Consider the following 60,948-nt stretch of genomic DNA (forward strand, 5'->3'; position numbering starts at 1 on the left):
CAACTCTGAATTTTGAATTCGTCTCTGAACTAAAAATGTACTTACAAGTAGGCTGAAACCGGTGACGTTAGTAAGGGAAGTTGCAATGGCTACACTAGACAGGGCTAACTGTCCAAGATGTCCAACCATTATGATCGATACAACTTGTAAGAGGTACTGAAACACTGTGACTGCTACCATCGGAGCAACGATTCGATTCGTTTTCTTTAGTTCTTGAGATAAAGCATCCCAACTTATCTGCCATTTCTTTTCTAATTTTAAGCTTTGTGGCAACTCCTCTTCCATTATAGTTCTACTTGTTTTCACTTCAATAGACGAAGACTCTTATAATAAATATATATGCACAATAAGAAAAATATGCTTGTTTGGTTTGTCAGATACATGTATAAATAGCCATTTTTTAAAATGATTTTATCGAGATATTTATCGACTATTTCCATGTCATCAGTTAGTTAAAATTAGTTATACACTCAATTAGCTCTATCTTAACTATATAAAATTATAGTCGGCTACTGTTAGTTGTGTTAATTAGCTGAATTAATGAGTAGTTAACACAATGTAATACTATAGAATTTTCTTTATGCGCTCTTGTGTAACACCTTCAAATGAGAAGTCTCAAAAATAAATATTGAGTAATATAAGCGAGCAGATCTTACAACACCAGTGATAATGAGTTATAATTATTACGTATGATTTACAGAAATTGCTCTACTAAAGTCTCCTTTTTCAACTTTTTTTATGTCCTTGTTGTACCTGTTTTTGCGTTCAAACGCAGACCCAAAAGTTGGACTATTTATTTTTATGGAACATAAAATACTTCTTAATGTCTTAATGAGAAGATGATATAATCCAAATTGCATGTAAAATAAAAAAGTAGAGAAAACTTTGTTTACTGCCAGTGGGTTAGTTATTATTTTGTAATTCAACTCCTTGAAAAGTGGAATTGTGGTCCACTCCTTGACAATGAACCTTTAATTGTGGAGCTTATATATACTATTATTTTTCAAAAAATGGAATTAACAGAATAAGTGCAGGACTAAAAATCAGAATTTCAAATGTTACCTATGGATACAATTAAGTAAAAACAAGGGATAAATAAATTAATCAATGTGTATCAAACTCTATATGTCTATTAGACAGCCTAAGGGTCATACCATCCTCATCACCCATACCATTATGAACAATAATAATTTTAATTGAAATTGAAATTTCAAACAATTAAAAAAAGAAGAAGAAGAAATTTCAAACAACTAAGTCTATTTTTAGTAGAAATTATAAATGGAGTATTTAGCTAATTAATCTAGTAGACAAACGCTATTCAATTGTGACACTATTTTAAGTATTAGCTATTTAATAAATAGAGTACTTGGTATTTTATTTTTGTTAATAAAAAACTTTATTTATGTCGTTATCAAATCATTAAAGTCATTTTAGTTGGAGCCGAACATATTGATGTTCACCGATCACGTTTCTTTAGCCAAAGTTTTGGATTTATCGGTCAAACATGTTGATTTTTTGCTTTCATCTATCAAAATTGGATTTGTCTACCGCAAGTTTTCTCATATCAACTTTTTTTTTATTATCTATCGCGAGTCTATTATATTTATCTAATATATTTTTATTTACATCGTCAAAGTTACCTTATATTGAAGTTGTTCACGGACTACACTAAGCACCATTTGTTTAAACTTAGCACAACTTTGAATCTGAATTATAAATTTCTACCTTATTATATAATGTGTTTAGAAATCTGATTGTCTTTTTATTTAAACTATGCAGACTCAAAATTGGCTTAGGAAAAACATTTTTAATGTGGGAGATCAGCCCATTCATACGTTACTCATAAAAAAAAAAACATGCATTATAGCTATTTTTGTGATATGATTATAGCAATACGCCTTTTAATTTATCATATAAGAATTTGGAAATGAAAAATGAAATTTAATGTGTAACGAATAATGAACTTATTATATATTTTACAAAATACATGCTTCGTTGTGTCATAAACTCTATCCATACTTATCGATTACTTAGTGGGACACATTGTATTTACTGATAAAATAAATAAATAAATTCTTCCCATACGAACTAGTAGTCAACCTATAAAGTAGATCCAAACACTCTAATTATATATATATACTAGATACAGCTTCATACATTAATTATCTTCTGAATTGAAGATAATATAAACTATGGGGAAAAAAAAAGGTTCTAGCCAATAGCAATAAATAGAAGCTAAACTTATTGTCAGCTGCAATGGAAGATAAACTAATCCACTGAGAGGACAGTCTGATAATTAAATCTAGTGTATTTTAGTGTAATTATATTATTTGTCATGTTTGATTAGATATATAATTACTTGGTCAATAGGTAATTGGTATAATTAACATGGTGATTATCCTCTACAATTCACATGCAGAAGTTGTAATTGCTGGTAATCACATGGTGTAATTACCATGTAATTATCAGTCGATTACTTTTTATTTTATTTTTATTTTTTTTAACGTGTAAGTTTATTTTTATTTTTATTATTCTAAAATTTTGTAAAATTTTATTTTTATTTTTATTTTTTATTATTATATTTCATTTTCTTCTAGTTCTCAATCTTACTTTACATGATTCTATGCAATTTTTATGTATTATCTATTTCTTTATGTCATGCTAATTTTCTCATTAATATAATTTTATTAAGTATTCATTGTTAAGTAAGTATAGATTACGTTTTTTTAGAAAAAAAATTGAAATAAACCATATTTATGCATGCTATGTTGAAATTTGTTATAAGAGTATTATGTTAAACTTTTTGTTTTGAATTTATAACTTATGTTATATTTTCCAGTTTCATTTGTTTTAGTAATAGTAACTTCACATTGCACATCATTTTTTAATAAGACTTGATAAACTATCTTTTTATCAAACATTTAATAATTTATGACATTTTATTTATATATTTAACTTTTTATCAAACATGCATTTCACGATGTTTGTAGAAATTTCATACTTTTAGTTATTACGATCAATTTAATTAAAATATTAATTTGAAAAAATATAAATCAATTATTTTTTCATAATATTAATTAAAGAATATATGTTTATTTATTAATATATTCTCAAAATAGAATACATATCCTATATATTTAATTTAATGTCATTTATAAAATGCCTTATGTGTAGTACAGATTTTAAAAATTAATATTTATTTTTAAAATTTAATATTATTTTATGATTACAATTGTGCATCCGAACTGAACATGTGTAATTACACTGTGACAACCAAACTGATCAGTATAATTACTAGACATGTAATTACTACCCTAGTAAATTACATTGATTCCAATTATAAGGTGACTTTCCGAATATGCCCTAAAGAAAAATGTTAACAACAATCAAGCTATTGTCTTTAATTAATAGCCGCTAAAGATCATATTTTTTTGGGTAATGTCTGATTATCTCCTTTCTGATATCCTCTTCTTAGCATTTATTGCCTGCAAAAGTTCCATCACAATGTGTGAAAACAATACTACAAAAAATGAATACCGAGACAAACAAATAAAAGTGGACCTGTTTTTGCCAATCTGTGAAAACTAGTATGAGTGAAAGACTAGTTGCTTGTATTGTAGAACCAGCCAATAGTCCAATCCACAGGCCCTTTGATTTCAGATTTACAAGAAAACACATTACAGCAGCAACTGGGATTCCAACTAAGTAGAATGCTCCTAGATTCACATATGCACCAATAATCTGCCATCCACTTCCCCTAGCTACTCCTGTTTATTTCCAACATACACTTTTTTTCAAATTTCAACTAAATATTGTTTAAACGCCTACTTAACGATCATCGAAAGATATATATAGCTAGTTAGGAGACTTGCCACAAATGACTGCTTGGAAGCTATCTGTGATGATTGTTAGACACAGAAAAGGGGTAATTCTAGCAACATAATCCACCACTTGTTCATCATTGCTGTAGGCTTTACCCAAAACTCCGCGGCATAAGAATATTACTATGCTTGCCAGTACTGTTTCTGAAACTGCAACAAACATTGCAACTCTAACTGCCACTAGAGCCTTCTGAGGATTACCAGATCCCAGTTCATTAGATACTCTCGTGCTGTAATTAAGCCAGAATTTTTTAGTCATGAAGACAAAGAAAGTACGCATATTTTAGTCATACTGAACTAACCTCACACCAGTTCCCAATCCATAAGGAAGAGCAAAATGCAAAGCAGAAATCGTTAAGCTGATCAGCAAAAATATGAGGATCGGTACTACACACATCGGATGAATTGAGCATAAAATAGGTTATCGTGAATTGGTGCATACATACCATATTGATAGTACTGATGTTTCAAGTTTTGGATTTGGTAGAAGTCCAGATAGCAAGGTAAGCACCTCAAGTGACCACCATTTAAGGCTGTGATGATTTCCATTGCACAAAAACAGATGAAGATAAATTAATCAAAATTGTGATAAAGACTACTTAAGATTCTTTAATCACCAAAACAGGACTTCTTACCAAACCATTAAAGCGGATGGTGTTGCATAACGAAAGAATTGTCCGATAGCAAGGAAGGCATCTCTGTTCAGAGGAGTTCTAGTCCTCTCACAAGAACTCGATCGACTGATGTAAACCACAAGTGATGCCACAAAAGTCCAGATTGAAAAACTAAAGGCTATAGCTGCACCTGATTTTCCTAGTCCTAAATGAAATATGAAAAGCCAGGATAGAGATATGTGGAGACATAGAGCCAGAAAGGCGCTTACGACCATTGGAAAAATCAAACTTTGAATCAGCAAATATCTAAGTAGGGGCCTAAGAATTGCACTTCCAAATAATGCAGGGATAAGCCACAAAGAAAACTTATAAGCTTCAACTGAAATTACAGGGTCTTGTCCCATTAAAATGAGCAGCTTGTCCATGAAGAGCCACACGACACTGATTGGGATGCACACAATAAGTAGAGATATCACTGCACTGTGAGTATAAGTACCGACTTTTTGCCATTGATTTGCACCATACGCTTGCCCAGACAGTGTTTCCAAACCACCAACCAGCCCTGACTGTTTCACATTTGCATATAGAATTTACTAGAAATATTCATTGTCCTACGAACAATCATGATACTTTTATTAATTCAACCCAATTTGAACTATAGGAACAGATAGCCTTATAGCACCGGGCTCATCTGAACCTAGTACTTTCAATACATAGTACAGATTATGTGTACAAGTTGAACCCACATAGAGTTCAAATCCTGAATCTTTTTGGTTTTGAACCTCCAAAGGACTCAACTCGCCTATTTACCACCTCTAATTAGATTTAACAATCACAATGAATAAAGAGGACTTACAAGAAGAGAGAAGCCGGTAACGTTGGTTATAGAAGTAGCAACAGAAACACTTGACAGTGATATCTGGTCTAGATGTCCAACCATCATCATTGATACAACTTGCAATAGATACTGCAATACGGAAACTGCCACCATTGGTGCTGCTATATAACTCAACTTCTTCAGCTCTTGACAATACGTTTCCCATTCCGTTGTTATTATCCATTTTCTATTCTCTTCACTTTCCAGCAACTGCTCTTCCATGGATTCAGCTCTACAACTATATGCAGCAGAAGTTGTGATTTCAATCGAACTGTAGATACCAACTAATAGTTTCTTCGTATCAGGTGTCACATCTATAGTCCCTTTCATTTGTTTAAAATTGTGTTATACAATTAATAATATAATGTTATTTGTTAGACCACCAGTCAATGCTCCACATAGATAAGGTTTATTTAATCCAGATGATCCAATCGCGCTTAAACAAATCTTTGAAGATGGTCCCCAAATCACGATGTTTAGTGTCGTATCTGTGTAGCGGGCCGGCAACATAGGAAAGAAATTATAATTTATTTCAACAGACATAACAAGGAACTCAATAAAACACATGAGAAACTAAGATAATAAATTTGAAGCAATTCACCCATAACAATGCAAAATAGTTGTTGCAAATGTATTATATTCATCTGTTATGTAATACCAAAATTCATTCATCATGGTCGGGTTGATATCTCAAAAGGTCACCACTCAACTTGAAAAATTCATCTATTAAAGTCATTCAACTTTGTTATGAATCAGTAAAATCGCTCTTAAGCCTTTGTATCGATAAAATCAGTCAACTAAATATGTCATGCAGAAAAACCATAGTCATTATTAAATAACATTCATTGGCGAATACTTGAATGCATATCCATTATATTAATGAAGTCAGTCTACTGCTCCTTGGAAAGAGTTTTCCGTGCCTTACACCATAAGAATATAAAAATTCTGCCAATGCGTGTACTCAAAACCAAGTTAAAATTATATATAAGCAAATGTGGCTCTCGATTTTATCTTATTTTATTGAATTTGTCTCCTTTAATTATTCTCTTCTGGTGATCTCTTTTCTGATACCCTCTTCTTAGCCTTTATTGCCTGCAACAATGAGTGAAACGATACATAAGTAGAGGAGTTAAAGGATCAAAATATGAATAGTAGGAGAAACAAATAGAAGTAGACCTGTTTTTGCTAATCAGTGAAACCTAGTATGAGGGAAAAACTAGTTCCTTGTATTGCAGAACCAACTAATAGTCCAATCCAAAGGCCCGTTGCTTTCAGATTTACAACGAAACACAGTATAGAAGCAACTGGGATACTGTGTTAAAACTAGTTGCTTGTATACTGTGTTTCACATTTGTAGTCTTAAAAGACATAGCAAGGAAGCATAAATTATGTGATGTTTCTAAAGTTTTTAAGAAAAAGCATGAATATTGAACTAACCTCGCAACAACTACCAATCCAAATGGAATAAAAAAGTACAATGAAGAAATCATTAAGCTGATAAACAAAATATGAGGATCAGTACTATACACAAACGACGAATTGAGCATAAAATACGTAATCATGAAGTGTTGCATACATACATACCATGTTGATAGTACTGATGTTTCAAGTTTTGGATTTGGTAAAAGTCCAGATAGTAAAATGAGCACCTCAAATGACCACCATTTAAGGCTCTGATGATTTCCGTTGCACAAAAACATATCAAGATAAATCAATCAAAATTGTGATAAGACTACTTAAACAACAAAAAAAGGTTCTTGTTACCATACCATTAAAGCGGACGGAGTTGCATAACGGAAGAATTGTCCGACAGCAAGGAAGGCATCTTTATTCAGAGTAGTTCTGAGTCCTCTCACAAGAACTTGATCGACCTATGTAAAACACAAGTAATGCTACAAAAATCCAGATTGAAAAACTAAAGGCTAAAGCTGCACCTGATTTTCCTAGTCCTAAGTGAAATATGAAAAGCCAGGATAGAGATATGTGGAGACATGACCTTACAAGCATTGAAAGAATCAAACTTTAGATCTGTAAATATCTGAATAGGGGCTTAAAAATTGCCAACTACAGCTTTCATCTTAGTTTTTATGACATTCAATCTATAATAATCACATGTGCAATTCTACATTCAAAGCCGTGTGTTGTTACCTATTGTTCTTCACATAACTGAAAGAGCTGTAGCTGTGACAAACTGCATATATTGCAAAAAAAGGAAGCAACACAACTTTCAACAATGTTAAAAGGGCATTTCATTTATTCAGGAAAAGATCCCCATCAATATTTTTTACAGTAAAGCATCAAATGCATAAATTTACCGATTATAACTTCTATTCAATACTCCAGAATAGATAGGAGCTAATTACAGTCTACAAAAACTCGGAAGGTGAAGGAGCATCTGGCTTCCCACTATCACTCAAGCCCCCTGGGTGCTGCAAGTTCTGCAAAACTTGTGCTGACAACGGCCCCAAACCACCCCCTAATCCATCATTTGCCGAGCCAAAAAATTGACAGACCAGCCGAGCCATGATACCAAGCAAATTTGTTTGGTTCTGGCAAGCATCAGCATGCATTTGCATCATCTGCTTTTCATGGTCAATCTGCATATTCACCAAACGCTGCCTCCACTCCAGTTCTTCCTCTTCCCATTTCTCCTCCAACTTCATTCTTTGTCTCTTCTCCTCATCAAATTCCCTCTCTAACCTCAACCTTTTCTCACACTCCCTCTTAGCCCACCTCATTTGTCTTTCTTCCAACATCAATCCTTTCATCTCTATATCCTCATTCCTTTCATCGTCTCTTCTTTCCCTGCAAAGTTCCATTTTTTTCCTTCTTTCTTCTCTCTCCAACATACCCTTCTCCCTACTCCACTCCCTCTCCCTCCTCTTCTCTTCCCTCCTCATCAAGACATCCCTCAACTCTAATACTTGCCCACCCACCATCCTAATCCTTCTACCACAAAACCCTTTTCTTATTTTCCTTCCACGCATCCAAACAATATCCTCAATTTCCTCTCCCTCCCCACTTCCATCCACATCATGACCCAACTCACCATCTTCATCATCATCCTCCAATTCCTCGCTATCGATCCCAAATCCCAAACCCAATACACCATCATCACCATAAAGCTCAATCATGTCATTATTGGGGACATTTTCTTTGATATCCAATTCAACATCCCCAAACACTTCCTTGTACTTCAAGAAATTTTCCCAGTGATTCTCTCCATCTTTCCAGCTGAACTCGTTGCTTGATGTTCTGATTTTCTGCTTGACACCCAGATACTGATGTCGCATGTTTTGAACTTTGATGGATACGTCACGCCATGACCATTTGAAAGGGAAGTGAAGTGGGTCTTGCAGGTGATGTACGGTGTTGACATGGTCAGCAATGGGTTTGAATTTTTTCTCTCTGGTTTTGAGCTTCGCTAAGATGCCGGAGTTAAGGAGGTCTGAGTACTTAGTGAGCAGAGTTTGTTCTTCCACTTCAGACCATTTCTTGCGCTTCATCTTCTTCTTGATCCTCACTTTTCGGGTTCAGAGTTAGGGTTACGCTTACATTCGGGTCATTTTGTTGGACAATCCCTAGATTTGAGCAAGGTGAACTCTACACTTTTGGGTCGTCCTACACACTTGCTATATTGTCTAAATTTATATGATATATTATTTTTATTTGGGAAAAAGGTCAAATATGCCCCTAAGCTATTTGAAAAGGTTTAGATATACCTTTCGTTTAAAGTTTGGTCCATTTATACCCTCGCGCGTTCAATTTTTGGTCTACATATGCCCTTTTGGGTATTAGTTGGCCAACTCGGAATATTTAACTCATTTTACTTTTATTTAAATGCCAAATGGATTTTCCACGTCATTTTTATGTATTATCACTTTACATTTATATTCAAGGGAAAAGGGTCAAATATGCCCCCTAAACTATTCGAAAGGTATAGATATAACCCTTTTAAAGTTTGGTCCATTTATACCCTCGCGTCTAAACTTTTGGTCTACATATGCCTTTATGGGTGTTAGTTGGTCAATTCGAAATATCCAACTCATTTTACTTTTCTTTAAATGCCAAATGGATTTTTCACATCATTTTTATATATTATTATTTGACATTTATATTAAAAGAGAAATGGGTCTTTTATGCCTCTAACTATCCGACCTAATTTTAATACACATATACGACCCGTCTTTTAAATAATCTATACAACCCGACCTTTTTTTTTAAATACCCTATATGGGCCGGATTAGAGCATAATTGAACCATTTAAATGGCGAACACTATCGTGCTCTGATTGAAACTGCTGAGGAATCAATGGCACGACAACTAAAGGAAAAGGAAGTCGAGGTTTGAAAAGTGTTTTGGTGCAACGCAGAGCTGGAGGCGCAAACTTAGCAGGCAAGGGCTAGAGCAGAGGAATTCACCTGAGCAACGTTACAGACACAACTGCAAGCTGCAGCAGGCGATGATGATGTAAATAACAAAATAATTTATACATATATGAGTCGGATTAGGGACATAATTGAACCATTTAAAAGACGGTCATATATGTGTTTTAACATTGGGTCGGATAGTTAGGGCATAAGTGACCCGTTTCTCTTTTAATATAAATGTCAAGTGATAATATATATAAATGATGTGAAATCCCATTTGGCATTTAAAGAAAAGTAAAATGAGTTGGATATTTCGAATTGACCAACTAACACCATAAGGGCATATGTAGACCAAAAGTTTGACGCGATGTATAAATGGACCAAACTTTAAACGGGGTATATATAGACCTTTCGAATAGTTTAGGGACATATTTGACCCTTTTTCCTTGAATATAAATGTCAAGTGATAATACATAAAAATGACGTGAAAAATCCATTTGGCATTTAAATAAAAGTAAAATGAGTTGGATATTCCGAGTTGGCCAACTAACACCCAAAAGTTGGCCGGCGAGGGTATAAATGGACCAAACTTTAAACGAAGGGTATATCTAAACCTTTTCAAATAGTTTAGGGGCATATTTGACCTTTTTCCCTATAATATTGTCACGACCGGAATCTAGACCCCAGACGAGACCGGCGTCGTTGACCTCTCAGAGGTCGCAGACAAGCCTACTTACGTCATTCTTACTTTACATAGATTAATTTTAGCGGAAAATTTGGAATTTTTGATTCTTTAATCATACTTGCTGAACATTCTTAACATTTCGTAATCGTTCATCATCAACCATCTAACCTTTAAGAGATAAGCAACTGAAAGAAATAATTCATTAAATATTAATTGTATATCGGCCAAAATAGCACCAATACAAAGTCTGAACCAAAACAGGAAAGAAACGCTAGTGGAACATGCCCCACTAGCTCAACTCTAAAACTACGCTAGAATGTAAAACAGTAGCATCCTCGAAGGCATAAGGACCTACCAAACTCCGGATGAATGCTGACGTCCAGATAGCTGCAACAAAGAACTTGTAGCTCTACCGTACACCTGTGCCTGCACCTAAAAGTAGATGTTTGTATGGAATTAGTACACACTTGTACTAAGTATGGGTATATGCAAGCACACACCAGGGACATGCATGAGAAAGAATAGCTCTTTCCTAACAACATGATTTTTGGAAGTCAAGTCGGTGGACTTGCTAAAATGAGATTAGGAAGGTTATGCCACGAGAGTGACATGCATCATTATAGTTATTGTATGGCACACAACACATAATATCTTCATATAACACATAACATATAGCACATAGTTTCTTTCATATTGTTCATTCATATACCATGAGACCTTACTATCATAGACTTAACCTTAAGACTTCCCAAAATGAGGGCTCAACATATGGGACCTCAACTAGGGAGCCTTCTTCAGCAAACACAGAGCCTGCTTCATTCATTCGTTCGTATTTCATTTCAATTCATTCATAGGCCAGTGCGAACACCAGCTATACCTAGGATGTAGTTTAAGACTTCCATTGGGTTTGCTGTGCAATGATCAGGAATGACCTAATGTCATTACCTAAATCTAGCTCACCTCTTGATTATCCTATCCTAACACCTTCGGTATCATTCATTTCTTTATATGATTCATTTGAGGCTGGCCTCATTCATTCATTGGGAACTTTAACTTTAACCGACATAGATCATGTGAGCATCATGAAATCCAGTGTCTTCCCCACACCGAAAAGAGGTGGAATCACCGGCCAAAGCGATTCAATAACATGCTAGCGTATATGGGAATTTAACCCCGCCAGATCCCTATAGTGGCAATATAGGTTCAAAGACTAGGAGATGTATGGAGACCCATACCCGGCAAGCCGGACAGTCTCATCTCATGAGAGTTACGTGAACCTACGCCCTTCCCGAAAGAAGGCATCACCGCTCATAGCTAGCCTATCGGTGCTCAGTATAAAGTTCCATTACATCCAACTCATACATCATGGAAGTTGTCTTCTAGTATGAGGGCATCATAGCTCAATAGATGATTTCTCATCTCATTATTAGTATTAAGTGTTTTAAACTCAATATTTTTCATTAAAGTATTTATAGAGACTGGTCTCTTCATTATCTTACACCCTCATTGATGAATACGTATTGGTAACATTTACTTAGGCTTGTTTGAGATTGCTCTCTCCATATACATTAGCCTCACATCATGATTGTCACCACATTCTTCATTTCATTACGTACATCTTAGGTTCACTTATTTTTTTGAACGTATGTTAAACTTATGTGTCTATACATACAAGCCATGGGGCTTCGTTTATAGTTCGTTAAGTGATTCTTATTTTCCTAAGATTATGTATTACAAGACTTATGTATCTTGTATATATACCAAGATCTTGATTTTTGATCAAAGTAGATTACATTATTCTTGAATATTTTACTCACGTATGACTTATGTATCAATACGGAGGTTTGGGCACGAGAACCCAAATTTTGAATTATTTGGATATCATTTATATTTTTCATTGATTTTTGTTCTAATATTCATAAATTTAGAACTCTAAGTTAAGTCTCAACATTCTCGTGAAATAATAAATTGTTTTATTTTAATTAGAATTCTAAATTAAATTTCAATCATTTAGATGAAAGAATAATTTTCTAATTTAATTAGAATTCCAATTTAAATCTCAATATTTACATAAAAGAATTAATATTCTATTTTTAATTAAAATTCTAAATTAAATCTCAATGTTTACATAAGAGAATTAATTTTTTTAACTTTAATTAGAATTTTAATTTATTATTATTATTATTTTTAATTACATTCGCTTGAATAGGGAGGTTGTGGGTTCGAACCCCCACAGCCCCCTTTATTTTTCTCTTATTTTCGCTGGAAATGGAGGCTGTGAGGTGGTGGGTTCGAACCCCCACAGCCTCACCTTTATTTCCTTAATATTTGTACCCCTCCCTTCAACTCTGAGGTCGTGGGTTCGATCCCCACGCCTCACATCCCTTTTTATTCCTTTTTTTTTTTTCGCGAACTGGGGGTCGTGGGTTCGATCCCCGCCCCCAGCATTCCCTTTTAAATCTTTTTTTTTTTTTTTGCGCGTGGCTGGGGTCGCGAGTTCGATCCCTGCCAGCCCCATTTTTTTTTTTTAATTAAGGCATGCTGCAGGGAGGTCCTGGGTTCGATCCCTGCAGGCCTCAAAACTTTTTTTTTTAATTCTTTTGATGTTCAAAAAATTTCCAGATTCTTTTAAAGTCTGTTTTCAAGTTCTGGAAATTTATTCTACGATTTTTCTTCACTTTTTCATCAAGTTTAACATTAATTCTTAGGGAAATTTCATGGTTCATTCATAATGTTTTAATTACACATTATATTTTTTTTTTTATAGATTCGTCTAACCAAGAATTACTCCCTCAATCAAGCCACCTAACATTTCATATGAACTTCACGTCTTACCCCATTTTATTCACGAAAAATATACAATCATATTACATTAAACTTTTGGAGCATTACATAAAGAACCTCATTCACTGTAACATACTTACACATAATTTCAAGAAAAACATGGTTGCCTTTCATACGATTCCAAGTACACAAACATAATCATATTCATCGCGAAAACATAATATACACCTAAATCTACCAGCAATCATACCCAACCTAAAATTCATTGGGAGCTAGTGACAGGGGCATGCAACGGGAAACAGCCTTAGTTTCGAGATGAATAACTTGAATCGTAAGGGGCCTCTTGGGAAAGGAGCCAAGAGAGAAGAAACTCATACCTTAATCGATGTTCAAACTTTAATGTTGCTGCCCGGAAAACTCCTCCAAACCACTCCCAATTCACTTCAACGCACACCTCTCTCGACGAACCTCTCTTAGCCTTGACGTTTTGATTACTTATTTTCTTTTACTTGAAAATTTTTTGTGAGTTTTTCAAGCATGAAAACTGTTGATATTTTTGGCAGAAATAATGTGATGAAGATGGAGAACGTGAGAAAGAGAGTTAAGGAGCGTGAGAGAGAGAGGACTATTTGGATTAGGAGACTAATTCAAAAATCAGTCAAATAATAAATAAATACAAATCTGTTTTTGATTTATTTATTTATTTATTCATTTAAAACGTGAAAGGACAATTACGCCCTTTAAATACTTATTTATTCTTATTTATATAAAAAAAAAATTTTGAATCGTTACATTATCCCCCCCTTAGGAACATTCGTCCCCGAATGACACTACCATTACACCTCATAATGCCAATCAGATCATAACTTAATTGCTATGTACAATCAGCCAATAGCAACAAATACGAAGAGATAAGGAACTATAGTCTTATGAGTAGGAAGCCTAACCTCAAGAGTTGAAAAGATGTGGATATCGGGATCTCATGTCGGCCTCGGCCTCCCACGTAGCACCCTCAACAAGATGGTTTCTCCATAATACCTTCACTGTGGCAATCTCCTTGTTCCTTAGCCGCTTGACCTGTCTGTCTAAGATTTCAACAGGTATTTCCTCATAGGACAAGTCTTCACCAACCCCCAAACCTTCTACAGGTAGGATTGATGCTGGATCACCTAGGCACTTCTTCAACATAGAGACATGAAAGACTGGATGAACAGAAGCTAGCTCCGCAGGCAATGCTAACTCATAGGCCACCTCACCCACGCGTTGTAGGATCTCATATGGCCCCACATATCTCGGACTAAGCTTCCCTTTTCTACCAAATCTCATCACCCCTTTCATAGGAGATATCTTCAAGTAGACCTGGTCACCAACGTTAAATTCTAAGGGTCGTTTTCTGTTGTCTGCATATGATTTTTGTCGGCTGTAAGCAGTAGACAACCTGTCCCTAATCAGTCTAACTTTCTCCAAGGCCTCATGAATGATCTCTGGACCCAAAATAGATGACTCTCCAACCTCGAACCACCCAACTGGAGATCTACACCTCCTACCATACAATGCCTCAAACGGTGCCATCCCAATGCTGGAGTGATAGCTATTATTATACGAGAACTCTATCAAAGGTAGATGGTCATCCCAATTACCTCTAAAGTCGATCACACACGCCCTTAACATGTCCTCCAATGTCTGAATAGTGCGCTCTGCCTGCCCATCTGTCTGAGGATGAAAGGCAGTGCTAAGTTTCACCTGCGTGCCTAAGCTTTTCTGGAAAGATCTCCAAAAATGTGAAGTAAACTGAGCTCCTCTATCTGAAATAATAGACAAAGGGATCCCATGCCATCTCACAATCTCATCAATGTAAAGTCTCGCGTAATCCTCGGCCCTGTAAGTAGACTTCACTGGGATAAAGTGGGCAGACTTAGTCAATCTGTCCACAACAACCCATATAGAGTCATGCTGCCTCCTAGTCCTCGGAAGACCAACTACGAAGTCCATATTAATGGCCTCCCATTTCCAAGTCGGAACCTCAATGATCTGAGTCAGACCACCAGGCTTAAGATGCTCTGCCTTAACCTGCTGACAATTAGGACACTTAGCCACACAGTCTGCAATATCCCTCTTCATGCCATCCCACCAATAAATCTGCTTAAGATCATGATACATTTTTGTGGAACCTGGATGTATGGAATATCTGGACCCATGGGCCTCTGTAACAATCTTGGTCCGTAAATCATCTACATCTGGTACGCACAACCGGTTCTGGTATCTAAGTATGCCATCATCTCCCAAAGCAAAAGACTCATTCATTTTTAACAACACTGAGTCCTTCATCTCCATCAACACCGGATCAAGATGCTGACCCTTCTTGACTTCCACTATCAGGGATGATTCAGAACTAGGGTGAACTGAAACACCTCCACTAGTAGAGTCAACCAACCGCACACCCAGTCTGGCCAGTCTGTGTACCTCTTTCACTAGCTCCTTCTTCTCATCCTCAACGTGGGCTGTACTCCCCATGCTCATCCTGCTCAAAGCATCAGCCACAACATTAGCCTTACCTGGATGATAGTGCACATTCATGTCATAATCCTTCAGCAGTTCCAACCATCTGCGTTGTCGTAGATTCAGCTCCCTCTGCGTGAACACGTACTGGAGACTCTTATGATCTGTGAACACATCCACATGTACTCCATAAAGATAATGCCTCCACAGCTTCAATGCAAACACCACAGCTGCCAACTCCAAGTCATGAGTGGGATAATTCTTTTCATGAACCTTGAGCTGTCTGGAAGCATAGGCTATCACCTTACCAGCCTGCATAAGAACACATCCCAAACCAACCCTAGATGCATCACAATAGACAGTGTAATTCTCGCCACTCTTAGGCAGAGTAAGCACTGGGGCTGAAGTGAGTCTGTCCTTGAGCTCCTGGAAACTCTTCTCACAAGTCTCCGTCCATTCATACTTGGATTTCTTCTTTGTCAAGGCTGTAAGTGGGGCAGCAATGGAAGAAAATCCCTCCACGAACCTGCGGTAGTAACCAGCCAATCCCAGAAAGCTACGGATATCGGTGGGTGTAAGAGGCTTTGGCCACTTCTTAACGGCTTCAGTCTCTCTGGGGTCCACTTCTACACCTTGATCGGACACAACATGGCCCAGGAAGGTCACTGACCTCAGCCAGAATTCACACTTGCTGAATTTGGCATACAACTGATGATGTCTAAGTACCTGCAAGGTTAGTCTCAAATGCTGTGCATGCTCTTCCTTGGTCTTAGAGTAGATGAGAATGTCATCAATGAATACTATGACGAAAGAGTCAAGGTATTCACGGAAGACTCTGTTCATGAGGTCCATAAATGCAGCAGGTGCATTCGTGAGACCGAATGACATAACCAAGAATTCATAATGACCATATCGGGTACGAAAAGCTGTCTTTGGGACATCCCCATCCCTAACCCTAAGCTGGTGATACCCTGAACGAAGATCAATTTTAGAGAAGAAACTAGACCCTTGGAGCTGATCGAACAAATCATCAATTCTGGGGAGTGGATACTTATTCTTTATAGTGACTTTGTTGAGCTGCCGATAATCGATACACATTCTAAGGGTCCCATCCTTCTTCTTTACAAACAACACTGGAGCGCCCCAAGGGGATATGCTCGGTTGAATGAAACCCTTATCAGTGAGATCTTTTAACTGCAGCTTCAACTCCTTGAGTTCTGCTGGAGCCATTCTATAAGGAGGAATCGAGATTGGTTTAGTATCGGGTTCTAAATCGATACCAAAGTCAATCTCTCGAAGGGGAGGGACTCCAGGCAAATCTTCAGGAAACACATCTAGGAATTCATTTACCACAGGCACTGAGTCTATGGAAGGAACGTCATGATCTAAGTCATTAACACTCACAAGATGACATAGTAACCCTTTGGCCATCATTTTATTGGCCTTAAGATTTGAAATCAAGGGGTTAGGGCGAGTCGGATTGTACCCCTCCCAGACTAACTCTTCTTCATTAGGGAAACGAAACCTCACCACTCTACTACGACAGTCCAAGCAAGCATAATGGCTGTGAAGCCAATCCATGCCAAGAATAATATCAAAATCATGCATGGGTAACTCAATCAAGTTTGCACACATAACCCTGCCACTCACAACTATTGGGCAATTCTGGTATACCCTATCAGCTTTCACATTTTCTCCTAAAGGCGTACTAACCACTATAGGATCATGCAGGACTTCAGGTAGTACTTTAAAAGTAAGGGCAAGTAGAGGAGTCACAAAGGAAAGCGTAGACCCTGGATCAAGTAAGGCATAAACAGAAGTTGAGAATATTTGCAGCATACCTGTGACCACATCAGCGGACTTCTCCTGCTCCTCCCTACCTTTCAAGGCATAAAATCTGTTCCTCTTGGGAGGCTCGGCTGCTGCTGCACCCTGTGGGGTAGGCCTAGGCTGAGCATTACCCCCAGCCTGACCTCTGTTCTGGGGACAATCTCTGACCATGTGTCCACTCTTACCACAACCAAAGCAGGCATTAGTGCCCTGCCTGCATTCCCCAAGGTGAGTTCGGCCGCACTTAGTACAAGCCTTCCTTGGGCGCTGCATCTCACCTCCATTGCCCCTCTTGGGTTCGGGTCTGCCTCCTCTAGGTGTTGTATTTCTCTGAGGGTCAGAATTACCAGCACTCTGTTGCCCCTTCTTAAATTTGGGCTGCTCGCGGACGCCAAAATTATTTCTATGGCCTCCATGGCTGGGACCTGCCTGATCTTGAGGCCTAGGCCTCCTAACATCACGTACACCTCTCCTCTTTCGGCTGTCCTCTACCTGCTGGACATGCATCATTAATCTAGAAAGGTCCATATTATCATGGAGCATCGCAGCCCGACAATCCTCCTCCAGGTCTCCATTGATTCCTGTGAGGAATCTGCTCATCTCCTCCCTGCTGGTAGAAACCAAGGGAGTAGCATACCTGGATAATTTCAACAAAGTTAAGTACTCTCATCATTCTTGTTATCAAATACTAAGGGAAGTACATACCTTGATAACTTCACAAACTTCAGGGAATACTCCCTGACAGTCATGGATCCTTGCTTGAGGTTGATGAACTCCTCAACCTTGGCCTCTTTCATCTCTCTAGGGAAGAACCTTTCCAAAAATGCTGTCTTGAACAGCTCCCAGGTGACTGGCACCTCTCCTAGGACACGGTTATCTCGCCACATTTTGCACCAAGTCTGTGCAACATCTTTGAGCTGGTAGGAAGCCAACTCAGCCTTCTCAATATCAGTGGCCCCCATGGCCACCAGTATCTTATGCAACTCGTCTATAAATTCCTGAGGATCTTCTGAAGTCTTAGCCCCTGTGAAAATTGGAGGATTCATCCTCGTGAAGTCTCGCAGTCTGTCAGCTATGCTGCGAACCGGTGGGTTTTCCCTTAGAACATCCTGCCGGTTGACTTGGGCAGTCATAGCTTGGGCTTGCATTGTGATGGCCTGTGCCATCTGGGCTAGAGATGCCCTCACCTCCGCATCAGTCAACCCAGCTGGGTTAACAGGCATAGCCACTCCTTCAGCTGGAGCCTGGGGTGGATTCTGATTACCCCTAGCTGCAGCTGCTCCCGTCCTCCGACCCTTAGTCCTCCAAGTATTCATTCTCTGAAAAACAACAAGATTGATGTTAGACACGTTCATAACACCAAGAATTCAAACATTAGGATAAGCACGATAAGATCAGAAAAAGGGAAGTTTTTCCTACGCATCATGCAGTCTCTAATCCAGGATAGTGGTGCACTTCACTACCATGACTTAGAAACTACTCAATGTGGTTGATGTGAACTCATTATTCTAGGAATTTAACCTAGCGCTCTGATACCAACTTTGTCACGACCGGAATCTAGACCCCAGACGAGACCGGCGTCGTTGACCTCTCAGAGGTCGCAGACAAGCCTACTTACGTCATTCTTACTTTACATAGATTAATTTTAGCGGAAAATTTGGAATTTTTGATTCTTTAATCATACTTGCTGAACATTCTTAACATTTCGTAATCGTTCATCATCAACCATCTAACCTTTAAGAGATAAGCAACTGAAAGAAATAATTCATTAAATATTAATTGTATATCGGCCAAAATAGCACCAATACAAAGTCTGAACCAAAACAGGAAAGAAACGCTAGTGGAACATGCCCCACTAGCTCAACTCTAAAACTACGCTAGAATGTAAAACAGTAGCATCCTCGAAGGCATAAGGACCTACCAAACTCCGGATGAATGCTGACGTCCAGATAGCTGCAACAAAGAACTTGTAGCTCTACCGTACACCTGTGCCTGCACCTAAAAGTAGATGTTTGTATGGAATTAGTACACACTTGTACTAAGTATGGGTATATGCAAGCACACACCAGGGACATGCATGAGAAAGAATAGCTCTTTCCTAACAACATGATTTTTGGAAGTCAAGTCGGTGGACTTGCTAAAATGAGATTAGGAAGGTTATGCCACGAGAGTGACATGCATCATTATAGTTATTGTATGGCACACAACACATAATATCTTCATATAACACATAACATATAGCACATAGTTTCTTTCATATTGTTCATTCATATACCATGAGACCTTACTATCATAGACTTAACCTTAAGACTTCCCAAAATGAGGGCTCAACATATGGGACCTCAACTAGGGAGCCTTCTTCAGCAAACACAGAGCCTGCTTCATTCATTCGTTCGTATTTCATTTCAATTCATTCATAGGCCAGTGCGAACACCAGCTATACCTAGGATGTAGTTTAAGACTTCCATTGGGTTTGCTGTGCAATGATCAGGAATGACCTAATGTCATTACCTAAATCTAGCTCACCTCTTGATTATCCTATCCTAACACCTTCGGTATCATTCATTTCTTTATATGATTCATTTGAGGCTGGCCTCATTCATTCATTGGGAACTTTAACTTTAACCGACATAGATCATGTGAGCATCATGAAATCCAGTGTCTTCCCCACACCGAAAAGAGGTGGAATCACCGGCCAAAGCGATTCAATAACATGCTAGCGTATATGGGAATTTAACCCCGCCAGATCCCTATAGTGGCAATATAGGTTCAAAGACTAGGAGATGTATGGAGACCCATACCCGGCAAGCCGGACAGTCTCATCTCATGAGAGTTACGTGAACCTACGCCCTTCCCGAAAGAAGGCATCACCGCTCATAGCTAGCCTATCGGTGCTCAGTATAAAGTTCCATTACATCCAACTCATACATCATGGAAGTTGTCTTCTAGTATGAGGGCATCATAGCTCAATAGATGATTTCTCATCTCATTATTAGTATTAAGTGTTTTAAACTCAATATTTTTCATTAAAGTATTTATAGAGACTGGTCTCTTCATTATCTTACACCCTCATTGATGAATACGTATTGGTAACATTTACTTAGGCTTGTTTGAGATTGCTCTCTCCATATACATTAGCCTCACATCATGATTGTCACCACATTCTTCATTTCATTACGTACATCTTAGGTTCACTTATTTTTTTGAACGTATGTTAAACTTATGTGTCTATACATACAAGCCATGGGGCTTCGTTTATAGTTCGTTAAGTGATTCTTATTTTCCTAAGATTATGTATTACAAGACTTATGTATCTTGTATATATACCAAGATCTTGATTTTTGATCAAAGTAGATTACATTATTCTTGAATATTTTACTCACGTATGACTTATGTATCAATACGGAGGTTTGGGCACGAGAACCCAAATTTTGAATTATTTGGATATCATTTATATTTTTCATTGATTTTTGTTCTAATATTCATAAATTTAGAACTCTAAGTTAAGTCTCAACATTCTCGTGAAATAATAAATTGTTTTATTTTAATTAGAATTCTAAATTAAATTTCAATCATTTAGATGAAAGAATAATTTTCTAATTTAATTAGAATTCCAATTTAAATCTCAATATTTACATAAAAGAATTAATATTCTATTTTTAATTAAAATTCTAAATTAAATCTCAATGTTTACATAAGAGAATTAATTTTTTTAACTTTAATTAGAATTTTAATTTATTATTATTATTATTTTTAATTACATTCGCTTGAATAGGGAGGTTGTGGGTTCGAACCCCCACAGCCCCCTTTATTTTTCTCTTATTTTCGCTGGAAATGGAGGCTGTGAGGTGGTGGGTTCGAACCCCCACAGCCTCACCTTTATTTCCTTAATATTTGTACCCCTCCCTTCAACTCTGAGGTCGTGGGTTCGATCCCCACGCCTCACATCCCTTTTTATTCCTTTTTTTTTTTTCGCGAACTGGGGGTCGTGGGTTCGATCCCCGCCCCCAGCATTCCCTTTTAAATCTTTTTTTTTTTTTTTGCGCGTGGCTGGGGTCGCGAGTTCGATCCCTGCCAGCCCCATTTTTTTTTTTAATTAAGGCATGCTGCAGGGAGGTCCTGGGTTCGATCCCTGCAGGCCTCAAAACTTTTTTTTTTAATTCTTTTGATGTTCAAAAAATTTCCAGATTCTTTTAAAGTCTGTTTTCAAGTTCTGGAAATTTATTCTACGATTTTTCTTCACTTTTTCATCAAGTTTAACATTAATTCTTAGGGAAATTTCATGGTTCATTCATAATGTTTTAATTACACATTATATTTTTTTTTTTATAGATTCGTCTAACCAAGAATTACTCCCTCAATCAAGCCACCTAACATTTCATATGAACTTCACGTCTTACCCCATTTTATTCACGAAAAATATACAATCATATTACATTAAACTTTTGGAGCATTACATAAAGAACCTCATTCACTGTAACATACTTACACATAATTTCAAGAAAAACATGGTTGCCTTTCATACGATTCCAAGTACACAAACATAATCATATTCATCGCGAAAACATAATATACACCTAAATCTACCAGCAATCATACCCAACCTAAAATTCATTGGGAGCTAGTGACAGGGGCATGCAACGGGAAACAGCCTTAGTTTCGAGATGAATAACTTGAATCGTAAGGGGCCTCTTGGGAAAGGAGCCAAGAGAGAAGAAACCCATACCTTAATCGATGTTCAAACTTTAATGTTGCTGCCCGGAAAACTCCTCCAAACCACTCCCAATTCACTTCAACGCACACCTCTCTCGACGAACCTCTCTTAGCCTTGACGTTTTGATTACTTATTTTCTTTTACTTGAAAATTTTTTTGTGAGTTTTTCAAGCATGAAAACTGTTGATATTTTTGGCAGAAATAATGTGATGAAGATGGAGAACGTGAGAAAGAGAGTTAAGGAGCGTGAGAGAGAGAGGACTATTTGGATTAGGAGACTAATTCAAAAATCAGTCAAATAATAAATAAATACAAATCTGTTTTTGATTTATTTATTTATTTATTCATTTAAAACGTGAAAGGACAATTACGCCCTTTAAATACTTATTTATTCTTATTTATATAAAAAAAATTTTTTGAATCGTTACAAATATAATTTGATTTAATAAAGAGGTAAAATGATAATTCAATTTTGTATTTTGAAACTTCATATAAAATATAATCAATCTAAGAATATGAGTAATTTAATTCATCAACTATAAACATCTTCTCTCGTTTCAATTTGTTTGTTTTGCTTCTAATTCAAATTTTCGACTTGACATTTTTAAACAGCAGGATTAAAATAAATTGCCAATTATCATTAACTAAGGTATATTGGTATAAAAAACTAATGCCAGACGCCAGTACGTTTTTCGTAAAGCCCCAGAGAGACATAACAAGGAACTCAATAGAACACTTGAGAAACTAAGAAAACCACAAGGATAAGTATTTGTTGCAAATACATTATTTTCATTTACTATGTATACGAAAATTCATTCATCACTATCAACTGTAAATTCAACACCATACCCTATCTGTGACGATACAAAGGAGAGACAATCACTTAACCTATTCCCTTCGCTATTATTTTCCTCCACCGATGACAAATTAATACCGTGGCACAACAACAATCTTTCTTCTTGTATCTTCTTTTGTGCACGAATGGTGGACAAGAACTGAACTTCAGCAAGCATATCCATACATAAATAATCAGAGACCCGCAACCTCAGTTTTTGTGCTGCATTCTCCCACTTTCAGCACCAGCATAAGGATCGATTGTCACATTAATAACAGCAGGCTTCCTAGCAGAAAAAGATTCTGTAAGTGCAGATTTAAGTTCATCAGGTGTTCCAACAAGGTATCCTTTTCCTCCAAAGGCTTCAATTAGAAGATGATACGATGCACCAGGAACAAAAGATGTGGGTGCTGGATCTTCTTTATAAGGTCCAGTAATTTCTTCGGGGTTCCTTCTGTCACCACCATAAACTCCGCCATTATTGAAGACTATAACCACAACTGGAAGCTGGTAGCGAACTAGGGTCTGCAATACATAAATTACTCTGAATTAGGAGTGTAAATTGAACTTCAAAAGAAAGTGAACCAATAAATATATGGGAGTCAACGGTGGCACAGGTAAGTTACTCTACATAACAAATGTAACTTAGAAGTAGAAGGAATGCCTTCACGAGCATAATTTTTCATTGTAAGGAGTGATCAATTCTATAATATTTAAAAACAAACAGTGAAAGAGATCATGGTAACCTTAAGCAACGAAGACCAATAAATCCTCATAATTGTATGAGAAGACCACCAAAGGCAACAGGAGAAAAAAGCTGTACGAGTGACACCACCGGGTAAACAAATAGATAAGAAAATCATGAATCACACCAGAACCGGTAAGTAGGGTATAGCACGAGATGGGTACTAGTAGTAGGAGGGATTATGGGCCCAACATCAAGAACCAGCACATCAAGGTAAGGGGCCTAGGTTCCAGTCATTATAACTGCTGATGAACTGTTGGTTGATTCAATGACCTGTTGAGCAGCTTTCTAGTATATGGAAAGTAATTGTACTGACTTATGACGTCGAGTTAAGTTCCCTGATTTTGTATCACAAGTTTTAAGTGATCTTACTAACTTATGAGTCATGACACCACTGCATTACACCGCATCCAGTAGGTCAAGGCATCACTTTCTAAGGACTCTCTTCTCAACCAGTCAGCTGAGCTGGAAAGCAATTCAGATTAAGGGCATTCAAATCCACTCCACATCATGTGATCAAAAAATGAGTTGGGTTTTAACTTAATGTGGCAGCGGAGGACCTATGAATATTCAACCCCATAAGTCTGCAAGATATGGTACAGTACATATTTGTATTTAGTGGTTCATTATAGTTTAAGATGTGTCAGAAATTCCATAAGAGAGATATTAGTGAACTACTCAGATATCATTACAGTTATTCCACTAAGATATCATTCCTGAAAACCAATGAACTACTCAGAAAGATAGAACCTGATGTTGACAATTAAATCTTACTAACCCCTGAAATTGCCAGTAATGAAACTATATAAGAATCCGTAATCCACAATAATGAGGGAGGACATTAAATGCCTACAGCAGTTCTCTAAGAAGCAGAAAAAATATAATTTTGAGCTTCATCAGAGCCTAAGCTTTTAAGCACTGATCAGTTCAACTCTATTATATGAGAAAAATCTATTCAATTGGGCTTAATTATTACTCGCAAACGTAAATGATTTACTAAATAAGACATTAGACAGACTAACAAGAAACAAGATAATGAAGAAGTTCTCTGATAACCAAGAAAGAAAGGCATCATATGTCGAAGATCAGCAATGCTATTCTAGGTAACAACTAAAGTCAGTTAGATCCTATTAATAGAGTATATAGTGGGGAAAAACACATGAAATAAAGAAAGACAACAGACCTCAACTTCCATGGCACTGAAGCCAAATCCAGAGTCCCCTTCAACAGCTACTACAAGCCTTTCAGGTGAAGCAACAGCAGCTGCAATGCAGTACCCCAGACCAACTCCCATTGTCCCCCACGTCCCTGCATCCAACCGGGTCCTTGGCTCGGTCTGAACTAATACTGATCGCCCCACATCCATAGTGTTGGCTCCTTCGGAGACAACAATTGGAGCAGGACTGCCCAATTGCAGTATTGCATCTCTAATAATTCTCATTGGTGTCATAAAATTAAATGGCACGACGTCCTTTGCCAGTTGTGCCTCCATTTTCAAAACATTTTCCTTGCTCTTCTTTGATAATGCCTCAACCCAAGGATGAGACTTCCCTAAACAAAAAGGGTCATCCTTAATCTCCTTGTGTATCATCTCAACAACCTTAGTAGCATCACCAACCAACCCTAAACATGGTTTCCTAAGCTCAATCTCCTCCTTATCTACATCAACTAAGATAAACTTCACATCCTTAGACCACTTTGGTGGCTCTCCGAAATGCAAAAGCCAATTAAGCCTTGCGCCAACTATCAAGGCCACATCACACTTTCCAATAGCCAGTGACCTTGCAGCAGTAGCAGCTAGCTCATGATTATCAGGCAACAAACCCTTCCCCATTGGTGTAGGCAAAAAGGGTATTCCAGTGCGCTCAACTAAATTCTTCAAAGCATTTTCAGCTCTAGAAAATGCAGCCCCTTTTCCAAACACAATCAAAGGCCTCTCCGCTTTCCTCAACAAAGCAGCCGCCTTTTCAATTTCTGAATGTTGAACAATGGGTTTAGCAATGAGCTCTTTATTCCTGCAACTCTCAGCATCATCGATCAATTTCTGTGCTTCAGTGTCACTAATTGTCTGATGAAGCACATCAGTAGGAAGATCCAAATAACAACCACCTGGCCTGCCAGAGACTGCCCAATCCAAAACACTGAAAACACAGCTTGGTATTTTCGTTATATCAGTTGCTTTAGCTGAGTACTTAGAGAAGGGTTTCACAGCCTCAATTTGATCTAATTCTTGAAAATCGCCGCGACCCATCTCTTTCTGATCAGATGACCCAGAAATCAAAACCATGGGCCAGGTATTAACGGTTGCATTGGAAAGCCCAGCGAGGCCATGAACGCAACCTGGACCAGAGACGGTTAGAAGAATTCCGGGTCGACCGGTAAGATAACCATAAGCAGAAGCAGCGTAACCGGCAGATTGTTCATTGTGGAAAGCAATAAACCGGATACCGAGTCCGACCGACCGGTTCGCAAGGGAAGTAACGGGTATCCCGACAACCCCGAACATCCGGTCGACGCCGGCACGTGCAAGGCACATGGCAACGAAAGTGTTTCCGTCGACAGTAGATAGGGTTTGGTGATTGGAATCAGACATTTTAAGTGAGTTTTAGAAACAGAGGACTCTTTTCAGTGATGGATTTTACAGAGAAAGGTCAATTGGATAGTTTTATCTAAAGAAAGGGCAGACGTGTTCGCTTATATATAGGGATTTTATTTAGCGTTTAATATTACAATATTAGTTTCTGCCTACCCCAGATACTGATATGGCGGCCTGAGGTTGTCGGAGGCAGTGATTGAAACGACGAAATTGGTTTTGTCTACTCCTTCAAAACTTTTATTCTATATTATATTAGTCGGTTCATTTTATTTTATTACACAAAAAAATCTTTGTAATTAATTATTTTAGGGTGATTTATAGTCTTTTGAAAGACTAAAAATTAGTCAAATTGTAAGTTTTAATTTTCTAATGTGTATAAAAAGTAAAATATGTTATAAAAGAATTATGATGAATTCATAATTCCAAGGGGGTATGAACCTTACTGAATAACTATGTATCTACTAATTGGACATTTATCACGGTGTCGTTTGGGATGATATTTCAGTTCTATAAATAGAGATATCATATACTTTTGTGGAACAAATTTTGAATTAGAAGAAAAGAGAGCTATTTACTTCTCTTTATGATTATATCATTATGAGCTTATATTTTATAGCAAAATGGGAAATTCTCAGTTTTACAGAAATTGTGATGGTGCATGTCAAGTTGGCTTTGAGGTCTCAAAATGAGAAAGTGGGACATGTTCATGCTCTATTGAAGAAAAAAAAAATATCCCGGGGAAATGGGTCTATTATCTTTATCTTTTTCTTGAAGGTTTCTAACCCCCATTTTATGCCAGCTTTTCTTCATATATATTGGATTATCAATGTAAATGTAAATTAATCGAAGAAAGCTTGCTTAGAAGTCGGTCCAAAATAGGAGTCGAGAGGTTGATATGTGACCCAACTAGATGAAAGCACTTCAATCAATATCAATAGGTACCAACCAGGCAACATCTGCATAATTATAACTTTTTTCAGTCAAATAAAACAACATCACAGTAATTTGGTGTTGGTTAGTTGAGTACAATTCTAGATGTAATGCTTTGTTAGATACACATTTTGGTCAAATGCACAAAAAAAAAGTCAGAATATTAGTATCATAAGTTATGAAAGTTTTGCTTATAACATTTTGGACTAAAATACAAAGCCAAAATTGGCATCTAGTCTACTTACAGTTTCTTCTAAACCCCCAAAACCAGACTGGTTAAACTACTTGAAAATGTCACTGGAATTGATACATATATCACAAGAAAGAACGGAAAAGAAGAAAAACACGGGTTTTGATGATCAGATATCATCCACCAGAAGCCAGAATGAGATTTCTAGGACAATACTCTAAAACCAAAACACAAGGCAATAGATAAAAAAAAACTAACATCTTCATATTAGGCTTCATCTTCATCTGATTTACTCTTAGGCAAAGGCAATTGCCCTTCGTTTCGGTCTTCTTCTTCACCCACATGATCAGGTGGAGGGGCTTGCTCCTCTCTTTCGCTATTTTCAGGGCGGAAGTTAATAGGGAACTTCGTTACTCTAGGTTTGTCCGTTAATATATTTCTTTGAACCCTATCAATTAGGACTTTCTGTGGAGGCTCTTCTCTCAACTGCTCATCATCATAATCATTGTTCACATAGTACCCAACTCGTACAAATTCCTGTCCCAAATATGAGCAGGTTAACAAGAGGACAGTAACACCAATTATGTCTTCTTCACGAATTTTCAAAGGATCTGGAGGGTCCGCCTAGCATCAAAGTTCGGAAAATATAACATAAATTCAATAAGGCAGACAAAGCAGTAGTACCACAACGGACAAATGGAATCTAGGAGATAATACCTGCAAGACAAAGCGGTAATTTCCTACATTTACAGGGCCAACAAGAACGCTTTCTAAAACTTGGTCATATGTCTCATCCTCGGCAGATCCCACATAAATGAGCTTCCATTCCAAATCTGCATGAGCATATGACAGAGATAAATGGATGCCACCAAAATCAAATAAATCATACTTACAACAACATCAAAAGAAACAACTAGGGCTCAATTCCAAACTAATTAGGGTCAGCTACATAAATCCTCACTAACCATGTGAAACACTTGGTAGTGTAAATCTTGAAAAACAGCCAGAACGTATCTGGCTTTTAAAAAAAGAGAGAAGATAAATTTGATGGGAGAATTTCTATCTGCAACGAATATAGCTTCTAAAGGTTCAACCAACTTCTAGATCATTTTACTGAAATTTTGATCCTCAAAAGAGAAGAGAATTGTGTTACCACAACAAAATATTAAGTCCATTTTCTTCCCTAGTTAACTACCTAAATAGTCTTAAAAGTTGGGAAAGATGGTTGACGTCCTAATAATCATTTCTCATACTGATTTACAACCAAATAATTCCCAATCAGATTAGGAGGATAAACATCCGCCTCTGATTTTGACTTAAGGGTTAAGTAAGCAACAGTACTACAGCATCATCTATCTGTTCTTCGAATTGATGATTCGATGTCCAGCTACTGGCAGATCACCAGTTCTCCGAGAGAAATTACTCATATTATGGGCCATAATATGAATTTTCTACAAATAAATCATACTGTGTTTTGTTTTTGTTTACAGCTTAATTGACACTTAACTAGATGAACACCTGGATTAAAAAGTTGTTTCCACCTTGTATCGGTATCTCATGAATTAAGCAAAGGAAAGTATGTAAGGTAAAAAAAATCCTTGTTTTAATTCGAAACCACCCAATCAAAATTCCCCGAGGATAAAAACCTATAAATCCCAAATACAGTTTTCACCCAAATAAGCATTTTTTTATCCCTCACAACAATCCATTTCGCAAAGAACTTCCATCCAGATCCAGTCCCAAGTTTAATTGTAGTAATTTACCGTCTAATCTCATCAACAAACCAAACAGCCCCAAAGGAAATATGCAAAATAGAATGGAGGACTCTAAACTGTATTACTGCAGCACATAAACATGCTATTAAGTATTATACTAGGAAATTCCTATAACATTATAAGAAAAATCTTTTTAACTGCAGGTCATCAGAAAATGATAATAGTAATATGCAGTATGTACTTATCAGTTCTAGAAATGGAAACTTAAAGTTCCCATTCTTGAAGCTACTGCTGGAACTAACATCATCACACACACACAAACAACTTGAACCAACTAGAAAGCATACTTTACAAGGACATGTCAAGATACTTCATTGCTTTTACACACACATTTCAAGATACTTCATTGCTTTTACGCACACATGAACCCTAGCTTAGCTCTTAGTTCTTCCTCTGTTTACACTTCCTAGCTGTATTTTACCAAGTCCAGTTAGCCCAAATTCCAGATTGTATCATTATGTTTAAACTGAGATACCCCACACACAAAAATATTTGTCCCTTGGATTCATGTGGCATGAACAAACACTGGTAGAAATTAAAACAATCAGAAAGAAAATGAACAATCTCATATTATAATATAATAGAAACAAAGATGTAAACAAGTTAGTCAAATCAATTGAAATAGGAATTTACACTGACAAGTCTTCCCCAATCAACTTTCTATATGAGAATAACCCTAATAAGTCAACATGCAAAAGAAAGCAAAAGAGTCAACTTTCCATATGAAAGTAACCCTAATAAGTAGTCATAGAGATACAACATGCAAACGAAAGCAAAAGAGGGTAAAAGAAGAAGTACCATCTTGGAGAGGAGTGACACACTCGTAGGATATTTCAAACTGGAACGGGGACAAGAACGACGCCGGATTGTCTAATACGGCGACATTTGTAATGTTCACCGCACTCATATTGTATCAAAGCTGTAACTCTGGTCGGCGTTTGAACCAGCACAAGAAAAGTTTGGAATCTAAAATCTCCGTCGCAGAGACAGACTTGTTCTCACCGCCATAGCCAATAATTTTCAAGCAGAAAAGGCAACTGGTTATGGTTAGAACAACATGCCCAAACAAGGAAGCATTCCTTTATTTCAATTTAATTATTTTATACTGTATGACCGGCTGTATCTCCAACTACCGGCTATAGCAGGTTTCTAATATTGGCGGGAGCTCTCACTTGGGTCATTCCCAGCTGTGGCACTTTGGCTTTTAGATGTGTACAATTCTTACACCATCATATTTTGTATTTCAATTAATTTTAAGAATATGTCGTTTTTTTTTTAATAATTCCTACTTCTAATTTTAAAACCACAATATTATAAGACACTTTTAAGACATTTCACATACTATTAGTTAAATCTATTTTCTTAACTTTTGTGTCAATTTAAAATTAATTAAACAGAGGGAGAGTTGTGAATTCTATATTTATATAATATTTTATAACCATCTTGATCATAGTAATTATCCAACTTCTAATTGTAGAGACATCATCTTAAAAAGTGAAATGAATACGAGCTTCCAGTAGGGTAAGCCAAGTGCAAATTTGAATCATGTGGGTAACAGTCTTTCTCTTTCCAGTAAGATACACAAGTGCAGACTCACACCTATGAGTATGGCAGTGTTTCAGCTTGTTAAAACAATCTGCGTGAATCCACTTTGTTTCCAACAATTGCACACCCACATAACTGTATAAAATTACACGAACATTGGGTCTCTATGCGGTATAGGGTGGCGTCCCACTGTTCTGTACAGCATCGCGATCATAACCCAAAGTTGTTCAGCTCTTCCCCTGGTGTATGCAGCATCACAAAGTGATCACACACCACTCTGTCAACTATTCTATGTAGTAAGCATTAATACGTGTGTGTGAGAGAGTGAGAGAGAGGAGTTAAAGGGAGGTTCCTTGAGAATAAACTAATATTTACAACTATTTTTCAACCTTCACATCCATTTTTCTAATCTGAGTGCGGAACATGTCAGCTATATCTGCAGATGTGCTACATTCCTCAGGTTTTCTATCTGACAAACACCGGATGAACCTGGGAAATCTGACAGAAATACCACGAGATGGATGGACTAAACCAATAGCTGCGTGATGCACTGGTGACACTGTGAAGTCAGCACCCCTTATCACCCACACAACTTCTGGAGAAAACCACATATCCGGAACCTCTTCACTTCGGTAGTAGGGTGGCTTTTTCTGGCAGATCTTGTCCGCATCGAAGAAGTCTCTCATCTGAAAAAGTTAAAAGTCAGCAAGTCCCAATTAGTTCTAATGAGTGCTCTGAAACAAGACCTTCTTCAACTATTATAATACCCTTTAGTGCCTTCTCTTTTGTTGGTATTCTTAATGTTTCTTTTTCTTAGAGATTCTCTTTTACTTTTTCCTTTCCACGACATACAAGATTCAAATTGTTTACAAAAATATAAATCTGTTACTGAGAGATAAAAGGCCTAATACAACCACAAAATGAAGACCTACTGCAAACACCATCTCTAAATGCACACGTAAGAACTTGACATATGGATACATGCTGACACACTAGTACACAAATGATAACAAAAACAAAACTTGAGTTATACTTTGAGGCCAATCATAAAAGCATGCTTTCTATGTGCAAGTAGCTACATATTTTTCAACAGATATCATTGACTTGCAGAGTATTCATTTACTTGTCTAGCTATAATATTTTTACTTAATTCACAAGCATTTGCAACGATTAAACAATGATTCTATGAGCAAGTAGCTAGATATTTTTCAAGAGACAGCATTAACTTGCTGAGTTTTCATTTACTTGTCCAGCTATAATATTTTACTTAATTCACAAGCATTTGAATGAAACATAAATTTTTCGAACTCCGTTCAGTGTTTGTTCTGCTTAACCTCTTGGGACTCCCATAAACATTTCCATTTTCTTAGCTCTCCTGTCCTATCGTATCCTTTTTTTTCCAATCACAGTAGTGCCGCCTGGTCCAACTTGCACACCTTGACTATTCAGGAGCATTAAGTTGGACCTATGCAATCCTGTTACAATAGTTCTTTTTAACAGAGATTTCTGGTGAAAACCTCAAATCTTGAAGCATGGGCAGGTGAACAGAGAGTCTGAGTAAGGAGAACTAACTAAGCTTCCACCGCGTACCCAGCTATTTCCACCAACACAGGCAACAGGTAATTCCGCCCACTAAGGCTTCAGCAGATGAGAAGAAACCACCAATTGTTTTTCTCCCTATCGGTGTTTGAACCTGAAACCTCACAATTATCCTCCCACTTCATCGACCACACCACACTTGCTCAACTTTTAATTTGCTACAGCATTTTGTGCATCCAACTAAAACAGAGCTCTGTAGCAGTTTTACAAGGCTGTCTATCACCAAAATGAAGGTGGCATAAACACTGTAGCAGTTTTACAAGATAACCAACTTCCTGTGCTGTAGTGATCTATGTGCTCTATTTTGTGTTTTATTGCTAAATTTGTGAACCACAATCAAACTCAAAAACCATGTGCACCTCAAGATTTCAACAAAACAAAGAAAGATATGATCTAAAGCCACAGTAGGCTGTTCTATAGACCAAAATAACACGAAGTACCAAGCATATGAGATGAGGTCCAGTAATTGAACTCCTATTTCGATTTTAACTTGATTAGCAACATGAGGAGGGATTAAATTAAACCTCATCCCATCAAAAGACAAACTTTTTATTAGATCAGAAGAGAATTTTAATCAAGTAATATCATTATGGAACTCACCTCTACATAGAAGGAATCAGAAAACCCAGACATGACCCGGCAGACACTCTGAAATTCCTCCGTGTCAGGGTTGTAGCAGGCCATAAGGAAAGGACTATACCTATAATTTGAAAATGAATGTGTTAATACATGAAAGCATTCATGCAACAGAATCCAATGCAATTTCTCAGCAGTCATAAAAGAAGCAACAAAGGGGAGGGTGATGTTATCTTACTTGTCCACACAATATATACACATTACATATAGCAAAACAATATTCACATGGTTTAGTTTTATTTTATTTTTTTGGAGAAAGGTAATAAAGTTTCTAACAAAAAAAATGGTAACAATATTATATATCGTTAATACAAAGCCTGTGCTAAGAGTCACATTTGCAGTTAAAAAGGAGCAAAAGTAGCAAGAACATTTATGTATTCTCTTAAAGGATTCCATGATATCCAACAATGAATCTACTTCATCTAGAAATTCTTCTTTACACCAAAAGTGAAACAAAAGCAAACAATTCATATTGATCTACTGAGCAGGATTGTTCAAACAAATGCACATGTTTGTAGCACTAAACTATCAAAATGGCATATAAATAGCAGGACAATAACTTCACTGGTAACACCAAAAATTTCTGTAAAACAAAATCGTCTTTAGAATAGACATTCCCACCAAGCAATCTCAATTAAATAAGATTTCTGGGTGAAAATGCTCAAATTCGTGTAGATTTGCAGTTTGTTTCCTTAGCCATCCACATAGTACTTTAGAATAGACATTCCCGCTCTCAAAAACCTAAATAAGATTACTAGGTGAAGAAATGCTCAAATTCGTGGGAACTGCAGTTTCATTACTTAAATGTCTGCATAGAAGAAACCAATGAGGAAAGAAAGATTGGTCAATACCATCCTGCTTTTCTTCCATTCCCATGCCATGCACCAATTGGAACCAAGTCCAGGGAATCATTTAATCCTTCAACATAGTCTCTCTTGACCTGCAAAGAGGTTCCAGGATTAGAACTGCAGATTTCATCTTCTTGATGTAATATATGATGTTTAGAGCAACACCTTTAACCATGCATCAGAGCGCTTTGAGGGTGTGTACCCAGCATCTTCATCAAGGGACTTCACCATGATCCCTTCACATGAAGCATGTAGTGCATCATTAAGAAAGCTGTTCATCCTAGCCAGTGTAGCTTCATCATCTGCACAAGCATCATCGCACTCTACCTACAGAAGAAAAAATTACTGAAACACTGAGGACTGGGCCATGGCACATACTAACAAACAAAATTTTAAAAAAAAAAACACAACGAAGCTTACAGTCATTTCTGTCGCGTACTCTAAATAACCTACTTTGCCATCACCAAATAAATCCTTCAAATCTGATTTCCGGACAGCAAAATTTTGAAGAATTAAGAAGATAATACTATTTCTTATTAAAACTCCACACTTATAGGAAAGAAACAACAAATGCATACATTTTCGCCTTTGACGGAGCGGCAGATTCAACAATCTGCACAAAGAGTTCTAATAGTTATAGACTCCTATTTAACATTCTCCAAAAAAATAAAAGATGTGAATGTCCCAAATGAAACAGTAAAAGAGAGCATAAGAAACAGCTAGATGTACATCATTGTGGAAGGACTCTATCTAGCCATGAAAGACTCACATTGCCTGATCAGCAAAACTTTGAAAGAGGCAGACACATGTAGAAGTCTCCTCAAACATCACTCCCAGGTTGCTATTCATATTGAAGCATGCATCACAATGTACAAACTAAGATCATGCACCATTTTCGAGATTCTTAATCGAATTAAGAAATCTTATACTTCATCCAAATGACATGGTTCATAGCACGAAAGTCAAATTCAACTCAAATTGACTTGTCCTCAATTATTTTCTTCTTCTTTTTTAACATTGCTGAAGTTGTATTCTTCAGTATTAAGGACATGCTGGCCATCTTCAAAAAGTAACAGCCCTGAGCCTAACCAAGATTACAAGCTCCCTATTAATTCTATAATGTGATCTGCATCTTTACAGAGTTGTTTACACCAAAAAGTAAAGATACCAAACAATTCCATTTTACTTTGTGAATGGAATTCAATTCTTTTCAGTTTTTTTCACAACAAAATTAGTTTATAACTACATTAAAAATCACATAAATATTACTACAACTATATATCCAGTGTAATCCCACAAGTGGAGTCAAGGGAGGGTGGTGTGTATGCAGCCTTGCCCCTACCTTGTGAAGGTAGAGAGGTTAAACTGGATAGGCCCTTGGCTCAAGTAAGCATACCACCATCAAGTATTGAAAGGAAAGCTTATTCAAATAATAAGAAGAATAATCATTATCAATTGCAATCTATAAGCTATTTCCTTAAGTGAGTTGCTTAACAAAAAGCTTATTCAGATAATCAGAACAATAATCATTTTCAAAATGTTTAAGCTGTGTCAAACAAACACTAACACAACTAACTAAAGTCATACCAGCAGTCACATAAATATTACTACAGAACCAGATAATTTAGACTAAAATATTTTTGATATGTATAAGAGCATTGTAATCAATAAGAAAATGCTGTTCGGCTCTCTAAATAGTGATTGCAAATAACATGAGTTGATCCATAATGAGTATTAGATTGAAAATCTCATAAAGAAGACTGCCAAGTCCAATCCTGAAGATGCAAAGAGCCCTATAAACATAGAGCGAGTATATTTTTATTTCTATAGCATTACATACGCTCTATCCTTTCCAATAATCTTTTGGTATATCATTTTTCTTTAGGATTGCATTTAACTCCATCTATTTCTACAAATGTTAGAGCCGCCTGAGTTGTGTAACCTGGAAGTCTTATTGTCCAATATTAAGGACTTCTTAATGAAATAAGATACATTTTCAGGGTATCTTTCCTCACCCAAAAAACAAACCTTGCACTGGATAAGTTTAAATCCATAATATTTCTTCATACGAGCAAGTAATACCATAAACAAATTGGCCATTTGGTTTAGAGTTACTGATAAACTAGTAGCTCTTAGAGCACATGTTTTCCCTGATTTCACTGGGATAGAGAGGCGACGAGAATCACTATTGCTAGTTAGTCGCAAAGTAAATGATTGATGATTCTTAGGACTTCCAGTCAAAATCTGGTGCAATGCTTCAATAAGACCTTAAATGTTCTATTAGTTATAGACCTGTTCACGTCACATACATTTGTGACTCATGACCGAGTGAATCCATCTATCAAAGCTTAACCAGATTAACAAACTACCCCTAACTCATTAAGAAGATCTTTCTCTTATCGATCAAAACTGGTGAGTATTTATCCACACCAAAAAAAAAAGATATTATGTATCAGTAGCAATGTAAAGGATAGACAATGCGTAATAGAAAGCATGGAGACCCAAAAACAATTGGAGAAATGGTTATAGTAATTACTGTTCTCCGTTTGCAAACATGATATCGAAAACAAAAATGCATATCTCAACCTGCACAAAGAATGAAAAAAGAGAGAGATGTCAGATACCAAAGATGATATTTTTACAGAGCAAACATCTTTAAGGGAGAGTGCACCATAGGCACTGCAGAAAAAAATTAACTGATCTAGTGTTCAATAAGATACTTCATTAAATAATAAACATAACATATAAAGAAATTTCTTATTACTTAAGCATGTGAAATACAAAAGAATGAGGAGCCAGTCTGCAATGTTTATTGCAGACATGGATAAGGACGGTAAGCCTCATCCTTCCATACACAATGTCCTGATGATAAATCAAATTTTGGGGACATCATAAGGCTAGAAAATTCCTAATTGAGAAAATTGACAAGACCTTAATTTTATCTAACGCAATGATGGAATCTTTGGACCCCCTCTCACGTGAAGATAGTTCTTGGAACGACATGAGCTTTGGACCATTTTGCCTATCAATTGCAACAACCTGAAAAAATGGAGATCACTCCAGAAACAACAAAAGTTCATCAATAGCAATTACAAAAACCACATGCCCAGTGAAAACCCACAAGCAAAGTTTGGAAAGGGTAGAATGTACCCAAACCTTACCCCTACCACTATGGGGTAAAAAGGCTATTTTTGATATAACCTCGGCTCGAAAGAGGTGTAATCAAAACAAAGATTGAAAGAAAACAATGAAAACAAAATAGCAAGATAAACAAAGAAAATGGAGCTACATGTAGTGATGAAAATTGAAGAATAAGATACTACACGACTACTAAAAAAGAGAAGATGAGAAAAGGAGATTGAAACGCTGACTTTCCTACCTTAAAAAGGTATGACAAGACGCGGCTACCTAATGCTATTCTACCATAATTCTTGATTTCCATACTTTCCTAGCTAGGATTCTAAGGTCATGTGTTTAGTAAGTTGAAAATGTGTCGTGTCGTGTCTAATCACCTCCCCAATTCCTCTTCGATCTACCTCTACCTCTCATATAACCTACTATAGGCGATCTCTCACACATTAGTGCATTTATACATCTCTTCACGTGCCCGAACCATCTCAGTCTTGTTTCTCACATCTTGTCCACCACAAAAATCTTTTTTTTTTTTACAAAGATAATGTTGTACATCAGCATTAAGGATATGCTGGAGACCTCCAAAAATTGGTTTCCAACAAGAGAAAAAAAAAAGGCTAATAGATTACAAAGAGCTTATAAAATCCAAATTTGTGCAGCTTATTCTATCCATTCCTCTTTACACCAAAAATAAAAAGAAGACGAGAAGTTCCATTTGGCTTTCTCTATTGAATTTACTTTGTTATCATAGCATATGCTTTTTCTTTCTTTCCAAATACACACCAAATGCATGATGGTATTATACTCCACCACTTTTTCTTAGATTTTCTCCCCCGCTGCTGATCCAACAACTAAGTAGATCTAATGTATGTTCAGGCATAATCTTTTCTGTATGTGTTAGCTCCAAAAAAAGGTTCCACAACTGTGTTGTCACTTTGCAATGGAGGAAAAGATGGTTGTTGGTTTCCTCAGTCTCATTACACATTACAGAGAGAGCACCAAGAGGCAATATAGAAACCCCTCTTTTATTTTATGTTCAGGCATAATCCACCACAGAAATCAGTCCCACCTTATCTTGTATAACTTTGTTCTTTATCTTATCTTTCTTAGTATGCCCACACATCCATCTAAGCATCCTTATTTTCATTTTATCTTCTAAATGTGTGTGTTCTTGACTAGTGAGCATGTCACTCCAATACGATGAGCAATAATCATCAATCTCCCGATTTTCTTGGATACTAGAGCCAAGATACCTCATTCTTCACAAGATAAAGGCGTCCTAATATATATATACAAGTGCCCCTTTGTTCGGACACAAATTTCCATATTTACATCCTACATATAACTATAAGTAGACAAGATTACTGGATCCTCGGTGTAATCAACCAGATTTTAGAAATAAAAATCTTAAGGCCTAGTACATGCAAAGTTCCCCAGCTTACCACCTTTCGATCTGAACAATGCTTAGAAGCATAAATTGACCATGGTATCCGAGCTAGGTTTTGTGCAACTTGACTAACTCCACGAGACACTTATCACCTCCCACAACAACAGGTACCTAGTAACTATCCACCAGGTTAGGACAAATGAGAAGAATCACTTAGTGTGTCCCCGCTGAGCTTTTGAACCCGAGACCTCAAGATTCTCAACCATTAATATATAAAGATAATAAATGGTCCAACCGTCAAAATTCAAGACTAATTAATAATTGTTGTGTCTCAGAGTAAGTCTTCTCTTCTCCTATTTCTTTTTCTTTTGAACTTCTTTCACTCTCTGACTTGGGTTGAACAATTGTTTTTATATTTTTATGAGCTGTTTTTTCTTCTTTTACGGCAATATTATTATTCTTTTAGTTGGATACAAGTTTTTTGTTGTATCTTAGCATATGCTTTTCTCAGTATTAGATGTTTGGATGCTCTAATAAGCATCAATCTTTTCCCTTTTTGGACCTTTTTTTAACAGCCTTAAAACTGATTGCAGTGTTATTAATTAGGTCTTATGTCCAATTACATCCTTCAAATATAATATCTTCTGAAATCTGTATAGGATCCCTATTTTTCAAATATTCCATGGCTATGTGACAACCCCCTAAATCTTTCTACTTAAAACAACAACATACCCAATGTAATCCCACAAGTGGGGTATACCGAGGGTAGTATGTACATTGTACGCAAACCTTACCCCTACCTTAAGAGGTAGAGAGGCTGTTTTCGATCGCCCAAAACCTTTCTACTTACAAGTGGAATTTCTGAAGAAATACCTCTGCATCCAAGATAAATGTTGCTCCTCTGGAATCACATGATTCTGTAATAATATTTACCAAATCCGGAAATCTAGATGTTGTCTCATCCCCATTCCTTGAAAATACACGGACTGAACCATCAGACAGTTTATGAATCTGAGCTCGCTGACCATCATATCTGCAAATAGAGATCTCGAAGATATAACTATATTCCAACATTCAACATCAAAAAGAAATAGTTTAACATGGATAAAGCATACATAAGAGTCTCTCTTTAGATGTCCATCAAATGTCAATACATTCATCTATCTTTTTGATGCATAATTGTTCATCAAGGTTACATACACACCACCCTCCATAGATCCCACTAGTGGTAGTGTTTCATAAACAATTCTTATTTCTCTTTTCTCTTCGGTTGTTGCTTCAAATTTTCTTTTTATGTTTTTGTTCGTTCCCTGCTTTTCATTCTGTTCTTTTTTTTCAAATACTATTGCAGTTTCCTGGTTGTATTTGATCTCTTCTTCCTTTCCTTGATTTTGGTCTTTTTTTATTCTTCTTTCTATGCATCCTTTGAGGGTTAAAATCAATCTTTCTTCGTCTATGTTGGCTATTCTTCACAGTGTATATTGTTGTTGTTGTTGATCGTTGCAAATTTGGTTGATAACCCACTAAAACAAGAACTTCATGTGATAACTCAGGCACACACATGTTTACTTAAAATGGAAGCACAGAAAAGGTAAAAGCCCAATAAGTGTCATCTCTTTTGGGCTTTTTGAACATAATTGACTCATAAGAGACAATAGGGTGCTAATTAGAGGACTGTGATACTACAAGGAGCCATTACCACTCTGCTTGCACCACAATGAGAAAAAATAACAATATTAGGTTTTGATTAAAAAAAATGTTGCAATCCACCACATCGGATACTAAAACATAAAGAAGAAAATTACTAAGCACTTTGAAACCAGTACCTCAATGATATGACTGAGGAACATCTCAAAAGGAATGTGCACTCCAAATAACCCTACAACCACTACCCCCCTAAAGTTTATGAAGACAGTTGAACTTTAACAACGTCTTACCAGAACTGAAGACATAGAGAAAAATAAAAAGAGTTCCTAAAATTGTACTTGGAAAAAGAATTCTTAAATGATCGTTAACCCATCCTACTTGCAATCAACTAAAAGTTAACTACCAAAAGGTAAAAGAATGCTAGCTCTACTACCCGAATTATTTTTTCGTCCTCACTTTTCTTTGCTTTTCCTCCTCTTTTTCTTTATCTTTTTTTTTTGGGCGTGGGTGGGGGGTGGGGGGGTAGGTGCTCTAGCACTCTCAATTTCTCGAAGACAGATAATATGCTCTGTTGTTACGTGATGCCAACAAAGCAGAAGTTCCACAAAGGAACATACTTCATGATAATTACTTAAGAACAAGCCCACCCCACTGAAATCCCGAAGGAGATGCTTTGCAATTCAGGGATCATGTGTTCCCAGCAGCTCCTCTAGATTGGTAATTTCATTCTCCCAGAGCGTCCAGTTCACAACATCGAGGGATTACCAAGCAAATGAAACAATTAGCAAACATGTCCAAAGACTCAGATTTAGAAGTGATTTTTCAAAAAAAAAAATCAAGAACATAAGAGCAAATAACAGGTCTTGTTAGCGGTTACTTGTATTCACATGTAAAGGCTTTGTTCTGAAAGAGCTTCATCACTTGAGGGACCCCATTAGTAATCCTATCACAAGCAAAAATTGAGGAAGTGTAAGAAATGGCTCCGTCAGGAAAGAAACAGCAGGATGAAGCGTATCACAGCAATAATATATGTACTTTGCAAGCATTGGTTTGATGGGTATGCCTGGAGCCATTGACAATGTATTTGAGGAAAACTCAATCCCCTTCTCCATCAAGGAAGGAACAAGTACATCCTGACGGAAACAGAGACTAAATAAATTTAACACAAACGACAATCATTACATAGTCTAGGAAAATAATACTCAAATATTAATAGGCTCATGGGGAAGGATATAAGTGAGAACTGACATAAAACTCAATCCCCTTCTCCATCAAGGAAGGAACAAGTACATCCTGACGGAAACAGAGACTAAATAAATTTAACACAAACGACAATCATTACATAGTCTAGGAAAATAATACTCAAATATTAATAGGCTCATGGGGAAGGATATAAGTGAGAACTGATATACTTCATTATTTTAACACAGCACGTTTAGGATTATTGAAGCAGAAAGACAGAAAATAATAGCTATTTGTTTTCAATATTTGGAAGACAAATTGAGTGACACAACATGAAGCTGTGAAAGAGGTAGCAATGTTGAGCTGGCCAGGTGAGTAAGGAAAATAGAGCACTAAAAGAGCTTAAAACTAAAAGAAATAGTGAATGCTAGTGTGAACAAGGCCTTCACCGCCCTTTGGAGGAAATAATAACACATTTCTGTTGCAACTTATCCCTGACCAGGATAATAGCTGTTCTATCTTCACTTGAAAGTTGTTCTTTTCTAACTTATCGTGGACTTTGCAAAAATAAAATAAATTAATGGCACCCGACTGGAGATAGAAAAAGAACAACTTCCAATAGATCTGGATTTATTTATTTTTTTTAGAGAGAGCACACTTTTAGATTAAACTTTTAAAATTAGTAAAAGTAACACTTCAATCTAAAGGGAAATAGGAAGTGTACTCTCTCTAACAGATTAAACTCTTAGATGAGATGGCTAACCACTTCAACAATAATTGGAAACATATATTACAGCTTAAAAGTTCATAAACACTTGAAAGAAAAGAATATCACTTAACTCTTGACAGTAAACTATTAGAGACATGATGAGTGAATCTTACCAAGCTGGGAAGGATGTTATATGCTTCTACTACTTCTGCTGAAAGTCGCTAACAGCAAGGAAATGAAAAATTACTCGTCAGTAGGCAAACCACTGAGGCAAAATAAATGAGTTAGAAACGAAAGGGAAAAGCACAAGATATGACAGTAGAATATAAATTAAAGAATCAAGACACAGTTTCCCACTTCAATCAATAATAGAGCAGATCAAAAGTAAACCAAACATCAACTGCCAGCAATTTTTACTTATGTCCTCGAAAGAGAACCATCTTCAAGTGTAGTCCACCAAAGGATAAGCACAGGATCCAAGGTGAATACATTCATGAAGAATGGGCTTTCTTACAAATGAAATAAAAGACAGATTACTGTTGACACTTGACAGGATCGCAACCTCCAGATGAATAGAATATAAACCTGCAGACAATCTTTCAGGTTTTCGACCAGTCCCTCATAAGGAGTAGAATTGAACACAACTGCTTGAGCTAATGCAGGAAGAACAGTTCTCATCATGGCTCCAATGCGCAAATTCCGAACCTAACTTGCAACAGAAAAGGTAAATAAAGTTGAAATGGCTAAAGAAAAAGGCAAGAATCTACCACACATCATCTTCCACAACAAGTCAACATATTTTGAACTTTGAAAGTGGCAGAACAAGAAAAGGAGCTTGGTTAGGTCTTTATTTAGATTAAAAGTGTTCTCAATGGGTAGCTAAGTCATAATTAGTTAGTGTAAACTGTACCGTTTTTTCTTATTTGAAGACCGTGAACTCTCCTAGAGACAGTGGCACAAGGTTTGAACCCCGCTAGATAATGAGCCAAATTCTACCCTTCTCCACTATAATATCAGGCTTTTGGTAGGGTTCGAGAACACATGACGTGCACCTAACCTACACTCATGCTCTACACTTTTACCACTAGACCAAAGACCTGGGCGCTTAATCCACAAAACTACATGCTCCTCCTAAAGCCAATACTGAAATGATACCAATCGAGAACTATGGATGGCAGAGAGTTTCATTAAAGATGCTTAATCTTTTTCAATAACCTGATGCTATATGGGGAGCACAAAGGAAGCAAACTTTCGACTGTGGAATATGTAAATAAGTTTTTAAACTAACCCATGCTTTAACAGAGAAAGAGGGAAGAGAAACTACTGCAATAAGCATGAAATTAAGACAGATATTGGACATAAAAGCTCAACACTCCAGTGATTATACTAATCTATTAGGTTTGAGTTTGCCAACAAGGGCAATTTAAAACAAACTAGACCCAACTGGTTGAGGGGAGCAAGGGGGCAAAAAGATCTAGAAAGTTAATTCTTTTTTTAAAAAAAGGGTAACTCTGGAAAGTTATTCTTTACTAGCTTATGCCATTTAAATATGAGATATTGCAGGATTCGATAGAACTTTGGGGAAGTGCTCTTATCAGTATTACTATTACACATTTATGGACCTACAACACCAAAGAAAGGATTTTATTCCTTGAAAACTGAAACCGTAAACTTACCAACGTTCTCACAAGAAACTTCATCTCCTTCTCTCTACATGAACACATGAGATTGACAATCAGGCTTTTCTTTCGGATGGCGCTCCCACTACCTGCTTGCAAGCTGATGCATTGCATTGGAAATTAAGGTTTCATACCAAGCTTACAGCACGACAAGAAAGGTAGAGCAAACATATATTATTGAGGTAAATTCATAAAAGTATTATTCAATACAATAAGCTCCGTATAGTTAATACATTGTCTTTGTTCCATTTTATTTTCCACACAAAACTTGACATTTATTTTGGTAAGCTAATTTTTAAAATTAGAATTATTCAGCATTGTTTGCTTCCAATATTTATTTTCCACATAACTAATACCTGCAGAAGTTATGTGAGAATGTATGTGATATCTTATGCAAGATTGAATGTGAATAAGAATCAAGATATTAATAATACTTGGATCAAACCACCGAATCTTGAGTCGAGGGTCTACCAAAAACATATCTCTCTACCCCACAAAGGTAGGGATAAGGTCTACATACACCCTATGAGGAGCCCCAAACTGCAGGTGTCGGATTACACTGGGTATGTTGTTGTTGTGGAGCTCAAGATAACTATCCTAGTTGTACATTTGCAAGTAAAGTGGATAGCATCTCCCTCTCTATATAATAGAATCTTATTCATGAGGTACTTTTCAGAAATCAGACAGAAAAAGGTGGACAGCTCCAAATATATGAAGTCAATCTTACATCTGAAGTAAAAAAAAAAAGTAGTCCAACTGATATGCAGCCCAATCCCGAAACAAAGAAAAAGAAGTCACAAAGACAATGATCAGAACCAAATAACGAGTTCCATGACCATGGATAGCAACCATTTACTTCTGAAACTGATAACATATTCTAATGTTCTGTTCTTTTTCATCTTATACAGACTTTATCCCTGAATAAGATAAAATCCAATAGCATACTAATAGAAACTTGCCATAAAAGAAGGATAGGGATTCGCATGACATTAAAAGAAAAGATAAGAAAATGATGCAGGATTACAGTCCGTCGTGTACTTAGAAGTGCATTGCTGAGGTTAGCCTGTAATTTTGTCATGTACTTTTTCTCTCTTTCAAATTCCAAGGATTTTCGGCTAACGTAACAAAAGAGACTATGTGGCTGGGGCAATAGGCTCTGGTCTAGGAGTCAAACCAGTAAAAAAAGCCTATCCTGAATACTAGAAGACTATACATTCTCATCAAAAGATCAGCAATGACAAACTGTCAGAACCAGAAAGAAGAGTCAAAATCATACCTTATCCTTCTAAGAGCAGAGTATACACCCCTAATTGTAAGTGCCACTGGAGGAGCAAGTAATGATTGTGTTTGTCGGCAAAGTTGAGCAACATCACCTAATACAAATTAGGGTCAACAAGGTCCAGCCCCATTAAAGAAGAATCCAAGCAAACCAAAGAAAGGAGAAACATGAAAATTTGTGCTATCAATTGTCCAGCAACATAAAATGATAAATGTTCCTACCAAGATCACCGAGGCTGTTGTATAGTTCTCGTACTTTTGATTTCTTTGTCCCGCATGCCTCCTCTAGTGCTGCTACAACAGTACTACCCCCAATGTTCAATTCCTGATTATGATAAGATCAGAATCAAAACAGTGCTCTGTAAATTGCTATAATAAAAAAAAGACAGAAGTAACAACATGATGTATAAAATCATGCACAGGTATTTTTGATTGGTAAGATCATGCACAGATATTTTTTGATTGGTGAATTATGCACAGGTATACAACGCATTCACTCACAAAATAAGAAATTTGTAAATTGCAAAAAAGCACATGCGCATAACACCAAATGATGTGATTGTTAATGTCACACATAAATCCACCCTCTTCCAAGGCAGAAAGAATTACTATCTTTTCTATCAGGAGAAGCAAGAAGTTACTATTGAGATATGAGATTATGAAAGCCCTGCATTTCATAGTAGGTTATCTTCTGGCTGACGAATTCTCAAGTATACAACAATTTTTCAATTTTCAATATGATAGGAAGCTATGGCAGTAAAATCTTCTTCAAGAAATAATGTGATGATGTCAGGGGAACAGCAGTATAAAGGAGAAAAACCTATATACTCTTTTCTCTGTTTTAACTGGGGTGGATTATTTAGGCTCCCATTCAGTTCATGAAACTAAATGGAAATTCTCGTTACTGCGAAAAATGCAGTACATCATTCTCTAGTTTAATGTTGTTGGAAGGACCTCGGCAACCGTCACAATCCATGTCGGTGACAATTAAATGATAGTGATCTTAACCAAGATGCATTAATAACAATTTTACCTCCCAACAGAGAATTATTTACAGAAAAATCAAGGCAAATAAAAAAAGGCTGTCTGCAATCTTCAAAGGGAAAATCCAACTAATTGGATCCCCCACACACCCTCTCATGTTTCTTTAGCCCCCCTCACTCACCTTTCCCCTTCCTCTAACTTGGGGTAATAATACTAATGGTTTTTATTTGATTTGTAAAAAAAAAAAAAAACTGTTTTTGGGTATATTTTCAAAATCATCCCTTTGTAACTTCCAAATTCCAATTTATAGCATACACCTAAAGTAAAAGCTGGTGCATTTCTTAATTTTTTTATTTCAGAGGTGGTCACAATAAATCCATTAAATGTGTGACAAGAGTACCACTTCCTGAGACAAGCTTAAATAGGGTGACTGTGCTAAGGCAAACCCTTTTAGAATTATAGGATGATAATTCATGTCGTATATTTAACAGCATGGAGACAAATGAGCAGTTTCTTTTCAGGAAAAGCTCAGAAGTACTTTTCGTATTTATACCTTTCAGGTAACAGGAAATTACAGATGGATTACTTAATTAGATGAAGCACTGGAATTCACGGCTGGTTACGTGTTTGAAGGACTGTATTCTAAAGGTACCTACGAAGCTTTGACAGTAACCATTTGGTAGTACAAACACGGATAAATATTATTGTTCATATCAATTAATACATACTCCTGGGCATCACTAGTAAAATCAAAATAATAGATGCGCAAAAATAGTAAGAAGAAAATTGCATCAGTGTTTTCGCAACAACTCGAGCAGTGATGAAGAAGCAATCATATAGAAAATCAATTAAACCAACCATATTTTCATGGTCAGGGGCTATCTTGTTTGTGCACAAGTACACAGCAGGAAGCACATCCTCCGGAGACAAAGCTAGCAAGCTGCAAATGAGAGCAACTCATTAACTGAAACAGCTCAATAACTTCAAAGGGTTCATTTTTCCCAGAAGAAACCACACACTTTCTTTCTGGATCAAAGAGTGAACAATGATAGGTGTTATCCACACCCACCAACCCCCAACAAAAAGACTCCAGAGATGTGAGATTGATTATTTTTCCCGCAGTGGTGCTGCAAGGGGAGCAGAACCAACAAATTATGCATAAACTACCATTTTAAGTTTTATCCCACATTCATCCTGCCGTCTCTACCCCCCCCCCCTCTTTATACCAAGCAGAAAGTAGAGCAGTGTTCCTTTTCGGTTTTGAGATGTAAATTTGCTTTGACAGCAAAGACATTGAACCTGTTTGGCCAAGCTTCTAAAATCAGCTTAATTTGAAAAGTGTTCTTTTTCAGAAGTTCTTTTCAAAAAATTACTTTTGGTGAGAAACAGTTTGTGTTTGGCCAATTAATTTTAAAAAGCACTTTTGAGCAGTAATTAGTGTTTTGCCAAGCTTTCTAAAAAGTGCTTATTCAACCCAAATAGAAGCCAGTATTAATCCAATAAACCAAATGTAGAACAAAAGCTATCAAAACATTCCGTGCTTAAACCCCTAACAATAACCCTCACCATAACCTGACAATTTTGTAACCTACTATTAAGATAATGATACCATACTGGATAATTTTGTCAACATGCTGCTGTGGATCCAATATGATATGCTGAGTCATAAACCTACAACAGACTAAAGATTTTAAAAAAAAATAAGCAACAAACCTCCGAAACATATTGCACAACATTGACGTTGCTTTTATCTTCCCTTTTTCTTCCTTTACCAATTCAAAAGTTCGTGCAAGATGTATGTATGGAGTAGCCTGCCCCTTACTCCAGCAAGCTGGGGAATAGAATGAAAGAAAGCAAAGGAAAAAAAGAATTATTTTACTACTGAACAAATTTTACTTAGTGGCAAGAGTTGGACTGCTGGAATACATCCAAAAATTACACAATTCATATCAATAGTAATTACAAGAAACCAACCATGTTCCACGGGAGAGTATTCCTCATGGGGAAGTGATACATAATTTACAGCATTATCAGCAAAGGGAACACCACACAACGACAAATTGGGATCAACATCTCCTAATATTTTGGGTAATTTATCATCTTTGGAAGAAGTGTAAACCTCTTTAGCACACTGAGGTTGCAACAATTTGTTTGTTTTAGAAATCCCATCTCCATTAGTCTCTCCTACATCTTTGTATTCTGAAAAATAAATATCAAGTGCCATACTTATGTCTCCTTTAGTCTTCGCTAGTACTGTGGTAGCATAACTTCTCAATGAGTCATCCCCATTCATAATCTGAATAAACCGATCAGCCTCCTCTTTATAAGCCTCTATAGAGGCATTTGGTAGCATGCAACTATCATCATGGAAATTTTTACTACCGGCTTCACTGTTTTGATTCTGCAAAGGAAGAGGCAGCGTTTTACTGAAGAACTTTGTTATAGTACATTGCTTTGGTCCACCAGATTCCATACTCGTATGTCCTTTTGCTTTTTCAAATGACTTGTTTCCAGTACTTCTCTTCCTTATACCAGGAGAAACTTTGTTGCTACTGGAACTGGACTTGTTTCCAGTACTTCTCTTCCTTTTACCAGGAGAAACTTTTTTGCTACAGGAACTGTCCGTGTTGGGTAGTTTAACAGTTTTACTTGACGCAGCTGTCTCATCTTGCTGCAGGCTTTTACCAAGACATGGTTTACAAGGCAATGCAGACTTATTTGCTGAGTTTGCCTCTAAAGAAGAGGTAACAGAATTACTGGCAGTGACCTGTTCACGATATTCTGTTTCATGTTCGTAAAAGTATGAGACTGCATCAACAACATTTTTATGTGAAATACTAACTAAATCCAACATCTGACCTCTAGTTACCCAAGTGGGCAAACAGCCTTGAAGTTCTTCTAGTATTTCCTCCATATCACCTTCACTTATTTTTTCTAAACCTGGCGACACAGATTCTCCTTGAGGAAATGAGGAAGGGATAACAGTATCCATATCAGCAGCATTGCAGCTTTTAGAATCAGATGAAGTATCCTCATTTTCTTGTTTGATGATACTGACTGGAGTATGAGTAGATCTGTTTGTGTTTTCTTCCTCCGTAATTCTAACTAAAGCAAGACCAGATTCTTTTGTATCTACATCTTCCTTCCCTTGGACAGAAGGATGAAAATGCATTAGAAATTCTTGCTTGATGGCCATCTGATCAACCAAGCCAGCAAAATGCTTCCGCATGGCATCTGCATGTTTGCTATCCAGCTTCTCAACATCTGTACCTACTGTTGGGATGACATGCTTTGGTTTCAAAAATTTCACATATTCTCTAAGCTCATCATAATTTGAATGTTCACTATATGGAACAAGATGTATCTCAAAGGAATCTTTCTTTCTCACTGAAAACTTATTCCGCTTCACTTCATAAGTCCAACCTGTGGGGACAAAACTAACCACCTTGGAATATCCTTTCTCATTCATGATCTTATCCATTTTCTCAAAATTAGGCCTGAAATATGGCCAAGTCTCACCCAATACATTCCACCCAACAACATGAACATCAGTTTCAGACTCAACGGTAGTAAATACTCCATCCTCCCCATGACCTAATACTCCTAAAACCGACATTTTTCGTCCATCAACATGGATCTTTCTCTGACACCTCCGTGAAACCTCCATTAAAATCTTCTCTTTCCCAATGACATAAGTAGCAATAAGAAACAAGATATTTTTCAATGAACCCTCATTCTCAACTCCACTTTTCTCTATAACTCCAACTATATAATCAATTGACTCCTGTTGACTAGGGAATATAAATTTCGGATGACAATAAGTTGTATCCAAAAATACAGCATCAGCACCCACAAATGCATTCAATACAGGCTCTAATTTCATGTCATCACAATAACGAAAATCACCTGTGTGAACGTACCGCTCAAATTTTCCATCACTAACTGGAACTTTAAATAAGAACTGCACAGCACCGGGACAATGATTGGCATCGATGAGAAGAACTTCAGAACCGTCTATTAGAACCGCTTCGGAGAGCGGTAAAGATACTACATATTGCGCGGGAACATTGAGAACTTCGATGAGAAGGTTAGCAGTGATGGAGGAACAGAATATGATACCTTTAGACCAATTAGAGGAGAGGCCAGTATAGTGATCGGAGTGAAAATGGGAGAGGAAGTAAGAAACGGAGAAATCAGCGGCATATTTGAAACCGTCGATGATAAAGCGAGTTCTTGGGATGAGTTTTGGTTGGGGGATAGAAGAAGGGATTGGAGGGAGAGGAAGGGACAATGGGATTGAATTTGATGAGGATTTATCAGAGAGGGAGTTGAGAGCGGTTATGTACAGAGTGGTTGAGTCTAGGGTTAGGGTTCCGGCGTCGGCGGACATGGCCGCAGGGCGAAAACGATAGTTACAGTGGTAATTGTACGACTAGACGGAGCATGATCGAAACGAGTTTTACTACTTGGAATGGCGCAAGAAGAAGGTTTCTTTGGAAAAGTCTAAAAAACCTGGTTTTATAAGAATGGCTTATGCGACACGCTAAATCTTTGCTTCATCGTACATGTAGAGACCGATGATCGATAGATTCGCCATTAAGTGAATATAAGGATATATTTATAGTTTATTTCAGTACATGATCTTGAATTACAAGATAGGAAGGTTAATAATTTGAATAAAATTTTAGAAGTTGGTCGAGCTTTATTTAATTTTTTTTATCAGCATGGTTATTATAACTACTCCCTATATTATTTAATGTTTTTCTTGTTTTGATTATAATGTTGTTCTGTTGTTCTATTCTATTATTGTTGTTTCATTATATTTTTTTCATACCTGATTATATTATCAATTTTAGTATCTCTTATTTTTGAACTTAATTGAATTTTTCTCAATTACGTCATTTTCTTATTAAATCATTAAATCACTCATAATTTATTTTTTAAAAATATTGCTAACTGATTTTTATCAGATTTTTTATTGTAAATGTTTTAAATGTTTTTAATTGTGTTCGTATTGTAATGATTTTGATTGAAGAGATGAAGACAAACTGTGTGTTAAGTCAAGTAAATGACTAAACTTTAGTATTCATATTTTCAAATGGCTCGATCTTGGATCATGCCAAGCGAATGACCATTGATTTCACACTACAAACCAATGAGCCAAGAGATTCAATTGTTTAAATAATGTAATTAATAATAATAATAAATAATGATATTTTTATTTTTGCACATTTTTATATATATAAAATATGATTTTTTTCAATAAAGCAGTGTCGATCGACACCCCGTGACATAGGATGGGTCCGCCCCTAGTTGTATCAACACTCCTCACAAAATTTGATTCCATATCAGTTAACGATATTAAAAAAGAATAAACTATTAGTAGTTCAATAGAAAATAACATAGTTAAATTACTTGAAAAAAACACCTAACAAATTTAAGAATTTATTTACAGTAATTATTATATTTTCTTGTAGTCAAAATTTGCAGGCATTGAATAAACGGTAGGATATTATAGTTTATATATCATCTTTTGGACTCTAGAAGATTGAGAATCAAGGACTAGTGACCAGAAAAAGTCGGGAGATATTATAATTCACTATTGCCAATTATATAACAAAATCTTATATCACAATTTACAACAAACTTAATGTCAATAAACAACTCAAAATTATCATTATTTTTCGATTAACAAAACAAGTACTACAAAATCATGGAATAATAAAAAAAATGTCCAATGTAAAGCATCTTAATTATCTATAACTAATAACACAAATATACAGGAAGTAGTACATTTGCAACAAGAGAAATCAGTAGAGCTTTAAGTATATGTTAAAAATATGATTATTATCTAAGAGAAACTACACTTCCTCTTCGATATTTTTTATTTTTTAAAGAGTTGAGTTTAACCTGAAATACATATATAAAAAATTTCTTTTATTTTTAAATAAAATTTATATATTTATAAATTCTTTAAAAATATCATAAATTACTTTAGTTTACTATTAAATATTTTCTTAAAATATATATTTAAAAAAAAAATTAGGAGTATAACAGATAAACCTATTTGAATCATTTGTTCATACAGAGGAGTTAATAATTCGAGGATAAAAGGTGTAATTTAACAAATTAAATTTATCCGTCCTTTTAAATCTCTTCATGGCACGAACACGTGGTGCTTCAACATTGTTTGAACTCGTCGGACGCAGAATAAATCGTTCTTCTTCAAACTGAACTCTCTTTAACCCATACAAATGTGAATTCACCTGTAACCTCACTGCTCTGTCACTCGCATTTCCACAACCATGGCTTCTCGAAGGTTCTTCTCCTCCATGCTCCGATCATCCATACGTCACTCTTCAACTAAATCATCACTCACAAATTCTATTCATCGCTCCTCCCCTGTAGGCCACCTTCTCCACCGCGCCGTAAAATACGCTACCGCTGCGGCCGCGAAGGAAGCGCCGGCGCCTCAGAAGAAACCGACGACGATTAAGGGAACTGGAGGCAAGATCACCGATGAGTACACCGGTGCCGGTGCACTTGGGAGCGTATGTCAGGTGATCGGGGCTGTTGTGGATGTTCGGTTCGATGAAGGGCTACCGCCGATTTTGACGGCTTTAGAGGTGTTGGATCATGATATTAGGGTGGTACTTGAAGTTGCTCAACATATGGGAGAAAATATGGTTAGGACTATTGCTATGGATGGAACTGAAGGGCTTGTGCGTGGTCAAAGAGTCCTCAATACTGGCTCCCCTATTAAAGTAAGCTTGACATTGTCATGATATTCTGTTTATATGCTGTATTTAGTGGCGCGACCACGATTTTTAATATAAAGATGTAAATACGGGAGGAAATCAAAGGGATTCGATATCTACTGTATATACACAAGAAAATAAAATTGATCTTATATATATATAAATTTTCAACTTCTTTCTTATCAACATGGCGTTTATTTAATTTTAGAAATTCATATAGTGTCTTTTTCTCTGAATAATATATGTTTTCTAGTTTGGCGTGCTCATAGTCCTTCTAAGTTCTAATCTTGGTTATAAAATGGCAGGTGCCAGTTGGCAGGGCTACACTTGGTCGTATTATAAATGTCATTGGAGAGCCCATTGATGAAAGGGGTGATCTAAGTAAGAATTTAGGCATTAGCTAAAATCATTTGTTTTCCTGTTAATGACAGTATTATGTTATATCATGTTGCTTTGCTTTTTCCAATTTCATATTTCGTGTTCATTTGGATGAGCCTTTACTTTTTTATATTGTCTTTCGTTTTTTATATTTGCTTTATTGAGATGCTGTGGAACTACAGAAACGGAACATTATCTCCCAATTCATCGTGAAGCTCCATCTTTTGTTGAGCAAGCAACAGAACAGCAGATCCTTGTGACTGGAATCAAGGTGTGTGATACTTATTTTGTACACTAGGAGCTGAGCACATCGCAATCTTCATCTGTCCTCATCTATATAGTTTTGGTGGAAGCAAAACAGGAATAACAAATATTTGATTAGCATGTGCAACTTACTGAATGTTGTTGGTAGACGATATACAAATCATCCTGAATGCATAAATCATATGTTGTCTACTTGGTGTGCATCCTGTATGACTTAGCTGCTTTTGATGACAGGTGGTAGATCTACTTGCTCCGTATCAAAGAGGTGGAAAGATTGGACTTTTTGGTGGTGCAGGTGTTGGAAAGACGGTGCTTATTATGGAGCTTATTAACAATGTTGCAAAGGCCCATGGTTTGTTATTAGTTGCACTGGGGAGTAAAAAAGAATTTTCATGTATTCTCATTGTTTGAGTTAATTTAATTTTGTATTCTCTTCTCGTCTCAGGTGGTTTCTCAGTGTTTGCTGGTGTCGGTGAACGTACTCGGGAGGGTAATGATTTGTACAGAGAAATGATTGAGAGTGGTGTTATTAAGCTTGGTGAAAAGCAGGTCTCTGTAGATAACATTTGTTTTTCAATATATAGTGCGAACAACTCTTTCAATTGGCTGATTTGCATGTATATTTGTCTGCAGGGTGAAAGCAAATGTGCTTTGGTATATGGTCAAATGAATGAACCTCCTGGTGCTCGTGCTCGTGTTGGGCTCACTGGGCTGACAGTTGCAGAACACTTCCGAGATGCTGAAGGGCAAGATGTGCTCCTTTTCATTGATAATATTTTTCGCTTCACTCAAGTGAGCTATCTTTTCAAATACCTTAACTAGTAGTATATTTTACTTTTTCAATTGCTTATATGTGGTGAAGAGATTTCTGATTCTCGACCTCTTTCTCTGGGACTGCTCTAGGCCAACTCTGAGGTGTCTGCTTTGCTTGGTCGTATTCCCTCTGCAGTCGGTTACCAGCCAACTTTAGCTACGGATCTTGGAGGGCTTCAAGAGAGGATTACTACAACCAAGAAGGGGTCAATCACATCAGTCCAAGCTATCTATGTGCCTGCTGATGACTTGACTGATCCAGCCCCTGCTACCACCTTTGCTCATCTTGATGCTACAACTGTTTTGTCTCGGCAGGTTAGTTTCTTATATTGCCAATTATGTTTCAGAAAAGCACTCCTACCCTATTTTTATATACAATATCCCTTTTCTCCTTATGCAGATTTCTGAGCTTGGTATTTATCCTGCTGTGGATCCTTTAGATTCCACGTCCCGTATGCTTTCTCCTCATATCCTAGGGGAAGATCATTACAACACTGCACGAGGTGTACAAAAGGTTCTCCAGAACTACAAGAATCTTCAGGATATTATCGCCATTCTGGGAATGGATGAATTGAGTGAAGATGACAAATTAACTGTTGCTCGTGCCCGTAAAATTCAGAGGTTCTTGAGTCAGCCTTTCCACGTTGCAGAAGTATTTACTGGTGCCCCTGGAAAGTATGTAGAGTTGAAAGAGAGCATCCAAAGTTTTCAGGTAACCAAGGAACTACTTTCTTACTGAGTCACCGCTCACCTCATCTACTTCTCCTCATTGAGCAGAAATTATTTCTGTATATAGTTTTAAACTTCATTCTCATTTGGATTTTCATTCTGAGCAGGGTGTCCTTGACGGTAAATATGATGACCTATCGGAGCAATCGTTCTACCTGGTTGGGGGTATAGAAGAAGTCATTGCTAAGGCTGAGAAGATAGCAAAGGAGTCAGCTAGTTGATTATTTAGCTGCAATTTCTTCTTTCTGTTTGTTTTGTTTTTCCTACATGGATAGATAGCTCATTAAATAGCAGAGAGACTGGAGATGCTCACACGGCCTTTTATAGTTCTTATAAGTTAGTCTACACTAAGAATTGATTTTCTTCTTTTCTCCTTGTAATTTTCTGGCTGAGTTGATTGAAATGAGTTACAGGATGTCAGAAGGTCATTGCTTCTTTTCGTGTTTCTCTTCAATACAATGGATTAATTTGTGTTTACCTTTCCACCTGCTGAATAATGCTCTTGAAACATCAATAATCTAATGTACGAAGCATTTGATCCAAAAGAGTGGGAATTACCATATAAAATTTTCAATTCAACAAGGAATTATTTTCATGAGTCTAACTCAGCTCATTGTTTTCAGCTTGAACTATTTATTCATATGCAGAAAACAATTAAAATGCACACATAAAACAAGATCACACTCTGCAAACAGGTGAACAATAACAAAGTTTGGACGCAGATGATAAGTTTTAAGAACCAAGCTAGGACTCTCGTTCGGATGTTTCGGCTTTACGCTTGAGAAAGACAAAGTAGCTGGCATCTGTGCGATATTTATCATCTTTTAAAAGTGGATGCGAGTCTAATTTTTCAGTGTAACGTTGAAACAATTCCTCAGTGATGTCATTCCCAAAGTGTTGCTGAAATAGTTGCTCTGTTACTACTCGCACAGATAACACTGCAGTTTGGACATCAATTACAACTTGTCTCAGGGGAGTTGGCAGCTTCTCAAACCTTATAATATCAAAGCATCCATGTGTCTTTATCAGTGTTTCGAACTCCATAGGAGATGTATAATAGTATGGAAGGTTGAACGAATCCAACTTTTCTTCAGACATAATACCCTGCATTGGATGTCAAGTCATTTCACACTTCAAGTTCATGTGAAAACTGAGAATCAGTTATTTAATTACCATGTTGGCCATATCCTGTAGGCAGGATCCAAGAATGGTGAAATTGATGGCCATGGGAGAGTCAGAAGGAAGCACTCCATCAAGAATAGTAAGAGTAATGATGGTCATTAATCCTCCAGGAACAAGCTCTTGAGCCCTTGCATCCAAAAAGGCTTGTATATCTTTTCTGAACTGATCTGCATATGCTGCCTCTACTTCTTTTGCTGCTCCACTGCTACTGTAATGAATTCTTCCTTTGTTCCATGCTGCTGAGTTTCTGTCTAACACTTCCTCTGGAATTCTTGACAGATACAGAAGTGACATCGAGCTGTGGGCAAAGTGTAGGAACGCCTTTGGAAATATTCGTCCATAGAAAGAACCTACACCATAGTAGATATATCAGTCGTTTGATTTATACTGTTTTGTTTCCAATAGACCAAAGTAGTAACAAATATACATACATACCTGGGATTCCTGTAGTGAAGTAGTTGGGTTTGTTGCCATGGATGTAATTAAATAGAGTATTGAAATCGTTCTGGACTAAATCATTAAAGAACACAAGGAATTCTGGTACTTGCAATTGAGGGTTCTCTTGGTCTAGCTCACTTGATTTATACTTATTTTCTACAGCTTTAATGATATTTTGAACTGCAAGATAAGTGTTTCCCCCTACAGAGCATCCAAAATCTGCTACACAAAATAGGCTACAAACAGAGTTTATTATTCCCACATCAAGCTCCTGCTCAATCAACTCCGCCATTAATTTCTTTGAATATCCCACCAACTGTTTCTGCAGCAACAACAACAAAAAAAAAATCAAATCCAAACATTACTTCACTCATTGCGTAATTATATACACAACAATAGACCTAGTGAAATTTCACAAGTCAGGTGCGTTAAAGGCCATCACCTGGTATTCAGAATTGTTAGCATAGCTGTTAGGGCCATCACCTCCATTCATGTGAATTTTCTGACTATCCATACTTTAGCTATATTATCCTTTAATTTGTAATTCGAACGATGCCTTAATTTTCAAAGCTGAAGAACCACGCTACATTTATAAATAGGAGTGTCAATCTAATTGTCTTTTGTGAACTTCATCGAATGCGAAAATAGATTCCCTAAACTTTCACCATTTCATAAATAAACCAATCATTATGCCCATGAATCACCTGATAATATTTTGGTGTATTTTAATAATAATATAAGAATAAAAAAAATATAAAAGGTTAAAATGACGAGAAGAAGTTACTCGAATGATAAGTACCTTCGCTTTCAATCCAAAGATCAAAAGGGATAGAAGCTCCAAAGAAATGATTAAAAAAAATTTTAAAAATAAAATTAAAATAACGCGTTAAAATAAAAATGAAGGACAAGTCAATAAATTTGCCCAAATAAAAACAATATATATGCATGTAAAATTTTGTCGCATGTTCAAATTGACGTTAACAATTTTAGACTTTGGGGAAACTCTAATATTACGTATTAATTACAGGACCACAAATGATTAATGTTAAACGAATAAAAATATGGTTCATACGATTCACATCCATTTATATATCTTTTTATTATTAAATATGTGAAATGAGTTATTATACGATTGATACATCATGATTTGTCATTTAGGGAAAATGAATAATAATGTATAGTAAAAAAAGTATGTAATTAAGTTATATATATGTATAGTCCCAGATGCCTATCTAGGGGTTCAGCGGGTTCACGTGTATCCGTGATTTCTTCCGAGATTATATATAATAGTATTATATTTTTTTTAAAAAATTATTGAAATATAGATATGTGTATTCATACTCGGAGTATTAAATAATGTGATATGATTGGGTGCACCTTTATTTGCAAGGTTAAAAATTTGGAATTTATATTTATCAAGTTTTATTTTTCTTTCTAAAATTAGATAATATTTTTCTAAGTGGTTGTTTTTATATATATATTAGACCTGTGATTTTTAAATTTTAACACGTTTTCAATAGTAAAAACCTAAATTTCTAATCGATTAAACTAATATCATAAATCAACCTCAAGAATATATAATTGATATCCCTAATTATATATTCAGTAAATTACCACATTTATTATTATACGTTCAATTCTTAATCCACTTGATAAAAGTTCTCTAAATTTATGCTGAGTGAATTAGATATTATACATTTATGTTGAAGAACTGAATTCCTACGAGATATATGACAAAAAAGAAAAAAAATCAAGTTAAATCTTGAAAAATTAGGTCATAATTAGAGGTATTTTGATCAGTAAATCTTCATTATAACTATCTGTGTAAGATTAGGGTCCCAAATTCTTGAGGACAACATCTTAGAATGTTCTTGTTTTCAACTATTGACAGAAGACAATTTTTCCTCCAAGAGTAGATAATTCTACTCAAATTCATAGTTGTCGTCAAAATTTAATATCACTTGTTCAGCAACCGCTGCATTTCGAAAATTACTAGCTATCACATGTTTGTTCTTCGATGGCAACACATCAATAGAGCTGTTTCCTGGAGAACCAATTGAAAGAGAAACGGTCTTAAAAGGAGGATAAAATCTTTTGTAAAACAACACATCACCTGTCTTTTTATCCCTAACAATTTTTAAAGGTACTTTCATGATAATTTTGTGTATTAAATTAGATCTATTTTGTGTGTCTATACATACTACTGAAATTTGTATTTAACATAAGAAAATTAATTAATTTATTTCCATGATGTCCAAGATTATTCAAATATAAAAATCTTCGACAAAAAAGAAAAAAAAAATGTAAGAATCTAGTCTTCATTCTACTTATAAGGTAAAGTACAAAGCAAGTTAATTATTATTTGTCCTTTTAATCTTCTTATTACCTAATAATTTTGTATTTTCAAAAAGAAAGTAACATAAATTTTAGGCACTTAAATTAAATACAATATTTTACGCTGTTTATAGATAATATATTTGATTAGTATTGAAATTACTCTTGATTTTTTTATTCGCTCTTCACATTTTGAACCTTTTTAAAAGAAGTTAATGATGTAATTAGGGAGTCCAATTTAATAGTTAATGAAGATGCAAGAGAAGCCCCATTCATTATATGTAATGGAGGATTTGGCCAAAAAACTTTCAGAAGATCAACTAAAAGGGCTTTTGTGAAATAGAATGTTTTGCTCAGTTCAAGCATAACGAATTGTATAAAATCCGTAGAATACATAAATTTTTGTATAAACATAACGATTGTACAAAAATTAGTATAATATATTATGTATGCATTATCATATACAAACTGCTATAGCTAATCGCAAATTACTCAATAATACATAATTTTTGACTTAAAATACATAAAGACTTGTATACAGTTTGTATAATGTATAGTCCACGTCTTATCATATACAAATTGTTATAACTAATCAATAATTTCTCAATTGTGCAATTTTAATCATTTAAAATACATAACGAATTGTATACAATTTATATAAATTATAAAGAATTTCTCAATATACAAATTTTTATAAGTTATAAATGTGATCATTTGTATAAACGTTCTCATTTATACAATTTATTGAGTTAAAAATTCATAATGATTTGTATAAAGTCTGTAGAACACATAAATTTTTGTAAACATAACGACATGTATACAACTTTGTATAATGTATAATACAAGCCTTAACATATACAAACTGTTATAACTAATCACAAATTTCTCAATTATGTAATTTTTTTAAAAAAAAATACATAACGAATTGTATAAAATTTATATAAGTTATAAAGAATTTCTCAAATATACAAATTTATATAAGTTATAAACGTGCTCGTTTGTATAAACAAATTCGTATAAACGTTCTCATTTAATATAAAATTTTATTAACTTAAATTCCATAACGATTTGTACAAAATCTGTAGAATACATAGAGTTCGAACTGTATACGTATACAAACTATCACATTTAGTATAAATTACTTAATTTGAGATAAATAAGTAAACCCACAATAAATTTAACAAACTCAAAGATTGAGACATAACGATTGAGTACTCTGTGTATTTGGAACAAGAAGGAAACCTATTAAGTAATGAATTCTAATTAAACTTAATGACCTAAGATTATGATATTAATATTCTCCTTAAATATCGATTGATAGTTACGCAATTAATGGAACCATTTGTATAAACAATTTGAATGGGTCTGAAATATACAAATAAAAATAATAGTAACTATTTAAACTATAGCTATAATACGTAAATAGTTAAACTATAGATAAGGAGACCTATTATGTTTTCTATTATGGTCATTTATGAAATTTTCCCCTTCTTTTATCATCACTGCATATGAAATATGATTTTTCATATGATTTTTTTTACTCCGTCTTATAAAATAATGACATATTTATATATTAAGTAATATTTTTTTCATTTTTTTTAACTGTCATAATTTATTCTTTGAGAGTTAAATGATATTGTGAACTTTGATTAATATTTTAAAATGTATTTCTTTATTATAATGATATAAAAAAAATTACAACTTATAATATTTTTCATATAGTTTTAAATATCTAATTAATGTAATCTAATTTATCTTTGCAAGTTAGTCAATTGAATCTCGAAAAAAACAACAGGACAACACAAAAGGAACTAAGGGTGTGTTTGGTATAGAAGATATCATTTTCTGAAAAATATTATTCAATTTTCTCATGTTTTGTTGCCTTAAACGTGTGAAAAAATATTTTTCAAAATCAACTTATTTTCCTTAAATTTAAGGAAAATGATTACTTTTCAAAATTAAGAAAAATATTTTCCAAAATTGTACTTTATCGTTTAAATTTTCTCTTACCCTACTCATACCCTGTGACCGGCCCCGACCCTCCCCATTCAAAAAAAAATAAAATCTTCAATTTACTTTTCTTTTAAATTCCAAATATATT

The 60,948-nt window shown here is 35.9% G+C and overlaps 8 protein-coding genes across 11 annotated transcripts in view; 1 reads left to right on the forward strand and 7 right to left on the reverse strand.

Moving 5' to 3' along the window:
* LOC101265600 (protein DETOXIFICATION 14-like) overlaps positions 1-355 on the reverse strand; it is a 2,432-nt gene extending 2,077 nt beyond the window's left edge. The window contains exon 1 of the mRNA XM_004231972.4: positions 46-355. Coding sequence (XP_004232020.1) covers positions 46-285 — 240 coding nt within the window. The 5' untranslated portion in view covers positions 286-355. The remainder of the gene's footprint in view (positions 1-45) is intronic.
* A 2,825-nt stretch (positions 356-3,180) lies between these two features.
* Positions 3,181-7,563, reverse strand: LOC101265294 (protein DETOXIFICATION 1-like). Its single transcript, XM_069294001.1, has 8 exons — positions 7,142-7,563; positions 5,352-7,045; positions 4,517-5,061; positions 4,328-4,414; positions 4,184-4,240; positions 3,873-4,111; positions 3,562-3,767; positions 3,181-3,485 (listed from the first exon to the last, which is right to left on the reverse strand). The coding sequence occupies exons 2-8, from the start codon at positions 5,700-5,702 to the stop codon at positions 3,447-3,449; spliced, it is 1,524 nt and encodes a 507-aa protein (XP_069150102.1). The 5' UTR covers positions 5,703-7,045; positions 7,142-7,563; the 3' UTR covers positions 3,181-3,446.
* A 10,499-nt stretch (positions 7,564-18,062) lies between these two features.
* Positions 18,063-22,403, reverse strand: LOC104645687 (uncharacterized). Its single transcript, XM_069294003.1, has 3 exons — positions 22,267-22,403; positions 19,462-19,538; positions 18,063-18,859 (listed from the first exon to the last, which is right to left on the reverse strand). The coding sequence occupies exon 3, from the start codon at positions 18,854-18,856 to the stop codon at positions 18,197-18,199; it is 660 nt and encodes a 219-aa protein (XP_069150104.1). The 5' UTR covers positions 18,857-18,859; positions 19,462-19,538; positions 22,267-22,403; the 3' UTR covers positions 18,063-18,196.
* A 619-nt stretch (positions 22,404-23,022) lies between these two features.
* On the reverse strand, positions 23,023-27,290 carry LOC101264774 (2-hydroxyacyl-CoA lyase). The gene is made up of 2 exons (XM_004231969.5): positions 25,018-27,290; positions 23,023-23,614 (listed from the first exon to the last, which is right to left on the reverse strand). Exons 1-2 carry the CDS (start codon positions 26,425-26,427, stop codon positions 23,300-23,302), a joined length of 1,725 nt encoding a protein of 574 aa, XP_004232017.1. The 5' UTR covers positions 26,428-27,290; the 3' UTR covers positions 23,023-23,299.
* Positions 27,291-27,523: 233 nt separating this feature from the next.
* On the reverse strand, positions 27,524-30,541 carry LOC101264476 (histone chaperone ASF1B). Of its 2 annotated transcripts, none has more exons than XM_010317779.4 (3): positions 30,124-30,541; positions 28,268-28,383; positions 27,524-28,087 (listed from the first exon to the last, which is right to left on the reverse strand). In XM_010317779.4, exons 1-3 carry the CDS (start codon positions 30,230-30,232, stop codon positions 27,818-27,820), a joined length of 495 nt encoding a protein of 164 aa, XP_010316081.1. In that variant the 5' UTR covers positions 30,233-30,541; the 3' UTR covers positions 27,524-27,817. The 2 variants fall into 2 exon arrangements, with proteins under 2 accessions (XP_010316081.1, XP_004232016.1); XM_004231968.5 differs by having other exon boundaries at positions 27,524-28,174; positions 30,124-30,418.
* A 327-nt stretch (positions 30,542-30,868) lies between these two features.
* Positions 30,869-50,668, reverse strand: LOC101249429 (DNA ligase 6). Of its 3 annotated transcripts, XM_004233575.5 has the most exons (19): positions 47,926-50,668; positions 47,665-47,782; positions 46,810-46,891; positions 45,190-45,292; positions 44,966-45,062; positions 43,687-43,789; positions 42,596-42,715; positions 42,184-42,231; positions 41,155-41,252; positions 40,997-41,062; positions 39,346-39,505; positions 36,885-36,992; positions 36,490-36,539; positions 34,532-34,566; positions 34,374-34,435; positions 34,119-34,280; positions 33,957-34,045; positions 33,070-33,169; positions 30,869-31,556 (listed from the first exon to the last, which is right to left on the reverse strand). In XM_004233575.5, the coding sequence occupies exons 1-19, from the start codon at positions 50,339-50,341 to the stop codon at positions 31,248-31,250; spliced, it is 4,326 nt and encodes a 1,441-aa protein (XP_004233623.1). In that variant the 5' UTR covers positions 50,342-50,668; the 3' UTR covers positions 30,869-31,247. The 3 variants fall into 3 exon arrangements, 2 of the variants coding, with proteins under 2 accessions (XP_004233623.1, XP_010316080.1); XR_011214989.1 differs by lacking the exon at positions 36,490-36,539; XM_010317778.4 differs by lacking the exons at positions 30,869-31,556; positions 33,070-33,169; positions 33,957-34,045; ... (1 more) ...; positions 34,374-34,435; positions 34,532-34,566 and adding an exon at positions 34,880-35,037.
* A 1,472-nt stretch (positions 50,669-52,140) lies between these two features.
* LOC101264167 (ATP synthase subunit beta, mitochondrial) lies at positions 52,141-55,321 on the forward strand. Its single transcript, XM_004231967.5, has 9 exons — positions 52,141-52,715; positions 53,015-53,090; positions 53,270-53,358; positions 53,586-53,703; positions 53,797-53,900; positions 53,985-54,143; positions 54,255-54,479; positions 54,565-54,876; positions 55,001-55,321. The coding sequence occupies exons 1-9, from the start codon at positions 52,257-52,259 to the stop codon at positions 55,112-55,114; spliced, it is 1,656 nt and encodes a 551-aa protein (XP_004232015.1). The 5' UTR covers positions 52,141-52,256; the 3' UTR covers positions 55,115-55,321.
* Positions 55,322-55,426: 105 nt separating this feature from the next.
* LOC101263862 (loganic acid O-methyltransferase) lies at positions 55,427-57,316 on the reverse strand. The gene is made up of 4 exons (XM_004231966.5): positions 56,956-57,316; positions 56,511-56,835; positions 56,067-56,425; positions 55,427-55,997 (listed from the first exon to the last, which is right to left on the reverse strand). Exons 1-4 carry the CDS (start codon positions 57,025-57,027, stop codon positions 55,638-55,640), a joined length of 1,116 nt encoding a protein of 371 aa, XP_004232014.1. The 5' UTR covers positions 57,028-57,316; the 3' UTR covers positions 55,427-55,637.
* Positions 57,317-60,948: the final 3,632 nt, after the last annotated feature.

This window comes from Solanum lycopersicum, chromosome 2 (assembly GCF_036512215.1).
Source record: "Solanum lycopersicum chromosome 2, SLM_r2.1".
Classification (NCBI taxonomy): domain Eukaryota; kingdom Viridiplantae; phylum Streptophyta; class Magnoliopsida; order Solanales; family Solanaceae; genus Solanum; species Solanum lycopersicum.

What these genes read in the sequence shown, in the direction of transcription:
- LOC101265294 (XM_069294001.1), bottom strand. Translation starts at nt 5,702, where the DNA reads ATGAAAGGGACTATAGATGTGACACCTGATACGAAGAAACTATTAGTT. An exon ending in CCATCCGCTTTAATGGTTTG is followed by an intron (nt 4,415 to 4,516) that starts GTAAGAAGTCCT and finishes AAATCATCACAG; the next exon opens with CCTTAAATGGTGGTCACTTG. An exon ending in ACATCAGTACTATCAATATG is followed by an intron (nt 4,241 to 4,327) that starts GTATGTATGCAC and finishes TTTGCTGATCAG; the next exon opens with CTTAACGATTTCTGCTTTGC.
- LOC104645687 (XM_069294003.1), bottom strand. Translation starts at nt 18,856, where the DNA reads ATGAATACTTGGAGGACTAAGGGTCGGAGGACGGGAGCAGCTGCAGCT.
- LOC101264774 (XM_004231969.5), bottom strand. Translation starts at nt 26,427, where the DNA reads ATGTCTGATTCCAATCACCAAACCCTATCTACTGTCGACGGAAACACT. An exon ending in TCAGTGCCATGGAAGTTGAG is followed by an intron (nt 23,615 to 25,017) that starts GTCTGTTGTCTT and finishes TATGTATTGCAG; the next exon opens with ACCCTAGTTCGCTACCAGCT.
- LOC101264476 (XM_004231968.5), bottom strand. Translation starts at nt 30,232, where the DNA reads ATGAGTGCGGTGAACATTACAAATGTCGCCGTATTAGACAATCCGGCG. An exon ending in TGTCACTCCTCTCCAAGATG is followed by an intron (nt 28,384 to 30,123) that starts GTACTTCTTCTT and finishes ATGCTCATGCAG; the next exon opens with ATTTGGAATGGAAGCTCATT. An exon ending in ATTACCGCTTTGTCTTGCAG is followed by an intron (nt 28,175 to 28,267) that starts GTATTATCTCCT and finishes CTTTGATGCTAG; the next exon opens with GCGGACCCTCCAGATCCTTT.
- LOC101249429 (XM_004233575.5), bottom strand. Translation starts at nt 50,341, where the DNA reads ATGTCCGCCGACGCCGGAACCCTAACCCTAGACTCAACCACTCTGTAC. An exon ending in TTGTGCAATATGTTTCGGAG is followed by an intron (nt 46,892 to 47,664) that starts GTTTGTTGCTTA and finishes TCTCATTTGCAG; the next exon opens with CTTGCTAGCTTTGTCTCCGG. An exon ending in ACCTGAAAGATTGTCTGCAG is followed by an intron (nt 42,232 to 42,595) that starts GTTTATATTCTA and finishes CCTTGCTGTTAG; the next exon opens with CGACTTTCAGCAGAAGTAGT.
- LOC101264167 (XM_004231967.5), top strand. Translation starts at nt 52,257, where the DNA reads ATGGCTTCTCGAAGGTTCTTCTCCTCCATGCTCCGATCATCCATACGT. An exon ending in TGATGAAAGGGGTGATCTAA is followed by an intron (nt 53,091 to 53,269) that starts GTAAGAATTTAG and finishes GTGGAACTACAG; the next exon opens with AAACGGAACATTATCTCCCA. An exon ending in CAACTGTTTTGTCTCGGCAG is followed by an intron (nt 54,480 to 54,564) that starts GTTAGTTTCTTA and finishes CTCCTTATGCAG; the next exon opens with ATTTCTGAGCTTGGTATTTA.
- LOC101263862 (XM_004231966.5), bottom strand. Translation starts at nt 57,027, where the DNA reads ATGGATAGTCAGAAAATTCACATGAATGGAGGTGATGGCCCTAACAGC. An exon ending in CTTCACTACAGGAATCCCAG is followed by an intron (nt 56,426 to 56,510) that starts GTATGTATGTAT and finishes ACTATGGTGTAG; the next exon opens with GTTCTTTCTATGGACGAATA. An exon ending in TACAGGATATGGCCAACATG is followed by an intron (nt 55,998 to 56,066) that starts GTAATTAAATAA and finishes CATCCAATGCAG; the next exon opens with GGTATTATGTCTGAAGAAAA.